Raw genomic sequence first — 61389 nt, forward strand, 5'->3', positions numbered from 1 at the left:
ACCAAACCAGGATTCCTCTGTCAGACTGACTTGTTGGAAAGATTTCATCCTATGACGGTGCCACGTTGAAGTCACGGAGTTCTTCCGTAAAGCAATTCTACTGCCAATGCTTGTCTATGGAGATTGCATGGCGGTGTGCTCAATTTTATACACCCGTCAGCAACAGGTGTGGCTTAAATAGCCGAATCCACTCATTTGAAGGGGTGTCCACCTACTTGTGGCCATGTAGTGCACATCATCCATCACAAACACGTGGAAATACATTGAACATATTCACACACACTCATTACCCAGTACAAGACCACGCACACACACACACAGGCCTATCCACAGCTTAAAACTATTCATTTACCTAGAATACATAGCTAGAAACACAGTGCAATGCATTCACTAAACCTCCCTGAGTAACAATGGGCAGCAGTCCTCCACTTCAAAAGAACCACCACCAGCACCATGATGCTACTGACCTTACGACAACCAATGGTGAAACACAAAATGTTTCTAAATATCCCAAAAATACCAAAAAGAATGATCTCACACACACAGAGCCATAGAGAAATTAAATAAGTGACAGGAGCTACAAAATACATTTCAAAACCAAAAAGCCAGTGAAGTCCTCCTTTTTTCCCCTCTAGCTAAGCAGCTTGATTCACCGCACTAAAACAAACTTTACAAAACAATCAAATATACTGAACAGAAATATAAAAACGTAACATGCAACAACTTCAACGATTTTACTGAGTTACAGTTCATGTAAGGAAATCAGTCAATTGAAATAAATTCATTAGGCCCTATAATCAATGGATTTCACATGGGTGGGCATAGGCCAACCCACTTGGGAGCTTACATACACTTAGGTTGGAGTCATTAACCCATCTGTAAACAGCCCATCTATCTACCTACCTCATCCCCATACAGTATTTATTTATTTATCTTGCTCCTTTGCAACCCAGTATATGTACTTGCACATTCATCTTCTGCACATCTACCATTCCATTGTTAATTGCTATATTGTAATTACTTCGCCACCATGGCCTATTTATTGCCTTAACTCCCTTATCTTACCTCATTTGCACTCACTGTATATAGACTTTGTTTTCTTTTGTATTATTGACTGTATGTCTTGTTTATTCCATGTGTAACTCTGTGTTGTTCTATGTGTCAAATTACTATGCTTTATCTTGGCCAGGTCGCAGTTGCAAATGAGAACTTGTTCTCAACTAGCCTACCTGGTTAAATAAAGGTGGAAAAAAAACTTGTTTTTTAACCACTCCACAAATTTCTTGTTGTTAACATACTATAGTTTTGGAAGGTCGGTTAGGACATCTACTTTGTGCATGACACAAGTAATTTCTCCAACAATTGTTTACAGACAGATTATTTCACTGTATCACAATTCCATTGGGTCAGAAGTTCACATACACTAAGTTGACTGTGCCTTTAAACAGCTTGGAAAAATTCCAGAAAATGATGTCATGGCTTTAGATGCTTCTGATAGGCTAATTGACATCATTTGAGTCAATTGGAGGTGTACTTGTGGATGTATTTCAAGGCCTACCTTCTAACCCAGTGCCTCTTTGCTTGACATCATGGGAAAATCAAACGAAATCAGCCAAAATTGTAGACTTTCACAAGTCTGGTTCATCCTTGGGAGCAATTTCCAAATGCTTGAAGGTACAACGTTCATCTGTACAAACAATAGTACGCAAGTATAAACACCATGGGACCACGCAGCCGTCATACCGCTCAGGAAGGAGATACGTTCTATGTCCTAGAGATGAACGTACTTTGGTGCAAAAAGTGCATATCAATCCCAGAACAGCAAAGGACCTTGTGAAGATGCTGGAGGAAACCGGTACAAAAGTATCTATATCCACAGTAAAACTAGTCTTATATCGACATAACCTGAAACGCCGCTCAGCAAGGAAGATGCCACTGCTCCAAAACCGCCATAAAAAAGCCAGAATACGGTTTGCAACTGCACGTCGGGACAAAGATCATACTTTTTGGAGAAATGTCCTCTGGTCTGATGAAACAAAAATAGAACTGTTTGACCATCATTATATTTGGAGGGAAAAGGGGGATGCTTGCAAGCCGAAGAACACCATCCCAACCATGAAGCATGGGGGTGGCAGCATCATGTTGTGGGGGCTCTTCGCTGCAGGATGGACTGGTGCACTTCACAAAATAGATGGCATCATTATGCAGGAAAATGATGTGGATATATTGAAGCAACATCTCAAGACATGTCAGGAAGTTGAAGCTTGGTCTTCCAAATGGATAATGACCCCAAGTATACTTCCAAAGTTGTAGCAAAATCGCAAAAACAACAGGCAATGTATTGGAGTGGCAATCACACAGCCCTGACCTTAGTCCTATAGAAAATTTGTGGGCAGAACTGAAAAAGCATGTGTGAGCAAGGAGGCCTACAAACGTGACTCCATTACACCAGTTCTGTCAGGAGGAATGGGCCAAAATTTACCCAACTTATTGTGGGACGTGTGTGGAAGGCTACCCAAAATGTTTGATCCAGGTTAAACAACTTAAAGGCAATGCTACCAAATACTAATTGAGTGTATGTAAACTTCTGACCCACTGGGAATGTGATGAAATTAATCAAATCTGAAATAAATCATTCTCTATTATTATTCTGACATTTCACATTCTTAAAATAAAGTGGTAATGCTAACTGACCTAAAACATGATTTTTTTACAAGGATTAAATGTAAGGGATTGTGAAAACTGAGTTTAAATGTATTTGGGTAAGGTGTACTTCAACTGTACATACTAGAGGTCGACCGATTATGATTTTTTAATGCTGATACCGATTATTGGAGGACCAATAAAAGACGATACCGATTAATCTGCCGATTTTTTCCCCCCAATGTATTTATTTGTAATAATGACAATTACAACAATAATATAATACATCAATCAAATAAATGTAGCCTCAAATAAAATGAAAAATTTTCAATTTGGTTGGAATAATACAAAAACAAAGTGTTGGAGAAGTAGAAGTGCAATATGTGCCATGTAAAAAAGCTAACGTTTAAGTTCCTTGCTCAGAACATGAGAACATATGAAAGCTGGTGGTTACTTTTAACATGAGTCTTCAATATTCCCAGGTAAGAAGTTTTAGGTTATTAAAGGAATTATAGGACTATTTCTCTCTATACCATTTGTATTTCATATACCTTTGACTATTGGATGTTCTTATAGGCACTTTAGTATTGCCAGTGTAACAGTATAGCTTCTGTCCCTCACCTCGCTCCTACCTGGGCTTGAACCAGGAACACATCGACATCAGCCACCCTCGAAGCATCGTTACCCATCGCTCCACAAAAGCCCTTGCAGAGCAAGGGGAACAACTACTCCAAGTCTCAGAGCGAGTGACGTTTGAAACGCTATTAGCACGCACCCCGCTACACCAGCCTAATCTCGGGAGTTGATAGGCTTGAAGTCATAAACAGCTCAATGCTTGAAGCATAGCTAAGAGCTGCTGGCAAACGCACAAAAGTGCTGTTTGAATGAATGCTTATGAGCCTGCTGCTGCCTACCATCGCTCTATTTTGGTCTCATCAGACCACATGACCTTCTCCTATTCCTCCTCTGGATCATCCAGATGGTCATTGGCAAACTTCAGACGGGCCTGGACATGCGCTGGCTTGAGCAGGGGGACCTTGCGTGCGCTGCAGGATTTTAATCCATGACGGCGTAGTGTGTTATGTAAAGAATTGCTATTATGCAGGAGACCAATCTACTGCTAAATACGTGGCTATTGCATTGTTATAACTGAGACAACACATAGCAACGTATTTTCACAGTAAAGCCTGTGGGGTCCCCTACAGGATAGCTCCCACATTACACACATAATCTCCCTTTTAAACGAACACTGTGTGCCCGAAGAAGATTCTACGATGACGGACAGACAACTGAGCCAATGGCAGAAGACTACAGACTACAACCAGCTGAACCAATCCGGAGATCCGATCTTCCTAGAGTCAACCTACTTTCTGTGACGTATATAAGGGCTGTGCTGACTGTTTACTCGCTCTCTGCCTGCTGTTCCAACACGAATTAACGGAAGAGCCGTAATTACGCTGTACTACATATTTTCACTCTGAATAAACTGTTTACTTGTCATAAAATGTACCACTTAGTCTGAATCGATCCTTGACCGGCTCACCCATCTACATATCCAATTGCTAACAGTTACTAATGGTTTTCTTTGAGACTGTGGTCCCAGCTCTCTTCAGGTCATTGACCAGGTCCTGCCATGTAGTTCCGGGCTGATCCCTCACCTCCTCATGATCATTGATGCCCCACGAGGTGAGATCTTGCATGGAGCCCCAGACCGAGGGTGATTGACCGTCATCTTGAACTTCTTCCATTTTCTAATAATTGCACCAACAGTTGTTGCCTTCTCACCAAGCTGCTTGCCTATTGTCCTGTAGCCCATTCCAGCCTTGTGCAGGTCTACACTTTTTTCCCTGATGTCCTTACACAGCTCTCTGGTCTTGGCCATTGTAGAGAGGTTTGTTTGTTTGATTGAGTGTGTGGACAGGTGTCTTTTATACAGGTAACGAGTTCAAACAGGTGCAGTTAATACAGGTAATGAGTGGAGAACAGGCGGGATTTTAAATAAAAACTAACAGGTCTGTGAGAGACAGAATTCTTACTGGTTGGTAGGTGATCAAATACTTATGTCATGCAATAAAATGCAAATTAATTACTTAAAAATCATACAATGTGATTTCTGGATTTTTGTTTTAAATTCTGTCTCACAGTTGAAGTGTACCTATGATACAAAATTACAGACCTCTACATGCTTTGTATGTAGGAAAACCTGCAAAACTGGCAGTGTATCAAATACTTGTTCTCCCCCTGTACATACTACAAAAAAAGAAAAAGAAAACAATGTTTTGCTTTTTGGGATCCTTATTAGCCACCCGCACAGTAGGTGGCGGAATGTATATCTAATTGTTGCGAATGACATTATACTGAAGAAGAAGAAGTCAGAGCAAAAACCAAGCCATGAGGTTGAAGGAATTGCCCGGAGAGCTCCGAGACCGGATTGTGTCGAGGCACAGATCTGGGGAAGGGTACCAAAAAAATGGCTGCAGCAGTGAAGGTCCCCAAGAACACGGTGACCACCATTATTATTAAACAGAAGAAGATTGGAACCACCAAGACTTTATCCTAGAGCTCGCTGTCAGGCCTAACTGAGCAATCAGGGGAGAAGGACCTTGGTAAGAGAGGTGCCCAAGAACCTGATGGTTACTCTGACAGAGCTCCAGAGATGATCTGTAGAGATGGGAGAACCTTCCAGAAGAACAACCATTTATGCAGTCCATCAATCAGGCCTTTATAGTGAGTGCCCAGACAGAAGCCACTCCTCAGTAAAAAAAAGCCAGATCAAACATCTCTGGAGAAACCTGAAAATAGCTGTGCTACAACGCTCCCCATCCAACCTGACAGAGGTTGAGAAGATCTGCAGAAACTCCCCAAATACAGTTGCACCAAGTTTGTAGCATCATACTCCAGGCTTTAATCGGTGCCAAAAAATGCTTCAACAAAGTACTGAGTAAAGGGTATGAATACTTATTTAAATGTGATGTTTTTTTTGAGAGAGATTTGCACACAAAAATAAGTTTTTTGCTTTGTCATAATGGGGAATTGTGTGTATCCATTTTAGAATAAGGCTGTATCGTTTCAAAATGTGAAGAAAAAAATCAAGGGGTCTGAATACTTTCCAAACGCACTGTATCAGATTTTTATATAACTTTAGGTAGTATAGGTTTCTAAATTAATTAATTGGAGACATTTAGTTATATGATCCACCACCAAAACACGGAGATTAATTTGAAGAAATTATTTTTAGTGAGTGTTGGTGATGCAACTCCTCATTGTCCCACTTGCAGATTGAAGAGAATTCCTCACCAGGAATTATTAATCCTCCATTTTGTGAATTGTATTCTCATGAAAGAAACTGTACTTTAATTTTAACAGCTTTTTGTGTTTTGTGTTTTCCCCTCGCCACAAATAGATCCATTAGGCATATTTTAACACAAAATTCTAAGTGCGCCCTTGTATGGGGACTAGGCTATTTGATGCGGTATGAAGAAGGGTGGATCTGCTATAGGAGTACATTGAATAAAATGGCCTCTGTTCCACTGCTAGGGAAAGGTTTAGTAACAAAGCCACACAGCCTCGGATTACAAACGTCACGGGAGCAATGTCAACGCATTACCTACGTTCTGATCTCAAACGTTTGATTATTTATATATATATATATATATATATATATTCCTACATGTAGCCTATCTATAGGCCTACACTTCCTTTCCAAAAGCGGACATTACATCAGTTTGTCAAAGTTCCCCAAGCACCGCCCGGCAGAGCCGTCAGTAACAAAAGGCTGCACAAGCCAGTCATGACTGGTATATCGATGGTAAAACCGAGTCAAACACTGCAAACCGAAACGCAAAATTAAAAAAATGAAATGTATCGAGGGAACTAAAGTGCAACTGAGATTAAAACGAAATGTTGTCATTTCATGAGATTGTCAGACTTTAAAAAACATTTGATGGCCGATTGTGGTCTTTCTTAACTTCTTGACGCTACCCATCCCTTAAGCGGGATAATTGTCATCAGCAACCGCTGAATAGCATAGCGCTTCAGTCAAATAAAATTACTAAAAATATTCATATTCATTAAATCACAAGTCCAATATTGCAAAACACAGTTTAGCCTTTTGTTAATCCACCTGTCGTGTCAGATTGTGAAATTATGCTTTACAGCGAAAGCAATCCAAGCGTTTGTGTAAGTTTATTGATCGCATGACAAAACATTAAGTACACTTAGCATCAGGTAGCTTGGTCACGAAAATCAGAAAAGCTATCAAATTAATTGTTTACCTTTGATGATCTTCGGATGTTTTCACTCACGAGATTCCCAGTTACACAACAAATGTTCCTTTTGTTACATAAAGATTATTTTTTATATCCAAAATACCTCCGTTTGTTTGGCGCATTATGTTCAGAAATCCACAGGAAAGAGCGGTCACGACAACGCAGACAAATTCCAAATAATATCCGAAACATGTCAAACGTTTTTTATAATCAATCCTCAGGTTGTTTTAAAATATATAATCGATAATATATCAACCGCAAATGTCTTTCACAGTAGGAGAGGGAAAAACAATAGCTGTCCAAATTATGTTGCGTGAGCAAAACTCATGTGACCACTTGACGTGATGTTATCGTTCTGGCTCATTTGTCAAAATAAAAGCCTGAAACTATGTCTGAAGACTGTTGACACCTTGAGGAAGCGACGGGAAAAGGAATCTGGTTGATATCCCTTTAAATGGAGCAATGGGAGGCTATGGAACATGGAGTTTTTTAAATAGATTTTTCTCAGGGTTTCGCCTGCAATATCAGTTCTCTTATACTCACAGACAATATTTTGACAGTTTTGGAAACTTTAGAGTGTTTTCTATCCCAATATGTCAATTATATGCATATTCTAGCATCTGGTCCTGAGAAATAGGCCATTTACTTTGGGAATGTTATTTTTCCAAACATAAAAATAGTGCCCCCTAGCTTCAAGTGGCTTAAATAGCCACGAATTTGAATGATTTAAATATGCAATAATTAACAGTCTAAAAATCTATCATATTTAATGGAACAAATTACAAGGCTTTTCAACCTACAAATATCCCGATAATTTACCCCCAAAAAACTGAAATTAGGCCACTAGCTAATTAATTCAACTGTTTATGAATAGAACATATGAACACAGTGTAAAGAATGAGAAACATTATCCAAAACATGCATTTCTTATAGGCTGCCAATATATTACAAAACAATTGCTTTCAATAGGATTTGTGGTCTGCTTACCTGTGTCGCTTGTTTGAGCGCAGTCAGTCACACGATCCCACGTCGGTTCAGACTTTAATAGGGGCGTACACAACCTCGGGCTAGCTCACTGCGAGACCGGTCTGATTGGATAGTCGATTTGAAATAACCTCCTCTAGTATGGATTGGTTTAATTAATATCAACTTGGAGAGCACATACAGTAGGCAATTTATACTGTATATAACTGACATTCTTCATTGGACCAACACTCTAAGCGTCATGCCAAAACCATGAGTTTGTTACAATGTGCAACATATTTTCTTCGGTAATCGAATAGTCTACACAAATAGGGTTATTTATCATGTGCAAAAAATGTAGCCTGTCTACATTTTGTTAGTGGTAAATTAAATACGCCATATGAGGTTTATTTAATTAGCCCAATTGAAAACTACCACACTTTAGGCTTATATCATAAAGGGAAAAGTAGGAAGAGAAAATTATGAGGCTGGAACATTCTGTTGGTGACTTGTTTTGAATAGCAGGCTAATGATTGCTTTTGCAATGGTTACAGTTAGCCACTGTCACTGATTCCTTCCCCAACCACTCTTTGTTGAATGTGCGATTTCCAACTTGTTGTGTAATGTTTATGTCCAATGACCGGTGAGCACCGATATGTTTTATCTATAATTTCTCTTCATATGACGAGGATTAAAAAGGATTTGCCAGTAGATTGTCAACTTGATTCATGATGATGACTGCTAGCTAAGATTTTGAAAGTATGATGTTGACATGATCAGTCCATTCAAAGCTACTGTACATATAACATAATTTGATGTCATCTTCTCTGTGGGTAATGACCTTGAACCTTCTTGAATGGGCACTTCTAATGTAACTTTATGGCAGCACCAAAGGGGCTAGAATTTTCTAGCTCTACCCTTAGACTTGGCGGTGATGTAGAGTCCCCATGAATGACAGTACACTGAAACAATCACGGTGCAACACTCCGTATTTCCTGCTGGCTTGCCCCACCACCACAGAAAGCACTGAGCTAGGCTGAAATATCTGCATTTTGGAGCTGCCTTACTCAAGAAAACAAAAGTGACCATGTTTGTATGTGGCTATATTTACATTTACATTTACATTTAAGTCATTTAGCAGACGCTCTTATCCAGAGCGACTTACAAATTGGTGCATTCACCTTATGACCTCCAGTGGAACAGTAGTGCATCTAAATCTTTTCAGGGGGAGGGGGGGTGAGAGGGATTACTTTATCCTATCCTAGGTATTCCTTAAAGAGGTGGGGTTTCAGGTGTCTCCGGAAGGTGGTGATTGACTCCGCTGTCCTGGCGTCGTGAGGGAGTTTGTTCCACCATTGGGGGGCCAGAGCAGCGAACAGTTTTGACTGGGCTGAGCGGGAACTGTACTTCCTCAGTGGTAGGGAGGCGAGCAGGCCAGAGGTGGATGAACGCAGTGCCCTTGTTTGGGTGTAGGGCCTGATCAGAGCCTGGAGGTACTGAGGTGCCGTTCCCCTCACAGCTCCGTAGGCAAGCACCATGGTCTTGTAGCGGATGCGAGCTTCAACTGGAAGCCAGTGGAGGGAGCGGAGGAGCGGGGTGACGTGAGAGAACTTGGGAAGGTTGAACACCAGACGGGCTGCGGCGTTCTGGATGAGTTGTAGGGGTTTAATGGCACAGGCAGGGAGCCCAGCCAACAGCGAGTTGCAGTAATCCAGACGGGAGATGACAAGTGCCTGGATTAGGACCTGCGCCGCTTCCTGTGTGAGGCAGGGTCGTACTCTGCGGATGTTGTAGAGCATGAACCTACAGGAACGGGCCACCGCCTTGATGTTAGTTGAGAACGACAGGGTGTTGTCCAGGATCACGCCAAGGTTCTTAGCGCTCTGGGAGGAGGACACAATGGAGTTGTCAACCGTGATGGCGAGATCATGGAACGGGCAGTCCTTCCCGGGAGGAAGAGCAGCTCCGTCTTGCCGAGGTTCAGCTTGAGGTGGTGATCCGTCATCCACACGGATATGTCTGCCAGACATGCAGAGATGCGATTCGCCACCTGGTCATCAGAAGGGGAAAGGAGAAGATTAATTGTGTGTCGTCTGCATAGCAATGATAGGAGAGACCATGTGAGGTTATGACAGAGCCAAGTGACTTGGTGTATAGCGAGAATAGGAGAGGGCCTAGAACAGAGCCCTGGGGACACCAGTGGTGAGAGCACGTGGTGTGGAGACGGATTCTCGCCACGCCACCTGGTAGGAGCGACCTGTCAGGTAGGACGCAATCCAAGCGTGGGCCGCGCCGGAGATGCCCAACTCGGAGAGGGTGGAGAGGAGGATCTGATGGTTCACAGTATCGAAGGCAGCCGATAGGTCTAGAAGGATGAGAGCAGAGGAGAGAGAGTTAGCTTTAGCAGTGCGGAGCACCTCCGTGATACAGAGAAGAGCAGTCTCAGTTGAATGACTAGTCTTGAAACCTGACTGATTTGGATCAAGAAGGTCATTCTGAGAGAGATAGCGGGAGAGCTGGCCAAGGACGGCACGTTCAAGAGTTTTGGAGAGAAAAGAAAGAAGGGATACTGGTCTGTAGTTGTTGACATCGGAGGGATCGAGTGTAGGTTTTTTCAGAAGGGGTGCAACTCTCGCTCTCTTGAAGACGGAAGGGACGTAGCCAGCGGTCAGGGATGAGTTGATGAGCGAGGTGAGGTAAGGGAGGAGGTCTCCGGAAATGGTCTGGAGAAGAGAGGAGGGGATAGGGTCAAGCGGGCAGGTTGTAGGGCGGCCGGCCGTCACAAGACGCGAGATTTCATCTGGAGAGAGAGGGAGAAAGAGGTCAGAGCACAGGGTAGGGCAGTGTGAGCAGAACCAGCGGTGTCGTTTGACTTAGCAAACGAGGATCGGATGTCGTCGACCTTCTTTTCAAAATGGTTGACGAAGTCATCTGCAGAGAGGGAGGAGGGGGGGGGGGAGGAGGATTCAGGAGGGAGGAGAAGGTTGCAAAGAGCTTCCTAGGGTTAGAGGCAGATGCTTGGAATTTAGTGTGGTAGAAAGTGGCTTTAGCAGCAGAGAGAAGAGGAAAATGTAGAGAGGAGGGAGTGAAAGGATGTCAGGTCCGCAGGGAGGCGAGTTTTCCTCCATTTCCGCTCGGCTGCCCGGAGCCCTGTTCTGTGAGCTCGCAATGAGTCGTCGAGCCACGGAGCGGGAGGGAGGACCGAGCCGGCCTGGAGGATAGGGGACATAGAGAGTCAAAGGATGCAGAAAGGGAGGAGAGGAGGGTTGAGGAGGCAGAATCAGGAGATAGGTTGGAGAAGGTTTGAGCAGAGGGAAGAGATGATAGGATGGAAGAGGAGAGAGTAGCGGGGGAGAGAGAGCGAAGGTTGGGACGGCGCGATACCATCCGAGTAGGGGCAGTGTGGGAAGTGTTGGATGAGAGCGAGAGGGAAAAGGATACAAGGTAGTGGTCGGAGACTTGGAGGGAGTTGCAACGAGGTTAGTGGAAGAACAGCATCTAGTAAAGATGAGGTCGAGCGTATTTCCTGCCTTGTGAGTAGGGGGGAAGGTGAGAGGGTGAGGTCAAAAGAGGAGAGGAGTGGAAAGAAGGAGGCAGAGAGGAATGAGTCAAAGGTAGGCGTGGGGAGGTTAAAGTCGCCCAGAACTGTGAGAGGTGAGCCGTCCTCAGGAAAGGAGCTTATCAAGGCATCAAGCTCATTGATGAACTCTCCGAGGGAACCTGGAGGGCGATAAATGATAATGATGTTAAGCTTGAAAGGGCTGGTAACTGTGACAGCATGGAATTCAAAGGAGGCGATAGACAGATGGGTAAGGGGAGAAAGAGAGAATGACCACTTGGGAGAGATGAGGATCCCGGTGCCACCACCCCGCTGACCAGAAGCTCTCGGGGTGTGCGAGAACACGTGGGCAGACGAAGAGAGAGCAGTAGGAGTAGCAGTGTTGTCTGTGGTGATCCATGTTTCCGTCAGTGCCAAGAAGTTGAGGGACTGGAGGGAGACATAGGCGGAGATGAACTCTGCCTTGTTGGCCGCAGATCGGCAGTTCCAGAGGCTACCGGAGACCTGGAACTCCACGTGGGTCGTGCGCGCTGGGACCACCAGATTAGGGTGGCCGCGGCCACGCGGTGTGGAGCGTTTGTATGGTCTGTGCAGAGAGGACAGAACAGGGATAGACAGACACATAGTTGACAGGCTACACAGGAGGCTACGCTAATGCAAAGGAGATTGGAATGACAAGTGGACTACACGTCACGAGTGTTCAGAGAGTTAAGCTTACGTAGCAAGAATCTTATTGACTAAAATGATTAAAATGATACAGTACTGCTGAAGTAGGCTAGCTGGCAGAGGCTGCGTTGTTGACTAAGTAGGCTAGTTGGCATTGGCTGCGTTGTTGACACTACACTAATCAAGTCGTTCTGTTGAGTGTAATAGTTTCTACTGTGCTGCTATTCGGGGCTAGCTGGCTAGCTAGCAGTGTTGATTACGTTACGTTGCGTTAAAAGAACGACAATAGCTGGCTAGTTAACCTAGGAAATCGCTCTAGACTACACAATTATCTTTGATACAAAGACGGCTATGTAGCTAGCTATGTAGCTAGCTACGATCAAACAAATCAAGCCGTTGTACTGTAATGAAATGAAATGAAAAATGTGATACTACCTGTGGAGCGAAGCGAAATGCGACCGGATTGTTGAGTGCAGAAGTTCTGTTCGGTAGACGTTGGCTAGCTGTTGGCTAGCTAGCAGAGTCTCCTATGTTAAGGACGACATAAAACTACACACTCTAAACTACACAATTATCTTGGGTACGAAGACAGCAAAGACAACTATGTAGCTAGCTAACACTACACTAATCAAGTCGTTCAGTTGAGTGTAATAGTTGTGCTGCTAATCGGTAGACGGTGGACTAGCTAACGGTGGACGTTAGCTAGCTGGCTAGCTGCAGGGCAGTGTAGACTGCGTTAGGACGACGAAATACGATAATTACGCAATTATCTATGATACAAAGACGGCTGTGTAGCTAGCTAAGAAGGAATTGCTAAGATTAGACAAATCAAACCGTTGTACCATAATGAAATGTAATGAAATGTAATACTACCTGCGGACCGAGTGCAGATGCGACCGCTCGCTCCAACCCGGAAGCCGACTGCTTTATTAACTCAATTATATACACTGCTCAAAAAAATAAAGGGAACACTAAAATAACACATCCTAGATCTGAATGAATGAAATATTCTTATTAAATACTTTTCTTTACATAGTTGAATGTGCTGACAACAAAAACAAACAAAAATTATTTACATTTACATTTACATTTAAGTCATTTAGCAGACGCTCTTATCCAGAGCGACTTACAAATTGGTGCGTTCACCTTAAGACATCCAGTGGAACAGCCACTTTACAATAGTGCATCTAAATCTTTTAAGGGGGGGGGGTGAGAAGGATTACTTTATCCTATCCTAGGTATTCCTGAAAGAGGTGGGGTTTCAGGTGTCTCCGGAAGGTGGTGATTGACTCCGCTGTCCTGGCGTCGTGAGGGAGTTTGTTCCACCATTGGGGGGCCAGAGCAGCGAACAGTTTTGACTGGGCTGCGCGGGAACTGTACTTCCTCAGTGGTAGGGAGGCGAGCAGGCCAGAGGTGGATGAACGCAGTGCCCTTGTTTGGGTGTAGGGCCTGATCAGAGCCTGGAGGTACTGAGGTGCCGTTCCCCTCACAGCTCCGTAGGCAAGCACCATGGTCTTGTAGCGGATGCGAGCTTCAACTGGAAGCCAGTGGAGAGAGCGGAGGAGCGGGGTGACGTGAGAGAACTTGGGAAGGTTGAACACCAGACGGGCTGCGGCGTTCTGGATGAGTTGTAGGGGTTTAATGGCACAGGCAGGGAGCCCAGCCAACAGCGAGTTGCAGTAATCCAGACGGGAGATGACAAGTGCCTGGATTAGGACCTGCGCTGCTTCCTGTGTGAGGCAGGGTCGTACTCTGCGGATGTTGTAGAGCATGAACCTACAAGAACGGGCCACCGCCTTGATGTTAGTTGAGAACGACAGGGTGTTGTCCAGGATCACGCCAAGGTTCTTAGCGCTCTGAGAGGAGGACACAATGGAGTTGTCAACCGTGATGGCGAGATCATGGAACGGGCAGTCCTTCCCGGGAGGAAGAGCAGCTCCGTCTTGCCGAGGTTCAGCTTGAGGTGGTGATCCGTCATCCACACTGATATGTCTGCCAGACATGCAGAGATGCGATTCGCCATCTGGTCATCAGAAGGGGGAAAGGAGAAGATTAATTGTGTGTCGTCTGCATAGCAATGATAGGAGAAACCATGTGAGGTTATGACAGAGCCAAGTGACTTGGTGTATAGCGAGAATAGGAGAGGGCCTAGAACAGAGCCCTGGGGGACGCCAGTGGTGAGAGCGCGTGGTGAGGAGACAGATTCTCGCCACGCCACCTGGTAGGAGCGACCTGTCAGGTAGGACGCAATCCAAGCGTGGGCCGCGCCGGAGATGCCCAACTCGGAGAGGGTGGAGAGGAGGATCTGATGGTTCACAGTATCGAAGGCAGCCGATAGGTCTAGAAGGATGAGAGCAGAGGAGAGAGAGTTAGCTTTAGCAGTGCGGAGGGCCTCCGTGATACAGAGAAGAGCAGTCTCAGTTGAATGACTAGTCTTGAAACCTGACTGATTTGGATCAAGAAGGTCATTCTGAGAGAGATAGCGGGAGAGCTGGCCAAGGACGGCACGTTCAAGAGTTTTGGAGAGAAAAGAAAGAAGGGATACTGGTCTGTAGTTGTTGACATCGGAGGGATCGAGTGTAGGTTTTTTCAGAAGGGGTGCAACTCTCGCTCTCTTGAAGACAGAAGGGACGTAGCCAGCGGTCAGGGATGAGTTGATGAGCGAGGTGAGGTAAGGGAGAAGGTCTCCGGAAATGGTCTGGAGAAGAGAGGAGGGAATAGGGTCAAGCGGGCAGGTTGTTGGGCGGCCGGCCGTCACAAGACGCGAGATTTCATCTGGAGAGAGAGGGGAGAAAGAGGTCAGAGCACAGGGTAGGGCAGTGTGAGCAGAACCAGCGGTGCCGTTTGACTTAGCAAACGAGGATCGGATGTCAATTATCAATGGAAATCAAATTTATCAACCCATGGAGGTCTGGATTTGGAGTCACACTCAAAATTAAAGTGGAAAACCACACTACAGGCTGATCCAACATTGATGTAATGTCCTTAAAACAAGTCAAAATGAGGCTCAGTAGTGTGTGTGGCCTCCACGTGCCTGTATGACCTCCCTACAACGCCTGGGCATGCTCCTGATGAGGTGGCGGATGTTCTCCTGAGGGATCTCCTCCCAGACCTGGACTAAAGCATCCGCCAACTCCTGGACAGTCTGTGGTGCAACGTGGCGTTGGTGGATGGAGCGAGACATGATGTCCCAGATGTGCTCAATTGGATTCAGGTCTGGGGAACGGGCGGGCCAGTCCATAGCATCAATGCCTTCCTCTTGCAGGAACTGCTGACACACTCCAGCCACATGAGGTCTAGCATTGTCTTGCTTTAGGAGGAACACAGGGCCAACCGCACCAGCATATGGTCTCCCAAGGGGTCTGAGGATCTCATCTCGGTACCTAATGGCAGTCAGGCTACCTCTGGCGAGCACATGGAGGGCTGTGCGGCCCCCCAAAGAAATGCCACCCCACACCATGACTGACCCACCGCCAAACCGGTCATGCTGGAGGATGTTGCAGGCAGCAGAACGTTCTCCACCGGCATCTCCAGACTGTCACATGTGCTCAGTGTGAACCTGCTTTCATCTGTGAAGAGCACAGGGCACCAGTGGCGAATTTGCCAATCTTGGTGTTCTCTGGCAAATGCCAAACGTCCTGCACGGTGTTGGACTGTAAGCACAACCCCCACCTGTGGACGTCGGGCCCTCATGGAGTCTGTTTCTGACCGTTTGAGCAGACACATGCACATTTGTGGCCTGCTGGAGGTCATTTTGCAGGGCTCTGGCAGTGCTCCTCCTGCTCCTCCTTGCACAAAGGCGGAGGTAGCGACCTGCTGCTGGGTTGTTGCCCTCCTACGGCCTCCTCCACGTCTCCTGATGTACTGGCCTGTCTCCTGGTAGCGCCTCCATGCTCTGAACACTACGCTGACAGACACAGCAAACCTTCTTGCCACAGCTCGCATTGATGTGCCATCCTGGATGAGCTGCACTACCTGAGCCACTTGTGTGGGTTGTAGACTCCGTCTCATGCTACCGCTAGAGTGAAAGCACCGCCAGCATTCAAAAGTGACCAAAACATCAGCCAGGAAGCATAGGAACTGAGAAGTGGTCTGTGGTCACCACCTGCAGAACCACTCCTTTATTGGGGGTGTCTTGCTAATTGCCTATAATTTCCACCTGTTGTCTATTCCATTTGCACAACAGCATGTGAAATTTATTGTCAATCAGTGTTGCTTCCTAAGTGTACAGTTTGATATCACAGAAGTGTGATTGACTTGGAGTTACATTGTGTTGTTTAAGTGTTCCCTTTATTTTTTTGAGCAGTGTATTTGGCCTGGTGAAGCGGTTTTATGCAGTGACTAAATGGAAGCTGATATGAGTTGTTTTTACTTTGCTGGACTCGGGAAGAAATTACGAGTCCTCACTGTCCAAGACCGAGTCAAAACCGCAATCAATATTGTTATGTATGGTACGACGCACTGTACGTTATGGTTTACGACAGTGTGCTGCTTTACGGATGAATGGGTTGTCAGAATGAGTGGCACGTCCATAAACGAGAGAGTGATGTACAATGTGAAACTGTGCAGATGTGCGTTCTTTGACAGCGAAGCCAGATATAACATTGGTGACGAAGATGGCTGAATTCAGTTTACCACCACCAGCACCATTCCTCACCATGCCTGGCGAACCTCCAGTCCCGTGGAATAACTGGCTTCAAAGTTAACACTTATCTCGAAGCTATGGACTGTTCTACAATCTCCAACAAGCGGAGGACAGCACTGCTCAGTCACTGCCTCGGCACAGAGGATTTTCAGAGCGTTTGGATTGGCTCCTACATTCACCGCTGCAGTCAGCGTCCTAAAGAACCACTTCGCCGGGAAAGAGCGAGTGCTCCTCCAACGCTGCCGGCTACGGAAAAGACACCAACGCCCAGGTGAGTCCATTCAAAGCTATGTTGCTAATCTGAGGATTTAGGCTAGCTCTTGTAACTATGGGACACTTCAGGAGGAGATCGTCAGGGATCAGCTGATAGAGGGGACGTTATGTGAAAAGACAAGGGAGAAACTACTTTTGGAATCAGATAATTTATAACTTGATGGAGCTATTAAAATAGCGGCTTTGGAACGCTCTACTATGCTACCAAACAGCTCTGCAGCATGCACTCGGCCCAAAGCCATTCTCACACAGCAACTTCACACGCACTACAACGATCACTCACTGCGCATGCCCTCCCACGACGATAGCTGCATGGACACAGACACCGACATGCCTGTGCAGCATGCACAGACAAACAAACAGAAGTAGTTGTGGCAACTGTGGGGCTAGCTCTCACAATTCAAGGGCTTCAAACTGCCCAGCCCGTGGGAAAATATGCAAAATCTGTTCAAAATACAATCACTTTGCTAAAAAGTGTGTCGTTCTACACCAGCTACTAGCTCCACCCAGAACAGGACCTTATTTTAATCTCGCTCGCTCGCAACATGAACACTGAAATCCAAACCATCTCCACTAACATGCACTGTGCAGCTGGGCGAGGTGGGTTAGCCTTTGCTACTGGATACTGGCACTGCAGTGTCGTTGCTCAAGCTTTCCACAAGTTTTTTAGTCACCTACCACTCCAACAGCCCTCCACTGCGGGTATAGTAGATCCAAGATGGACATTGCAGGCACCCTCCAGGTCCCAGTGCACTACAGCGCCAATGCATGCTGCACAGGCGCCAAGCATCTGCCATCATTTACATTTCACGTTGCAAAGTGGGGTGCCAACCTCCTGGGCCTCGACCTCTTCACAGGCTTGGGGTTCACACAGAGATGACAGTGGGTCAGCTATCCACCAAGTTACCGGCACATGGCAACAGAACCTTTGTCACATGTGCTGGTGTGTTCAGATACACACGCATGCCTTTTGAACTTAGCTCCGCCCCCAGCTGGTTCCAGAAGGTGCTGAGCACCATCCTCGCTGGAATTCCCGGGGTGGCAGTCTGTCTGGATGACATCGTGGTCCACGGCCCTGACCTCCACATCCATGACCATCGACTCCACAGAGTATTCAGTTTGTCACTCTACTGCAAGACAACCTGATCCTCAACGGTGGAAAGTGCACCTTTGCAGCTCCAGCCGTCAAATTTGTGGGGTTCCGCCTGTCGGCCAAAGGCATTGCCCCACTCATGTCCTCCGCATCCCAAAACCGACCTTAGCCTCTCAGGTAGCCTCATTCTTGGGCATGACAGCCTAGTACCTCCGGTTTCTGCCCCACTACTCTCAGACCACAGCGCCCCTTCGCCAGCTCCTCAAGAAGGACGAGCCATGGGCTTGGACGGCAGCCTGCTCAGACACGGTTCGCTCACTGAAGAGCCAGCTCACAACAGCCCCAGTCTTGGCTCACTTTGACCCAGTCTGCCCCACCATTGTCTACTGTGACACCTCAGCTGGAGCACTAGGAGCTGTCCTCTCACAGCTGCAGAATGGCATTGAGAGGCCCGTTGCCTTCCCCTCAAAGGCCCTGAGCCCCACTGAACAACGGTACTCTGTGGGCGAACAAGAAGCACTGGCCTGTGTCTTGGGGTGCGAAAGGTGGCACCTCTACCTATATGGCCGGCTGCTCAGAACCGACCACCAGTCCCTCACAACGCTACTGTCGGCATCAGGAACTGGCCACAAGCCACTTCAGCTGCACAGATGGGCCGACCACCTCAGACAGTATGACTATCAGCTGAAGTTCACTCCGGGGAGGGATAACAGCAGACCTCACACGCCCCTTTGACACTCCTATTCCAACCATCTTATAAATAATCTACGTTCCCCTTCAATCAGCCGTCTCATTGGAGGAGCTGAAGCAAGCATCGGAACAGGATCCCACGCTGTCTACCCTCCGCGTATACATACACACTGGATGGCCAGCACGTATGCCAGAAGAGCTGGAGACTTTCGCCAGGGTGAAGCACAAACTTTCTTGCTGGGAAGAAGTCTGTCTCTCGAGGGTTTTGCACTGTGGTCCTGAGTGGTCTGCATGCACGTGTTCTATCAATGGTGCACGAGGGTCAATTGGGTGAAGGTCAATCAGCGATGTCGAGACCTTGTGTGGTGACCTTGTGTGGTTCCTGTCAGAACTGTCACAGCACAGGCCATCGTGGACATCCTAGACAGCCTGGTCACAAGGTGGGGCCTACCCCTCTCCTTCACCACGGACAATGGTCCCCAGCTAACCTCAGGGGAACTCAACAATCTCAGTAACAAGGTAATCAAAACACATCCTCACGGCCTACTACAACCCACAAGCTAACAGAGGGGTGGAAGGCTTCAACCAAACGCTGAAGAACAGCATCAGAGCGCACCTGGTCCAGGGGTGCACATTCCAAACGGCTTTGAAACAAACGCTTAATGCACTACAGAGCAAGAAAACACACAACACAGGTCTCCCCGGCATCTCTCTTGCTAGGTCGTGAGATGGAACTGCCACTGGACAGACTCAGAACAGAGAGTAACAGTTTGTGCTGTTCGTCATACCGTACGCTGTTATGGTTTACGACGGTGTGCTGCTTTACGGATGAACGGGTTGTCCAAATGAGTGGCGCGTCATTAAACTAGAAAGTGATGTACAATGTGAAAATGCGCAGATGTGCGTTTGTTACGCACGCCTCTATGAAGAGGGAACGCAACACCCTGCTACAACTAAACTCTCTGTGAAGCGAAAAAGGTATGGACTGTAGGTGCGAGTAAAAATGACAACAAGCAGAATGTGGTACCGTTTACAAGGACTTTATTCCTTTACACGGTAATATGGGGAAAAGGGGCTGGACGGAACCAAAGCAAAGAAAGTAAATCTCAAAGCCCCCCCCCTCTCCTATCTTACCTGCCTACCCACTACTTACCTAATTTAGCACCACCTGGTGCCCTAACCAAAATACAGGGGGTGGTCCGCCCAGGTCTTACCTAGTGTGCCTAGACAGCGAATATGCTATGGGTATATGTATGCCCGCGGGCCTCTTGCCTAAGCACTCCCAAAGTGCCTTCCCCTTCTCCCCCTGGGAACAAATGAAACAGATTATTAAACAATTTTCAAACAAACTAACAAACGACATCAAATAAGCTCTATCTGAGCAACAAACTCACAAAATATACCAACTCTCAGCAAAATCAACCTCTAGCAAAATCTCTAGCAAAATCTCAGAAAATCTCTCTACAAAAAGCTCTCTCTCCTGAACAGAACACTGGCATTTATATATCTTCAGATGGAATGGGTAATTGGAGACAGCTGTCTTGACGAGGGGGCGGAGTCAGCTCTCCAATTAGCCATGGAGTCAACCAATCAGCTGCTTGAGGGATTTCCTGAAATAAACACATGCACAAACACAAACTACAACACATAAACTGGGGAACGTAACAGCGTTCTCTGACGGCGAAGCTTGATATAACAAATATGTGGTCTCGAGTTCTACAACACTGCAAGACGCACATTCTACTTGCCCATTCACCCATTGTTTCTATATTGTGAAATAAATGAATTATTCTCGTGTTGCCTTTTATTTTTCAACAAAAGAATGGCCTAGAATGTTTGATTCCTTCCATTTATAACAATCTGAATTGTGATTTTAATATTTATTTCAATATTTTCATTGAAATCACAATTCTAAAGCTTGGCGGGTAATTTTGCTCCTTAACGCCACGCATATAGGGCTTGATGTCTAGGTTGCATATTCATTTTGAAAGTCTGGGATATTTCGGTGTCCAAAGTTTCCACGGAAAATAAACATGCAGAAAGTTGGCGTTCTCGTTTCTCTCCCTGGGTTGGTATACACTCTGGGTTGGTATACACTCTGGGTTGGTATACACTCTAGATTCGGTCTCAGAAAAACATTTCCAAGAAACTTTAAGATACCGCTCAGACTCAAAAATGAACCCGGTGGATGCCCATTTTTATGACATTTCATTCTCAAAACAACTGTGGACCATTGTAGAGAGAGAAATTCTAGAATCTATGAAAATGGGGCCAGACGGGAATGCAAAGCACTGAGAAGACGAGGAGCTGTTCACACAGGAGGTAATGAAAAGTACTGAACCATCCAAAAATCCGCGAAACGTCTAGCATGACGAGTTTTCTACGCCAACTCAACGCCTAACGGATTTAAGAGCTTTCCCTGGTATCGAGGTTGACTTTCACTGAGCACCTTCATGGCTTGGGAAGACCAAGCCTGGACGTCAAAGGCACGTTTCGTGAATATCAAATTGTGTTACGGTCGTCTCCGATTCGGACGTGTGATTTCTTGACACCCACTTTTTATTCTGTTATGCACTACCACTCGAATCCCGGCCGAGCAGCCAAACACCTCCTGTCACGAATGAAGAGATGTGTGCAGGTCAAAGGCATTGGGAGGGAGAAATCAGGTAACAGCAATGAGACCAGCGCTGGCCACCAGCATAGCAGATACAGGCAATGGGACTCGGACTGGGCTGAACCTGCAGAGCTCCTCCACTCCCAAGCACTTCAGCCATATCGTTGGCACCAGACCCTTTGAACTTCAGGCCAGGAGGCTGAAGAACACAGCAACAGCAGCCCAAGCACTGGTTGACTACCCAGTTCTCAAAGAGGAATGCCCGAGCAGCTTGTCTAGCCCAGCTCCAGACCTACATGACCACCACCTGGATATCCTTCGGTCTTCCATTAGTGATGGCAGGCATGGCACCCTTGCCCTCTTTTACCTCCTCCCTGCCACAGGGATTCACCTCCCACAGTTCTCCAATGATTCAGACCTCCCGTTCTCCCTGCAAACAGATCTAGATTCATAATAAATGCCTATGGCAACAAAGTTATGGTGTCTATATGAATTTTAGACATGCAGGATATACAATAACCTTGACAATACTTTGGTCCATTGGTCATTTATTGCACCTTAAAGCGAATGCGAGTAGTCTACAAATATATTGCCTCCCTAACTTGATAGATGATCCTGTCAGTACAAAATGAGTATACATTATTTTATTACAACTACGCAGATGGCAGTAATTGCACTGGGATATCTACTGTCCATATGTCTTTGTGACCTCTGGCATAAAGGGGTTCCTTGAGCCAGCGTGGGTTTGACAGCTGTGTGAGGTGTTTCTCTGTGAGCCCAGTGTGCACTGCTGCCTTCTCCAGCTCCCTCAGATCCTTCTCTGGCACATTGTCAGAGCAGCACCAGGTCTCCCCGACTTCCACCAAGCCTAAAAACAAGACATGACAGGGGTTGGAGATTCATCTACTTTACAATTGAAAATCGAGTTTAAAACAAACATGCGATGTGCTGCGTTTTAGTCCTCACCACTTGCTCAATCATGCAAAAGTCTGTTTTACCTGCTACGACTCCACGGCCAAATCTGTCTCCGGATGCTAGAAGTTCCTCTATTTGCATGTGGCTCATTCCCAGTGTATGGGTGAGGATGTCTCTCCACTGGTCGGCCTCCCAGTCCTTCTGCGCAATATGAATAGCTAGAGTGCAGTTTTCCATTGTGGATAGCAGAGGGCGCCAACGTGTCTCAATACTTTTTACACCGTCCAGTACTAATCCTGCATACGGCTGCTTGAATGATAGGCAACCCACTTGTAATGTCATCGTCACTCCACGTCGTGAATACGTTGCAACCAGGTGCTATGCTACTCTATCACTCTAAACCAATCCTAAAATAATGATCTAGTAAGAAGAAAGAGCTATTGCACACATCATCACGCAATCAATCAACGCCTTTGTAGTCTCTGTGACGCGTAAAATCTGGCTGGCTACATGTATCCGACTGTAATTATAAAAGGAGCAATGGTTGACTTGTATTTATATAGACCACCTCGTTACAACAAATGAAATTTACTCGGCAATTCCTCGACGCACCGTAAACGTAATTTTTTACATTAGCCACAATACTTTTCAACTACTCTCCCAAACCTTACGCACTTCCTGTTTGTCCTGTTAACAAGCACGTCTTGATAAGAAGGTAATGGGAGTTCCAAAATGTTTAAAATAGGCGCATAGTGCCATCTAGCGACCGACAAGTCCATGGAAACCATTCATTCCATTTTTTGTATTCACTGTAAATTGCAGCAAATCAAGTAAACACAATGTGGAAACGGAAAAGTATTATTTCAATTTGAAATCAATGTTCATGCATTTGACAAGTCAACAAAATGACGACCAGATAACTAACAGTGATTTAAATGTTAATAATTTAACACGTACTGAAGTGCTTGCTAGCAGAAAGAAAAACAGCTATATTGCAACAGAATGTGTATGTTGAAAGGTTAGAAACAAGGTACAATAGAGGAGAAAAGTATAACATTGGTCCGTTCTCAGTCAAAAACATGTTTTCAAATGAGTAATGCTCATCTCTCAGGCCAGCTGAGAGTGGTCACAGAACATAGACAAAATGAACAAAACATGAGGGGATATATTAGAAGTTCAATGGGGTGGTGGGGAGACCATTTTGTATGAAGGGGAGTCACAATTTCACAAACAAAGAATTTTTCACAGGTATACTAATAGAGAAGCGGCACTGTAGGTTTTCTCCCTTACATTACCCAATGTAGACCTGGCAAGGTAGAAGACCCAAACAGGCTGTTTACCCATAATACTCAAGATTAACTGAAAACTAGAATACACTACTAGGAACCTTGAGGTGAAGTTGTGCACCCTGAATCTGACATTATTGTAACAGCAAAAGCCAACTACAATGACTGTCATACTGCCATATACACTGACTATACCAAACATTAGGAACACCTTCCTAATATTGGCACCTACTAACATACCCCGTTCAAAGGCACTTAAATCGTTTGTATTGCCCATTCACCCTTTGAATGGCACACAAACAATCCATGTCTCAAGGCTTAAAAATCATTCTTTAACCAGTCCCCTTCATCTACACTGATTTAAAGTGGATTTAACAAGTGACATCAATAAGGGATCATAGACTATCCAGGTGAAAGCTATGTTGTGGAAAGAGCAGGTGTTCCTAATGTTTTTATACACTCAGTGCAAAGGGCCACTAGAGGAACAAGGTTGTAAACCTTAATACAATTGAGTGGACATAGATCAGGGTCTTAATTCAGGAAAATACCCTATGAAATCAAAACCATCCAAATACAAAAATGGGTGTTCGGGAATAATACTATATATACACACGCTATTATATTACAACAAATGTTCCTCACAATAGAGAAGTTAAATAATTTAATAAACAAACGCAAATATACCCAAGTAGCAAGCTAATCTTAGGTTTAAAAAGGTTAGACTAATAAGCATGATCGTGTTGTCATCTTAACATATAGTATTTGAGCTTTGATACAAAAAAAATTCAAATAAATCAGGGTTTGGGTCATTTGACAAACATACAACAAAATGTATCTTCAACTGGAATAAGGTGAAAGATATCTAAATTATAAAAGAGGATGAACGCTTTGGAGATATTTTGTTGGCGGCCAGAACATCACAAGGAAAATAGAAAGTACTATACAGTATATCACATAAAATCAATGAAAAGGAACTAATTATTTCCACTGCCAATACAATGGAAAAACACACGTTGATATAAGAGTGCCTTTTGTTCCACATACTCTGCCATGGATTTTTGTTTTCAGAAAAAAACATGTCCAAATTCCGGTCCCACCAGGTCCCATCACTCACTAGGAGTGACTTACATGGAAAGCTATGCTCTTCTGCCTCTTCTTTAAAGGAGAAGTTTTTTATTTTTTTATTTTTTTAAGTAAATGGCATGTTATAGAAGGGTCCAGCTACCTTTTTATTTGTGATTTTACTTGTTTTTGAGAAACTTACCACAAACAGCAAATCACTTCCTCATCCTCGTTGTGCAATATGGGGGCCCAGAAAAAACATGAATGCTCCAAAAACACCAAAATAGGTTACTTTAGAAACGGTAAAGCTCTCAGTATAGTGACGCAGGTATTTAGATATGTACACAAGAAATTGCATCATCCCAAACTTTATCCACAATGTTATATGCCGTTTCTAAAAGGCCATATTTGGGTGTTTTTGGAGCCTTTGTTCATGTTTCAGCACCCATACTGCACAACAATATTGAGGGAGTGATTCGCCGTTTGGGGTAAGTGTCTACTTAACCTTCTAGAACATTCCATTTCCATAAAAAATAGATATGTGGTTGTAAAAAATACTTATCCAGCTGTCTGGTGCATGTGAAGTCCATCAAAGCTCTAGAGCAGTTGTTGCAAAGCTTTAATTTAGTCAGGCATGTCAATGCACAGTTTTGGAGGAGGCACAAAGTACTTCCCTGGGCTCTGTGTGATCACCACACCATTTTTTTTGCTGAACATCGGGGCTATTTTTGGCGGGTCGTGTGCAGGCATCTCCTCGCACACCTCAGGGTCCTCGTGGTGCAGGTCATAAGAAACGTTCCCATACTCCCGCAGGAAGGGAAAGAGCTCAAGAAGAAACTGGCAGAAATCTTTTCGGATGCCAAACCACCCTGTTAGAAAAGAGAGAAAAAACCCAGTTAAAACAAATATAGCTTGAAGCAACATTTAAAGAGTTACACTGACTGGATTCTCAGATGAATAAAAATAACACTGCCTCAATATGACAATTCATTCTGCTGCACTGCTATCACTGTCTGAGGAATAACTCACAGTGGTTGCCTCCTTTTTGGCCAAAGGTTGTGAACATCAGAGTCACCAGGGATACCCAGAGAGGCACGAAAACTGACACATAGCTGGAGCTGTAGTGGCCATCCAATTTATGGACCAACAGGATCTGAAGAGCCAATGACAGAGACAAACAATAACAATGTCCCAACTTCTTTAACTCTCTGAACACACTAATAACTGGGGGGGAAGATGTCATGACCACATACCTCAAAAGTGAGCAAGGGTACAACGATTGTCATCCAGCTGATCGCCATGGTGATGTGAGTGCGCCGTTGCTCTGCGATGACGTCCATAGACCGCAGAAAGAGCACTGACCACACCATGTAGTAGAGCACCACAAGGCACAGGAAGGACATGAGGATCCACAGTGGCACACAGACGACCTGGAAGACAAAAATCAACAGAATGTCTACGTATATTTCCATTCCAACTCGCTATATATTGTACTCAATTCCCATAATATTTCAGACTTAAATATTAGGGAGGTAGTTCTCTTACCAGCCATGGCCAACTGATGATTTTATCCAGTCGCAGGGCAATGAAGATAAACTGGAGAATATTGACCGAGCACAAGATCTCCAACTAATACAAGGAGATAGGAAGAACAGAAGAAAATGGGTGAGGGGGGGGAAATGAGGGAGATAGATACATATATCTATTATAATCACCAAGATCTAGCCTAAATATTCTATTTGAGAAAAATAACATCCTTGTAACTGATAAAAAATGTCAGACTGACCTCTAGAGAGCGATCATGGCGGAAGCCCCACACACATGCTGCAACAGAGACAGGCGAGACGAAGAAGAGGGGCATGAAGACCAGCAGCCAGAAGTGGGTGCCCCTCGCCACACGGTCACACACCAGAACCTCAAAGGTGAGCAGGAGTAGGTGGATCCCAACCGCTATCAGCATGGCCTTGAACTCCACACAGGTTTCACCCTCAGCCCTGCATTGCCAGCATAACAGGCACAGTAAATAAGGCATACTAGTCAGCAGTGATAGGTATGGCAACCAGAGAGCGTCATATTGATAGCTAATGACAGCCACACTGACAGGAAAACAAAACAAAACATAAAAGCATTTGGGATTAAAAGCACACCTGTACTGTGGGTTATGGGACCATACGCCTGTGCCAACTGAGGCACCGATGATAACCATTAGCTTCCATAGCCAAATGGGGGCAAACACAGCCCAATAGCTCCAATGGATGATGCCATCCAGACGCAAGGACAGTAGAACAGAGAACAGCAACAGACAGGCATAGATGAGGAATTTACTGAGAAGGGAGGGAAAAAAACAATTTCATCAACCATGAGTCTACTCAGCAATAAATTGAGTTTACTACTCATCAGATTATGTTAGCGCAGGCTGGTACAAAAATGTGTACCCCATGCAATTCCAGAACAAGGAAACTGAGCTCAGTGGAGTCAGCCATTCCGACTATTCAGCTGGTTTGTTATCTAGCTAGTTGGCATAAAAACAATTAACGTTACCTAGCTAATAATAGCGACTGTAAAACAAGGCTGGCTAGCTTAACGTCAATGTTTGCTAACTTGGCTAATGCTGTCCTTCCCCAATATAATAGCTAAATTAGTTTGCTAATGTTCGTTAGTTGGGTCAGAAGTCCTAATGGTTCACCGGTTCAGATAGCTCGCTAGTTCGCTAACGTTAAATTAGTTAAGTTCCTGGTAGCTCGAACGTGAGACGTTAATTTAACAGCTAGATTTCTCTTTACGTTACCTGGGATTGAAGTCTTGAAAGAATCCCCGAAGATTCATGACTATATTTTATATCCTTATTTGGATTAACATTAAAATTACGTATCAAAATGATGTTTTTTTTATCAAACTGCTTGCTATTGTGGTTCACGCGAGCTAAGAGAGATAGGCCACTAGGGGCGTCATGTACAGTAAGGCTACTGCCACTGGCAACAATGTAGCTAATGTTGTCAAAGCAGCTTGCTACAATGATAATGGAGCATGTTCGACATTGCAGAAGACTGCCGACTGACTGATCTACAAAGAACAACGTAACTAACTACTCATTATTATTTGTAGATCAGTCAGTCACAATTGACCCGTGATACATAACACTACGATTTTGATCCTCTCTTACACTGCCACATTCTGGCACAGGGCATGAACGTTTTTTGACATTGTAGCCTAAACGCACGCAACAATCAAATAGGATTATGTTTTAAAGCAACGGGCACGCATTTAATAATTGAGACAATGAAAATGAATATTTTTCATATCGGAATTAGCCATATCTAAGTATGTCCATAACCATTTTTTTTAATTGGGTGAAAAAACTACAAAAACCAGACTGTCAAGTAATGTTTTGCAGTCTGGGAACTCTCACGTTGATTCGTTATGAACAATAAATTTTGGTAGATGTAGTTTATAATGTTTTCAAATGTTATTAGTTGTCACGAATCACAAACGCATTTAAACTACATTATCCAATAGGTTACACTATGCGTGTATCCTGCCTTTTAACGCCAATGACAGCCGAAGGATGGAGGCAGGTAATAGCCACTAAAACAAATACCTTATTCACCTATTATGCGCCTTTCATTTAGTCCCTTACACGTGTTGTCAGATCGTCCTGCCATTGAACCAAAAACATGTTTTCTAAAGATGTTTGGTCGTTATTAACTTGCCCCTGTAAAAAGCTATGGCTAATGTGAAAGTTTTAGCTATTGTTGTTTCCTTGGTGGCCTGTTTCGCTCACTTGTCTACCCTTTCATAACATTTTGAAAAGCGAGGCATTGTCAGTGGAATGTACTTCTCTGAAGTACGACATGTAGTTTTTTTCATTGTTAGGATACTATGGTAAGTTGGTCACACACAGTATTGTACTGTAGTCAGTAGTGTACAGCTACGCTCGTAGACGCTACTTTAGCCCTATTGACGATAGTGTCTTCTGGCAGGGGGAGTTTTGTTAATAAGAGCTCCAACGCTTGCTCAAAACATTAACACGCATGGCTTGCGGTACCGTTTTAGGAACGTGTCTTTCATATCAGTAAAAAAAAAAAAAAAAAAGGTAAATTACTACATGCCTTTTATAGGGTTAGTGTTCCCACACGGCCATTTCTTCACCGCTAGTTTACAGAAGACATGGGCCGCCAACTGTGCTTATTAGCTATCTTCTTCGATGAGGTTTAATGGCGTTTGGCATCCAATACATGTTGCATTACCGCCACCTATTAGACTGGAGTATAACCTCCCTTTATGCTTTGCTTAATTTCTTTTTTTTTCTTAACAAAAAACAATTACAACAAATACCCTACCATCTAACACTACACTCACAAAAAAAAGTATAATAAATACCATAATAATACATACCGTAGTCCTACTTCTGGCCAACATCCTGAAAAGATGGGACACCACCCCTTAACACACCCTGTAACTCTTCTGATGTCAAGACTCGCACACCCAAATATCTCACTGCAGCTGCCACCACAACCTATTTTCTGCGCCTTACGTTCCATCCCTTCAGTACAGTTGATAACCATTACTATAAATTCCAAAAATCCAATCTTACTGAAACATATCACTTGTTTATTTATCCCCTTGTACTGGTACAGATCTACTACTCACACCACACCTCTCAGGATCCCTCCCCATCGATCCATCTTCCTCTACTTTCTTCACTGCCTCAGCATATGACAACTTTTGCACTACTCTAACCCTGGAAACTTCAACTCTCTCGCAAGGGACATTTCTGATCCCCAGCCCCATGGGCACCCCTACAATTAACACATATCACTACTTTCCCCAATGGTACACATTCCTTTGTCTCATGCCCTTCTGCACACTTCTCACACCTAGGAACCTTCCCCCAACACACTGCTGCCACATGCCCATAAGCTTGACACCTGTAACAATGTAATGTATTCGGGTCAAAGGCTTGTACAGGATAACTTATATATCCTAACATGACTTTGTCGGGCAGACTCGACATCAAAACTCAAAAGAACAGACAATGTATTCTGATTCTCCACTCGGTGCCACTCACGACAAGCATCACAAACACTGGGAATCTTCCCCTTCAGTTGGTCAGCTTTCACATTTACTGCTACCCCAGTAGTCACTCCTTTCAATGGCACCCTTTTCCTGAGAGCATAATAATTCACATCTCTTGCCCTCATTAGTTTAACATGGAGCACCTACTCCCTCTGACCGGCAGAAACACATATAATTAGCACAAGACCACTTCTGATTACCCTCACAGATTCCACAGCACCCAACTCTGTAATTGACCCACCCTGAAATCTCAAATGGATGAGCCAAAAGGCAAGGGTCCACTTTCTCCAAAAACTTCACTCCTACTGTCACAGACTCATCTTTATCCTGACCCTCGGTGCTAGCCCGGGCACCACACCTACCACCTCCGATACCCCCCCCCCCCCCCCCATTCCTCCTACATATTCCAAGTGTAAGTCTCCTTATGATAATAATGCACTTCTCCTGACATATGCCATTTAACCAGCTGTCACAATCTCCTTTATAATCAGCACGAACACCTCGGCATGTGCATCCCACATGTAAACCCCTAATTAGCTATCTAGCATGCTCTGAACACTTGTGTGTAAGCTGAAAGGCGCTGCATGGTCAATCCAACGTCTGCATTGGCCGTGCAGCATTTACGGTGATACGGCCTAAGCAGGGTATTCATACTTCTTGCACTTCACAGAGCATTTTGAGAGGCGCACAGCCTCTGTGTGACTCCAGAGGCTCCGCGATTGCGGTCACACCATCCATACGGCACCTCCGACCATATTTTCGGACCAAGCATTATTGTCTCTAACTGGGGGATGCAGTGTAGTGTTTGTCAGTATATGGGGTCTGTACAACACCGAAAGATTCTTTCTCGCTGACATGAAAGATGAAGGGCCGTATGAGCATATGTTTTCGAAAAACGTTTCGAAAAGCGATGATTATTGACGTTTCTAAACGTTAAAACGCAGCATGGATTTGTAGTTTACACAGAGCCAAATCTGGGCAAATGCAATGGTGGCAAATGCTTCATACGGAGAAGGGTTTTTGAGATCTAGTGTACAGCCTACACTGTGTGTTATCAGACATCTACAAATAGTGTTGGAAACAACAAACCAATCTGCATGTCTAATAATTCCAGCAAATCTAAATTATTATATCAAATTGCAGCTAAATAACAACCCATATTCCCCAAACGTCTTGTATATAAACTCTATGAACTGGTGTATCACATCATATATCTTTATTGACACGTCTTCTTTTATGTCTCCCATTTTCCATGTCTCGTTTCAGTATTAGCCAAGTATGAAAACCAGATAAATGTGTTTTCTGAATTCATTGAAGACTTGCCTGACACCGATGAACCTGTGTGGGTTTTAGGAGAGTGTTACAATGTTAAAACAGGTAGGCCGGCATCTTCCAGCAGTCAGATTGTGATTTTATATGTGGGGAAAAATAAGCAGAATAAAGGGCTTGACGGTGCTTCTTGTTGTGTGGTCACAGAAAAGACAGAACTCCTATCAGACGTTCACTCGCGGCTATGGTTCACCTACAGGAAAAAATTCTCTCCCATAGGTGAGTGAAACGGGCAGATGTTATTGTGACATCCAATTGATGGCTAGTTGCTTTAACGGTTAAGTGTCTATCTTTACTTGGTCTGTAGGCGGAACAGGCCCCTCTTCAGATACAGGCTGGGGATGCATGCTATGGTGTGGGCAGATGATTCTTGCACAGGCCCTGGTATGCTCACAGCTGGGACGAGGTGAGGAGGATGTCTCAGGAGTCGTGCACATAGCTGTATGGGGTGGGAATCTATGGAACTGCATCAGCAAGGGGGTGTTTTATGTGGGAATTATTCATCTGGGGGAGAGATTTTGAGGATCCCAAATAGGTCATGATATGTATAGTACTATGTAATCAATTCAACAGTGAGAAAGAGAAAGGGTATCAGAATGCATAGCTGCGGAAATTAGGGGTGATGAGGGTGCTGCAGCACCCCCTGAAAAATCAGAATATATATTTTTTGCTGTTGTGAATTTTTTTTTTTTTTTTCATAAAAGTCGTGCACTGGGCTTTTACTAGTCCTGTATTCCCTGACCATAGCATCTGTAGCATGGCTATGTCAGAATGGCTCAGTGATTGTGGCCTGTCTTCCTGTTGTAGCCTGGCGTTGGAGGGCAGAGGGAGGACAGCCAGAGGAGTACCATCGTATCCTCCACTGTTTCCTGGATAGGAAAGACAGCTGTTACTCCGTACACCAAATGGGTAAGACAGAGTCATAAGCTAACCCTGCCTTAACCACACCTACCATGAATCAGCAGATCAAAAACAAAACAACAATTCTCTCACATTACTATAATTTTCTAGAGGACAGGTCCTCAAAGTAAAAAGGTGTAACTTGAAGAAAGAATATCAAATAGCCTGATGAATAGGCGACAGGTTAGACAGGCTAGAAAGGAGCCATGACTTAGACCTTTGCAGTGAACTTTGTTTGCCTTTTACCTGCTTGCAGCTCAGATGGGAGTCGGTGAAGGGAAGTCTGTGGGAGAGTGGTATGGCCCAAACACAGTTGCGCAAGTACTCAAGTAAGTATTTTATGAGCATGTTTTACGACTGATCAATTAATTTCTGAATATTGATTATGGAACACTGAAAATATCAGTAATCAGTGGACTCAGTGACTTCAAGACTTCAAGTTAAAATAAGTTTGGGCCACGAATAAGAAACCGGTTATCTCTCCTCAGGAAACTTGCATTATTTGATCACTGGAATTCTCTTGCTGTGTATGTGTCAATGGACAACACGGTGGTGATCGAGGACATCAGTACGTTTTTCTTCCCCTCACTTGTTGAACTCTTACCATCTGAGAGTTCTGTATAGGATGCCAAAAGGACACAAATGTTTTCTTTCCATGTCCTCTCCAGAGAAGCAGTGTCGCCAGGCAAGCAGAGGGAGCAGATTGCGGCCCAGACCCTGTGGCTGGGGGGAACCCTTCAACTCTGGAGAAATACCAGAGCAAGCCTGTTTGCACACGCACGGGAACAGAGCCACGATGTGTCCACATTCTCAATCCCAGTCTCATTCTGACTGGAGGCCCCTGCTGCTGGTCATACCTCTCCGTTTGGGAATCAACCACATCAACCCTGTCTACATCCAGGCCCTCAAGGTACAATGAATTCTTCTGTTCTTATTCAATTGATACTAAACTAGAATATTCCTGTAGTTACTGTTGCCTTTTAAATAGTTATACTGGTCTCACTTTGTGTTCTCCCATTCAGGAGTGTTTTAAAATACCACAATCCTGTGGTGTGCTGGGAGGAAAGCCCAATCTGGCCTATTACTTCATCGGATTTGTAGGTGAGTCTAAGAGGAAGCCGTAAGTGAAGGTTCCCAAAAAGGAAGCAAAAAAATAAAGAAAATAAGCCAAACCTGTGAGTTGTCAAGCCACTGTGTTCAGCCAGGCCTGTATGTGTCTTTCAGGAGAGGAGCTGATCTACCTGGACCCCCACACCACCCAGTCAGCCGTGGAGTCAGAGGCTGGCAGCGGAGTGGACGACCAGAGCTACCACTGTCTGAGGAGTCCACGCCGCATGAAGATCACCAACCTGGACCCCTCTGTGGCCCTGGTGAGAGCTGAACCCACACACCGACCACCACAACCTGCTCTGCTACCAGGCCTCCTGTCTCACGGGCCTTGTTTGCATAGTTAAAAAAAAAAAGTGGCATGTTCTAAAGTGTTGCTCCAATGTGAATTTTGTGTACAGTGGGGATGATTTTGCCAAATCAAAATTAAATTATTTATTTATTTATTTCCCCCCAAGGGATTTTTTTGTAAGAGTGAGGATGACTTTGACAGTTGGTGTAACCTGGTCCAGCAGGTAAGAGTCATCCACTCAAGTCACACGTCAATGCAGATGGAGGTTTATTCTCTTGTGATTGAGACCCGTGTTCTTGTCCTTTTTTTAAGGAGATCCAGATGAAGAGGAACCTGCGGATGTTTGAGCTGGTGGAGAATCACCCGCCCCACTGGCCCCCCTTTGTTCCTCCCACCAAACCAGAGGTTCAGACCACAGGGGCAGGTATGAGCTATGTCACCAGATCGACCCATAATATTACACCAATAACAAATTCTGGCTGCAAATAATTATAGGGATACGGGTATCCAGCTTCCACTCTTATTTCTCTATATTGTTTTGAGATTACAGTATACAGGAAGTGTATTTATTTATAGGTGTCTATTTATAGGTTACTTGAACCGTATTGAAACTTCTATGTGGTGTTTAATCTCAAATGCAACCTACAAACTAAATCGAGTGTGCCGTGTCAAACGGATTACTGTCGTGTTCTCTTTTTGAACAGAGTTCATCGAATCGTCCGACAAGCTGTTTGAGTCTGAGGAGGAGTTTGAGATCCTTAACGTGTGACCAGCTCCCCCTCCCCTCCGCCCAGTCCAGTGGATGATGGCGATTGGGTTGATTCCCTACTGATCTTCCATACTGTGCTGTAGAAGTGCCTCAGAACAACACCGAGCATTAACTGCTTACCACTTTGCAAAAAAAGATAAGAAAAGATTCTGGACAACTCAAAACAAAGTGAGCAAATGAAGGCAGAAATGTGATGTACACCGTAAACACAAGCTGGCACTGTCTCATTTTGATGTTGTAACTAGGAAACAAAGCCAGGGTCCTACAGTAGGTGAAGACAGGGGTGAGGATGATATCTCCTCATTACACACTACCTCCTGATGCCAGGAGACAGCAAATCTGCAGACACATTGTTTTTCCAGGGTTAAAATACAAACATTCAACAAATAACTTAAGAAAAGTGCCTCTCTTAAATATATGTATGTTATTCAATGGTTAGAATAAGGGGTCTCCCAAGGTATTGGTGTGGAATACCCCCCCCCCCCCCCCATGTAAATATGCCTGACAATAAAGATATTTAAATATATATGATAATTCAGCCTCAGGGTTGATATTCTGTTTTAGTACCATCTTCCTCGTGGGTATTCCTGAGGAGCTAAAATGGCCTTGTGCACAGTGTCATGTGGAAAGGGAATGTGTAGAATAGAGCCTTGAGTGGTCATTAGCAAAACGGGCTTGTTTTCTTGTGATGAACCTAACCCATCTTTTCCTGCAAACCCCTTTCCACTGATGAATTGTTGTTCTATGATGGTTATTGACTGTCCCTGCAGCCCACTGTATTAGTACTGAAGATGATAGCCCGTGGTGACAACTGAATTATAATGGTTCTAGTATTACTGGTTTTCATCTAACCCAGTAAATGAAGACAAGCTGTGGATAACAGCATTTGCTTTATTTTAATGGTATAACCCTATCTCAGGCATAAAAGGGTGATATCACCTGGGCGTGGCAATCCAATACGAAACAGTTATTTTGTTTTATTTTTTTCAGAACCCAAAAGTGATGACTTCCATACAGGCACAGAGCAAGTTTCCAGTAAATGCCCTGTGAAATATAAGAAAATAAAACCCTCTTGACTCACGAAAAAGACATCAGTAAAGGCCCACACAAAAAGTATTTTCAAATTGACAACCAATACAAAACCAACTTCTTGGCAAGGAGCTATAGGAACATGTTCTCCAAGTGTAGCAACAACCACCAAAAGAAAATAAACATTACAGACATTTTCAATATGAATAATTAAAATGAGAAGAAATAACTCCCATTTATTTATTTGTCATTCTATAGACAACGAGGCTGAGTATTCACAATCTGGTTTACAATGTATTAATCCATTCAAAAGCAGGATAAACCAGTGACATCCGACACATACAAATCACTATTTGGATGAGAAGTACGACGAGGTGAGCTACGAAACCGTCGCATTTATATATTTGTCCAGTATACATGAAAAAGGCATGCAGGAGTAGTCAGTTTGATATGATGTTACACCAAGTCAGTGTTGATGACAATTATGGCATAAGTGTAGAAATCCCTAAACACAAGCACCTGATAGGCCTGTGCACTAAGGATGAGAACTTCACCATGAGAGCGAAGAATGCGGAGGAGCAAGAGGATTAGGTACCTGGATCTGAATGACCTGAGTATCTAGGAGAAAAAAAGAGTACCAGGACACTGAGAAGTTGAATTATGGATGCTGGACAATCTCTCCTGGCACCATCTTCAAACCAAGAACCTAACAGGGCTGTGCCTGCTGTGCCTCTGCCAAGAGAATCTCCCCTCTTACCAACAGTGAAACACTGATACAGATCAATTACCTTCTTAGGAGAACTCACAGCACTGGGAGATTTCGAAATGAATTGTACTCCAAGCGTGCAGTGATTTTTCCTCTGGCTAAAGGTGAGCACTGCTCCCGAGGGAAGATGTTGGTGGTGATGTTGTTGTTGTTGATTATGGTGGTTTCAGGGTAGATGAGATGAATAGCAGCTACGCAAAATATATTCTCCTTTGTTATACCTCTGCACTCAGGTGTTTTCGCCATTTTCAAAGCGCTGAACGTTCCGGGGAAACCACCAACTTTTAGTGCTCAGTAGCTTGTACATGTTTTGATTTTCTAATACATTTACTTACACGATCAGGTAATCACCAGGTACTTCGCAACTAAAAGCCACAATATTTGCTGTGCAATTGCAATTTCGCTACACATCTACAACTAATAATCGCTCATTTTTCATGAAGCAGAATGCACTTCGGTAAAAGTAAGACGACACTTAAATTGAACAGGTCTGCGTTTCGATTGGTCAGTCTTTAGGGTTTATGATTTACTATAACATACAACACTACCAGCCAATAATATCGAGTGGTTTTGACAATAATTAAGTACATTTTGTTTTAAATGGCTCGACACTTCGTCTATGTCGGAACACTATAAAATGGTACGTAACATAGAAGTTCGGCAATTATGAAACAAAGATGCCAGTGTGACAACTCTGCTATAGGTGGTGTATTTAGCGGTCCATATAATTGACTCGTCACGGTGGTTGGCTACAGACCTGTTGTATTTTTTTTTTTTTTGCAACATGTAATACTTCATCTCTCAATTTCAAAGTGTTTTGGAGCCAGTCATCTTTTTTGCAACAAATCAGCTTTACAAACTCAAGGGACAGTGCAAGATATCTGAGCAAAGTTTACACTTGTTTTGGCTCACAATGTTTTAGCTACTCACTCTGCTGATGGAAGGATTTCATGCAAATTGTAATGAGGATGGCCTACGTATAGGATTATATTGGCCTCATGGGCCTATTATGGGCCACGTTCAGTTTCCCAACCCTGTTGAGCGTTGCCATGAATAGAGCCGACATGATTACATGTCGGAGACGGAGAGGCATGTTTGTATCTGAACGTTCCAAACCTTTGTGTGGTGCTGAACGCGCCCCTGGTACCGTCCCGTTCAGCCTTAGGGGGGCAGTGTAGCGCATACTGGTGTTGAGATGAAAACACAGGGAATCTTTAAATGCCCGGATTCTGATACTGTAATAGAATGGCACTTTGTCCACTGGACAATTGTTTCCAAAGAAAGCTGTTCGATACAAGTTTCCTTTATTCATCTACGTTGGCTTTTAGTGCATAGTTGCGTCACAAGATACGGTACTTGCATTGCCCACGCTCAAGCACGGTGTGACGAAACCAACCAAATGCAATTGCAATATGGGAACTCTTGCACATGGGAACTAATGCGCTGCAGGTTTCCACTTTAAATTTTCATAGTAACTCGTTAGGATCTGGTGGTTAAGTCTAGTTTGTATACAGTAGTTTGATACCTGCAGGAACATGGTCACTTGGACCACAGTTACTGTCCCTGTATAGGTTGTTTTTGCACTCCTAACAGCCAGTAGGTCTCCTCCATGCCTTTTCCTTGTGGAGACATGGGACATGTCCAAGGTCATTATGTATCACAGATAAGTCACTAAAACAGTATTCGGTTGTTCATTTTATTATTTCCTTTGCGGGTAATACAAATGCAAAACAGTGGGAGCACAAAACACTCAACTGACCTTGAGCTCTTTCTTTTGACCAAGTTGAACCTGGTGGCCTCTCAGATCCACTAGGGTCTTTGCTGTGCTATGGCTCAAATGGATTCGCTATGCTACAAACAACAGGGCAGGGAAAATCCTATTTTGGGAGTGTGGGATAAAGCGATGGGTAAAACGCAGCTTAGAATTGCTTCATCTTTTAGCCATATTGTGCTTTCTGGTGACAGCTGAGAGGACTTACGCTTTCCCGTTGACTGAAACACACCACTTTAGGGCCCTATTCAATTGAAGCTGGATAAACGTGTACATCCTAGACAGTTTCTTTGAGGGTGTGTGTTGTTGTTGTCTGTTAGTCATGGAGGCAGCTTCTGAGTGAGTAGTTTCTCAGTCTTCTGTTGCTCTATCTCCAGCTCTCTTTCGGATCAGCTCCTCCGTGCTAGAGGAGTACTGCTCCAGGATCCACAGCACAGAGTCTAGAACGTTGGTCTCCCTCCCTTTTGTTAATGTTCTTAAACTGGGATTGATTGGGAACAGGGTTAAATGAATGGTGAAATTGATTGAAATTTCACTGACAAAAGGTTCGCTTAGTCAAATGTTTGTTTCTTTCTCGATTTCACGAAGACGCCGATTGTGAGCTGTTTTTGATGCCTCGGATGTCTCCAGGCTAAGGTACCTGGTCAAAGATGTCATCAAAGTGCGCCTGTCTGCCTGTTCGTTCCAGCACTGTTTCATCAGAAGGACACACTCCAGGGCGGACGTGGTCTGGTGACACCACAGCATAGTGGAGGAGGGTTTCTCACCTTCTGGATGATATTTGACGGGAAGAGAGCATTGGGACCATGCATGCAACTGACCACGTATATGTACACACATTCAAATGTAGCCTGAATCACTCGCGCATATTACACTAAACTGTTAAACATGTTTTTGATTGTGTCGGGGGTTGTGATTGGATGAGCGATCCCTACCTTCAGCAGACAGTAGGGAGGTGTTGCTGCTATTACCAGCTGTTTAAAAAAAATGCAATATGTGGAAATACCTAATACAGTACTAGTGTCACGCCCTGATCTGTTTCACCTGTCCTTGTTATCGTCTCCACCCTCTCCAGGTGTCGCTTGTTTTCCCCCAGTGTATTTATCCCTGTGTTTCCTGTCTCTCTGTGCCAGTTTGTCTTGTGTGTTTCCAAGTCAACCAGAGCTTTTCCCGTTCTCCTGCTTTTTGCTATTCTCCCTTTTTCTATCCCCCCCCCCCCCCCACCACCACCACCGGTTTTGACCCCTGCCTGTTTCTGGACTCTGTACCTGACTGCCTGACCATGAGCCCGTCTGCCACTCTGTACCTGACTGCCTGACCATGAGCCCGTCTGCCACTCTGTACCTGACTGCCTGACCATGAGCCCATCTGCCACTCTGTACCTCCTGGACTCTGATCTGGTTTTGACTTTTTGCCTGTCCACAACCATTCTCTTGCCTACTCCTTTTGGATTATTAAACATCTTAAACTCCAACCATCTGCCTCCTGTGTCTGCGTCTGGGTCTCGCCTTGTGTCATGATAACTAGAGTCCAATTGAGAGGAGAATCATCAAAAGGGATGCACAGGAAGACTATATGATGGAATGTATCCGCTCCTCCTGACCCCGAATAGGACGATGAAGTGGAAACAAAAACGTAATATTAGAACATCATATAGTAAACGTAGCATTTGCCTGATTTAAAAAAAAGACCCTTAGCTTCCTGAAGTTACCACAAACTATATCAACATTCCACCACCACACCCTGTTCTAATTCTCTGTTCCACTTTCCTCTAGAGAAAGATGTCTTCTCTATGAACAGATGGTGACCTTCTCTTCCTGTTTTGCTGGTGTGTTTGTGTGTGTGTCTGGGCGTGAGTGAGGGCAGTGTGTTAGTGTGTGTGTTCCTTTGTCTGTGTTTAAACCCCCCCCCCCCCCTACCCTATGTGTTTTTGTATAATTTGCTGTGTTCTCCCATCACCTCCTCTGCATAAGGTGCCTGGAATGAACCAGCAGTTGGAGGCTGGGCTGGGGCCCCGATGGGAAGTGGGTGCTGCAGCCCAGAGACCTGAACATCCCAGGGTCTAGGTCCACACGGTGGGTGGGTAGCAGAGGCCAGGACTGCCTATCTGTGTCCAGCACCACATACTCCAGTAGGCTGGCCCCGGAGCCATTGGTCCCCGACACGCTGGCGGAACCCATAGAAAGACATATTTCTGGAGTGGCGCACCAGGTCGGCTCCAGACATCGACTACCCAACGTCACGCACACTACATAGCGTTTGCCATGAAGAGGATAGAGCTGTAGACGGTACCAAACAGAGGGGGAATGTGGAAAAGGATATGAGAACATACTGATCTAACACAAATGCAAATATTCAAAACCAGGGACACTCCCAACGATCTGATTTAGCCCAAACTATGGCTATTCATGAAAAAACCCTTTAGCCCCAGATCTCCTCAGCTCCTTCAGCTGTACCTGGTGGAGCTTGATGTGTCTTGTAGGAGGAGTTTTCCTCTGAGTTCATGGTGGCGGTCAAGACAGCGTTGCGTGCTCTCCGCGGCTTGCCGTGGTTAGTGAGGGCGCGTTAGTGCACGTCCTTGTAGGGCAGGCTGTAGAGCAGCGTTGTTGTAGGGGATGAACACGAGGGACCGTCCGTCAGATGCATGTCCAGAGCAGCAACCTCTGGTTGCCCCCTCCAACCAGCACAGAGTGCATGCCGAGGATCACCACCGATTTATAGGGACCACAAACACAACCACACAATAGGTTAGTAGTAATAGTAGTAGTTGCGACACAGTAGTAGTTGTCTTTTTATACTGTCTCTGGTACTTATTGTAGTACTAATAGTAGTTAATGGTGGACAAATAGTAGTTGTACTGAAAGAAAAACCACAATGAAAAAACAGTACTGTTTTCTGCTCTCTGGACCCTAGTGAGAGCCAGTCGTATGCTAGCAGGGTCCTTGTCTGTGGATACCACGGTGGTTGTAATGGTAATTGGCCACCATGCTGACTGTGTCCACCCACGCACATCCTCAGCCGAGGAGATGATCCCTATGTGTGCTCAGCGGAAGTGTCTCATCAGGCTGAGCAGCGCCCAGGTGGGCGAGGGCGCCGTGCGGGCAAAGGTAAGGTGCCCTGCTTCGATCATCCAGCTCATAGTTCACACAGACCCAAGAATAAAGAGGCTGCTTCACCGTAGCCAGGGTTGACAGGGCCCAGGAAGGCATTAGCCTGTGACTAGTGGCCTAGGCAACCCTTGAGTGGCATGGATGTCTGGCAGTCCTCATCGATGATAACATCCTCGAAGGTGGCGCCCAGAGACAGTGAGGGAACATTGTCGATCGTCTCCATAGTTAGCCACGCTGCAGTCTGAGGCAGGACCTTAGCAAACAGAGGGTCACATTTCCAAGGTCCCACTATCCCTGCCTTGAACACAGCAGATCGGGCCACATGGGACAAACAGACTGAGGGATGCCAGCAGGAACCACAGCAGCCAGGGTCCATGGGGAGGTAGGTATAAGTTGAACTTGGCTTCTTTGAGGACTGGGGTTGTCAAATAGGTTGAGGCCACTCATGCAGTGAACCGTGCAGCTGGTAAAGCTGCCAGAGCATTGCAAGATGCCTCCTCCAGCAGATTCCACTCTCCATCAAACACTGTCCTTCCCCCAAAAGGCCCGATGTCTTGTGAAATCTAAAGTTATGGTGACAGATATGGCTAGGTTTATTTGACGTAATTCTATAGGTTTATTTGACGTAATTCTATAGGTTTATTTTCTCCAATGGGATGATTATCCGTCATGTGTGGTGGTAATCTAATCAAGGCAGACAGGGAGTACAGATAGAAAAAGCCCTCGGCACCTGCCTGATAGCACTGTCACAATGACCTGTCTATTCCTCAGTAGAACCGTACTCAACCTGCCGTTCCAGTTCCATGTGTTAGAATTGTGATTAGAGAGAAAAACAAACTCAATTCACATTTTCAACCTTGCTTGTAAAATATATCATAAAATGATCCTTATGATATTTCGTGTGACATTAAAACGACCCCTTATTACATATCCTTTTGAAAGACGTTGTGAGACATCATTACGTATCCTTTTGAAAGACGTTGTGAGACATCATTACGTACCCTTTTGAAAGACGTTGTGAGACATCATTACGTACCCTTTTGAAAGACGTTGTGAGACATCATTACGTATCCTTTTGAAAGACGTTGTGAGACATCATTACGTACCCTTTTGAAAGACGTTGTGAGACATCATTACGTATCCTTTTGAAAGACGTTGTGAGACATCATTACGTACCCTTTTGAAAGACGTTGTGAGACATCATTACGTATCCTTTTGAAAGACGTTGTGAGACATCATTACGTACCCTTTTGAAAGACGTTGTGAGACATCATTACGTATCCTTTTGAAAGACATTGTGAGACATCATTACGTATCCTTTTGAAAGACGTTGTGAGACATCATTACGTATCCTTTTGAAAGATGTTGTGAGACATCATTACGTACCCTTTTGAAAGACATTGTGAGACATCATTACGTATCCTTTTTGAAAGACGTTGTGAGACATCATTACGTATCCTTTTGAAAGACATTGTGAGACATCATTACGTATCCTTTTGAAAGACATTGTGAGACATCATTACGTATCCTTTTGAAAGACGTTGTGAGACATCATTACGTATCCTTTTGAAAGACGTTGTGAGACATCATTACGTACCCTTTTGAAAGACATTGTGAGACATCATTACGTATCCTTTTGAAAGACATTGTGAGACATCATTACATATCCTTTTGAAAGACGTTGTGAGACATCATTACGTATCCTTTTAAAAGACGTTGTGAGACATCATTACGTACCCTTTTGAAAGACGTTGTGAGACATCATTACGTATCCTTTTGAAAGACATTGTGAGACATCATTACGTATCCTTTTGAAAGACGTTGTGAGACATCATTACGTATCCTTTTGAAAGATGTTGTGAGACATCATTACGTACCCTTTTGAAAGACATTGTGAGACATCATTACGTATCCTTTTTGAAAGACGTTGTGAGACATCATTACGTATCCTTTTGAAAGACATTGTGAGACATCATTACGTATCCTTTTGAAAGACATTGTGAGACATCATTACGTATCCTTTTGAAAGACGTTGTGAGACATCATTACGTATCCTTTTGAAAGACGTTGTGAGACATCATTACGTATCCTTTTGAAAGACGTTGTGAGACATCATTACGTACCCTTTTGAAAGACATTGTGAGACATCATTACGTATCCTTTTGAAAGACATTGTGAGACATCATTACATATCCTTTTGAAAGACGTTGTGAGACATCATTACGTATCCTTTTAAAAGACGTTGTGAGACATCATTACGTATCCTTTTGAAAGACGTTGTGAGACATCATTACGTATCCTTTTGAAAGACGTTGTGAGACATCATTACGTATCGTTTTGAAAGACGTTGAGACATCATTACGTATCCTTTTGAAAGACGTTGTGAGACATCATTACGTATCCTTTTGAAAGACGTTGTGAGACATCATTACGTATCGTTTTGAAAGACGTTGTGAGACATCATTACGTATCCTTTTGAAAGACGTTGTGAGACATCATTACATATCGTTTTGAAAGACGTTGTGAGACATCATTACGTATCCTTTTGAAAGACGTTGTGAGACATCATTACGTACCCTTTTGAAAGACGTTGTGAGACATCATTACGTATCCTTTTGAAAGACGTTGTGAGACATCATTACGTACCCTTTTGAAAGACGTTGTGAGACATCATTACGTATCCTTTTGAAAGACGTTGTGAGACATCATTACGTACCCTTTTGAAAGACGTTGTGAGACATCATTACGTATCCTTTTGAAAGACGTTGTGAGACATCATTACGTATCCTTTTGAAAGACGTTGTGAGACATCATTACGTACCCTTTTGAAAGACATTGTGAGACATCATTACGTATCCTTTTGAAAGACGTTGTGAGACATCATTACGTATCCTTTTAAAAGACGTTGTGAGACATCATTACGTATCGTTTTGAAAGACGTTGAGACATCATTACGTATCCTTTTGAAAGACGTTGTGAGACATCATTACATATCGTTTTGAAAGACGTTGTGAGACATCATTACGTATCCTTTTGAAAGACATTGTGAGACATCATTACGTATCCTTTTGAAAGACATTGTGAGACATCATTACGTATCCTTTTGAAAGACATTGTGAGACATCATTACGTATCGTTTTGAAAGACATTGTGAGACATCATTACGTATCCTTTTGAAAGACGTTGTGAGACATCATTACGTACCCTTTTGAAAGACGTTGTGAGACATCATTACGTACCCTTTTGAAAGACGTTGTGAGACATCATTACGTATCCTTTTGAAAGACGTTGTGAGACATCATTACGTACCCTTTTGAAAGACATTGTGAGACATCATTACGTATCCTTTTGAAAGACATTGTGAGACATCATTACGTATCGTTTTGAAAGACATTGTGAGACATCATTACGTATCCTTTTGAAAGACGTTGTGAGACATCATTACGTATCCTTTTGAAAGACGTTGTGAGACATCATTACGTATCGTTTTGAAAGACGTTGTGAGACATCATTACGTATCCTTTTGAAAGACATTGTGAGACATCATTACGTATCCTTTTGAAAGACGTTGTGAGACATCATTACGTACCCTTTTGAAAGACGTTGTGAGACATCATTACGTACCCTTTTGAAAGACGTTGTGAGACATCATTACGTATCCTTTTGAAAGACGTTGTGAGACATCATTACGTATCATTTTGAAAGACGTTGTGAGACATCATTACGTATCATTTTGAAAGACGTTGTGAGACATCATTACGTATCCTTTTGAAAGACATTGAGATATCACTAAATACAACTCAGTCACACGTATTTTTTGTTGGAATTAACCTGAAATTACATTTTCAACAAAGTTCTAATTCTTTAAGAGACATCCGAGTCCAGAAAGTAGACACGTTATACAGGATAACTAGACTACTACTACTACTGCTCCTACTACTACTACATTCCCCAAACATTTAAATATCATTCATTGATTTATACGAGCAAGGCATTTGAACATTAACTTCATAAAGAAAGCAGCCCTCCTATCACCTGATGGGGTCAGAGGTCAAAGGTGAGTGATATCTCACAATATATTGACACGCTGCTAGCCGACATTGATATACAAACGTGTATTTGGCAGGTGCACCATCATCCAGCCTCAGCTTAGAGAAGTCCTCACCATTTTAGCACCAATTCTCCCCTTCTGGAACGTTAAGGTCTCTTCAATCCAGGGATGTTCCCACTCTAACACTGAACAGGAAAACCATGTTGAAATTGAAACTTAGAGTGGACCTTAGTAGTGCGAGTGAAATACTAAACGCTTGTAGTTCAGTCAGTCATATAGTATCAGGACCTAGGGCAAATTACCTGTGGATTATATATACAATTATATACACTGCTCAAAGAAATTAAGGGAACACTAAAATAACACATCCTAGATCTGAATGAATGAAATACTTTTTTCTTTACATAGTTGAATGTGCTGACAACAAAATCACACAAAAATTATCAATGGAAATCAAATTTATCAACCCATGGAGGTCACACTCAAAATTAAAGTGGAAAACCACACTACAGGCTGATCCAACTTTGATGTAATGTCCTTAAAACAAGTCAAAATGAGGCTCAGTAGTGTGTGTGGCCTCCACGTGCCTGTATGACCTCCCTACAACGCCTGGGCATGCTCCTGATGAGGTGGCGGATGGTCTCCTGAGGGATCTCCTCCCAGACCTGGACTAAAGCATCCGCCAACTCCTGGACAGTCTGTGGTGCAACGTGGCGTTGGTGGATGGAGCGAGACATGATGTCCCAGATGTGCTCAATTGGATTCAGGTCTGGGGAACGGGTGGGCCAGTCCATAGCATCAATGCCTTCCTCTTGCAGGAACTGCTGACACACTCCAGCCACATGAGGTCTAGCATTGTCTTGCATTAGGAGGAACCCAGGCCCAACCGCACCAGCATATGGTCTCACAAGGGGTCTGAGGATCTCATCTCGGTACCTAATGGCAGTCAGGCTACCTCTGGTGAGCACATGGAGGGCTGTGCGGCTCCCTAAAGAAATGCCACCCCACACCATGACTGACCCACCGCCAAACCGCTCATGCTGGAGGATGTTGCAGGCAGCAGAACGTTCTCCACGGTGTCTCCAGACTGTCACGTCTGTCACGTGTTCAGTGTGAACCTGCTTTCATCTGTGAAGAGCACAGGGCGCCATTGGCGAATTTGCCAATCTTGGTGTTCTCTGGCAAATGCCAAACGTCCTGCACGGTGTTGGGCTGTAAGCACAACCCCCACCTGTGGATGTCGGGCCCTCATACCATCCTCATGGAGTCTGTTTCTGACCGTTTGAGCAGACACATGCACATTTGTGGCCTGCTGGAGGTCATTTTGCAGGGCTCTGGCAGTGCTCCTCCTGCTCCTCCTTGCACAAAGGCGGAGGTAGCGGTCCTGCTGCTGGGTTGTTTCCCTCCTACGGCCTCCTCCACATCTCCTGGTGTACTGGCCTGTCTCCTGGTAGCGCCTCCATGCTCTGGACACTACGCTGACAGACACAGCAAACCTTCTTGCCACAGCTCGCATTGATGTACCATCCTGGATGAGCTGCACTACCTGAGCCACTTGTGTGGGTTGTAGACTCCGTCTCATGCTACCACTAGAGTGAAAGCACCGCCAGCATTCAAAAGTGACCAAAACATCAGCCAGGAAGCATAGGAACTGAGAAGTGGTCTGTGGTTATCACCTGCAGAACCACTCCTTTATTGGGGGTGTCTTGCTAATTGCCTATAATTTCCAACTGTTGTCTATTCCATTTGCACAACAGCATGTGAAATTTATTGTCAATCAGTGTTGCTTCCTAAGTGGACAGTTTGATTTCACAGAAGTGTGATTGACTTGGAGTTACATTGTGTTCCCTTTATTTTTTTGAGCAGTGTATATATATATATATTAAGTCCCATCTATCTATCTCTAACACTCTCAGTAACACCCCTCATGCTCAGAGTCCCCTTGCTTGGCTTGAATGTTTAGCAATCCCCACTTTTGAGTGACTAAGTTCTTGAATGACTTAAATTGCTCTTTTTCACAGCCCTACCAGTTTACCAATTTTGAATGCAATGTCATTGTAATAGGGAAATATTAGGCGAAAAACATTGTCCCTTGAACATATCTTGAATTGATATCAGTTCAATAACCCTGACACTGGAGGAATTATTCATTGATGAAAAGCCAGTCAATAAAACAGCAATCACGTTGAGCCGTTCGCTTGTCCGAGTAAATAAGGGCATCCGGTTTGGGCAGCAGTGGGTTAGGTCAGACGCATACTAATGATCTGTTATAGACACACAAGCAGCTTTTTGTTTTATTTCTGAGCGACACATGACCAAAAGCACAAATGTTGGCAGCTCAAAAACAAATGGTGTAAGCATCACAAGTCCAGGCAAGACAAATATGTTGACGTGATAGATTGTCTCAGCTCATAAGCAAAACACAGCTGGGCAACATGTTGTCATATTCACAGTTAGACCTCTGTACGCTGTATTGCCATCACAGAAACAAGTTGTCGGTGTAGCACGTAATGCAATATAAACAATAGCCCCTGCCCCCCCCCCCCCCCCGTCCCTGATTGTCCACAATACCCTCATGCCCCATATTGAGTGATAAGTGTTTGCAACACATTGAGAAACATAAACATTGGAGTTGTTTGATGCTCTATGGCTGACCGACCAGTGGTTTGGTACTCTTCAGCAGTTCAGCGGCTGACAGTCTCTCCCCAGAGTTGGGTTTATTGCTCCTCCGCCTCTGCAGAAAAGCCATGAAGTTGTCATTTTTTGAGCTTGACTTCTGGACAACCCCCTGGATGCCTTTAATGGGGGATCCGTAACCTTGCCTGCTGTCAGCTGTTTCTTTGCGACCCAGGAGTTTCTTCTTGGACCTTAAAAAAGGGAGACCGAAAGTAGACAACTTAATACACTTGTGAAGAAGATATTTTAAAAAATGTTTTTTTTTAAAAACATAAGTTGAAAATAATTCTGACAACATATTTCTTTGTGAAGTGTGTTTGGTTATTTTGTTGGATGGAATTATGTAACTAATTTAGTGTGCATGAAAGTGAACAGGGCCCATCTCTGGATCTCTTTCACTTACGTAATACAGGTAGTTTGTTTTGTGTGTCTGTCACAATTCTATTTTGGGGAACAGTACGTCCCATTACCTGTGTATGATGGTGAATAGGTCCTCAGTAGTTGACTGTGAGTTGTGCTCCAACTCTTCCTCCTCTTCCTCCCCGAGGCACAGTGTTCTCATCTGAGACATTGCCCTCCTCTCTTCACAGTTCTCAACTAGGACGAACCCTGTTGGAAAAATATAACACAGTGTCATTTCCATTACTTCGTGCAAGAGCTAACTCTTAGTTTAAGAACTAACTCATGCCATCCTACATATTATTTGTACATATTGACTCGATAGTAACAACAAACTATAAAGATGGTTACAGGTGATGGTTACAGATAGCATGCAGAGTTCAAAACGTTTCTATTATAAAATGAAGAATACCATCTCTTATACTGTGATGGTTGAGATCTTGTCCAGTAAAGTCTTTGTCTCGGTATGCACTGGCAGGAGACTGGTATGCACTGGCAGGAGACTGGTATGCAGTGGCAGGAGACTGGTATGCACTGGCAGGAGACTGGTATGCACTGGCAGGAGACTGGTATGCAGTGGCAGGAGACTGGTATGCACTGGCAGGAGACTGGTATGCAGTGGCAGGAGACTGGTATGCAGTGGCAGGAGACTGGTATGCACTGGCAGGAGACTGGTATGCAGTGGCAGGAGACTGGTAATCACTGGCAGGAGACTGGTATGCAGTGGCAGGTGACTGGTATGCAGTGGCAGGAGACTGGTATTCAGTGGCAGGAGACTGGTAATCACTGGCAGGAGACGGGTATGCACTGGCAGGAGACTGATATGCACTGGCAGGAGACTGGTATGCACTGGCAGGAGACTGGTATGCAGTGGTAGGAGACTGGTAATCACTGGCAGGAGACTGGTATGCACTGGCAGGAGACTTGTAAGCACCACTGGGCCCAGACCAGACATGGCTCCTATTACTCTTCTGTCCCAGTGAGCTGATGGAGGACATGAAGAGGACATCCGGTTTCTTTGCGACTGGAGGGGGAACCATCTTCTTCTTCCTATCCAGTTCAGCTAGGAGAAATGAGGTCCTGGTGGGAGAGGTCCTTCTCACATCCCTATTCTCTGAATGGCAGGAGGCGGGTGGTGGGTGTGGGTCATCATATTGTTGCCTGTCTACAGCTTGCTGCCTCTCAACCATAACCCCATCACTGGCAACACGAGGAAGCTGGTGCGACCTTTTAGGTTTTGGTCTCCTTTCCACCATATACATGTCCCCCTGGCTCTCTCTTGGTGAGGCTGGAACAGTCTCTGAGAAATTAGTAGAGACTGAGGAAGACTTTACCAAATGTATCGGTGGCCATTTGTGTGCAGGTGGCTTAGCAGCAACAGGTGGTTTAGCTTTAGGACTGTGGTGGACCAGTGGGCAGCTCTCCAGCTCCAGCTCCTGTTCCAGCTCCTCCTCCCTGATGACTTCAGGTGAGCCCTCCAGGCCTTTGTCAGAGTCTGAGCTGCTGACGGAACGCAAACGCACATTGCTGAGATCCTCCTGGGTCACCACAGGCATCACCATCATGCTGGAGCTCAGCCTCTGTCTGGGTCTGGTGGTGCCAGACGACCCAGAGGACTCTGAGTGTCGCCGGGTGGCTTTGGGTTTGATCACCGCCGAGTCTGGGAGAGGGACGACCCCTGGCAACTCCAAGGATAGCCGCAGCCTGCTGGATCTGGGGGAGGTGGGCGAGGTGGAGGACTTGGGGCGCATCCTGCAGCCCAAGGGGGAGGGTCCCGTGATGGCAGATGTGAGGACAGGAGGGGAACGAGTCTCACACTGAGAGCTGGACTGGCCACTGGAGGGAGAGACTGAGGCAGGTTGTTGGAAGGGGGACTGCTTACAAGTTAGAGACTGCGGGCGTTGCAAGGGGGGAAGGGGTCTGACCGATTCTGACCTGCTGGAGGCTTTTCTTCCCTCATTTACAGGTGCAACCATAGCAGAACCTGAGCTTGACATGAGACAGCAGGGCTCAATAGACCTTACTTCACGTAGCTGCCCATTGTCGTTGACTGGTGGCCCAACCCGGGCCTGTACAGGCTGAGCAGGGGACTTCTCCAGGCACAGCACCTCCTCTGTCCTCGGTGTGGAGATGAGGATGAGGTCAGGCAGGAAGGAGTCATGGGGGGCAGGGTCCCTGTCGATATAAAGGCTCTTAGTCCTGTTGTCTCTGAGCTTGGTGGCAGATTCTCTCCTGAGGGACACGCTACGGGTTGGCGGCACCGGCCTCCTCTTTGTCTTCCTCAGGATGATGCTGCGGGACCGCGACCGTGGACCACCGTGATCAGGGGAGACGTCTGGGCTCAACTGGGAGGCGTCGCCTCTGCTAGTGTCCTCTGAGCCGTTGTCGGGGCATAGGTGGACGTAGCTGTCACATCTGCGTCTGGGTGGGACTGGGTGTGAGGCAGTGGCTGCGGAGAAGGAGCGTCCGCGAAACCCAGGGTTGTATGCTGGCAGGGCTGTCTCCTCATTTTGAATGGGGATGACTATATTACACTCCTTTTCACCTTTTCTACTGGCAGTGTTGGCAGTGGCAGAAAACCCAGAGGATGTTGAGGCGTGGGGGCCAATCTGCTGGGACTGGGAGGTCACAGGGACTTCTGAAGGGTGACATATGTTGGCAGCATGTTGACACGGGGACTTTACCACGTCAGGGCAAAGGGATGTGACGGTTGGTCGGCATGATGGGGTGTCCCAGTTGGGGGTGAAGGTGGAGCCCTTGGGCCCCTTCCAGGGTTGACTGGTATACATCAGGGCCCTGTGCTCCATGGCATCAGATACTTTCCCGAGAGACCAGGCAGATCACAGGCTGATTGGCTGAGCAGAGATGGCTCCTCTTTAGAGAACGGGGTTTCACTTTTCATTCAGCTGGATGAGAAGAGAGAAGAAACAAGTTGTGTGAGTGCGAGCATAGTGGGGTGTTCATCTTGGTCTCAGAAATAAAACCAATATAAGCTATTCTGCCTTTTGTTAATTTCCCTTTTGAATTAAGACGTAGTTCATTGAGTACAAGGATACTGTATATAGAGAGAGAGTGAGAGAAGGAGAGGGGCGAGAGAGAGCTGTGGCTGGGAAGAAGGAAGGAAGGACATCAGAAAATGTCTACTTATCTTGGTCTTGTGCTTGATAAAGAAAGAGTGGGTGTTTGCCATGGCAACTGCTACCTGTTCATCCATAGTCAGAGCACAAAAACACTCCCAGATGAGATCTATACTGCGTGATGTCTGGTTTCTCACCATTTACACTGCATTGGATGAACAAGATCCAGTGATCATGCCAACAACAACAACAAAGCCATGGCCATTGATAAAAAGGGAAAGAGTGTGTTAAAAAATTTTACATTTTGATTGTGGTAGATTGACAAACTCTATTACGAAGACCAACCAGTTATTTATTGAACAGGAATAAAGAGATGGTAGGAGCAGTGTAGTAATAGTTTCACGGCTAGTGTGATGAATGTTGCTTTGAGATCTACCCATTCAACAATGGAAGACTTGATAGCAAGTCTCAGCACAGTCCGAGAGAGTGCGGATGAAGTTAGCTAATGAAGATGGTCAATGCTGTTTCATGGGGGAAATGATCATCTGTTATTGTTGGAGGGCGCACCTTCTTTTGGGACAACTAGTAGGGTAAAGACTGTTGTGTACAGCTGCTCATGGAATCCCCACCTCTTTCATAGCTGGACTAAACCTTAATTCCTTTCAGTCCAAAATCCCCCCTTCCTTCCATTTTAATTTCCGTTCTATCACCTGCTTTCTCCCTTGACAACTCTCTGAACAATATACTATTTAGGAAAAAACGACATTTAACACTTTCTTTCTTGTAAATGCTAAGTGGGTTATGATGGATTCAAGAGAACGTTTTTGCATGGCCATTGGGTAAATCCATTTGAAGTGGTTCCCTTTTTGACAGCACCCCTTATGATTTGAATGAAACCTTCCGTACACATTTGCTCACTGTAGAAGTGCTCAGAAAGTGACTTTTTGGACCTGAATGCCAAAACATTCAGGAGATAAAGGTGATTCAATTTGACCCGTTTTGCATTCCCTACCGTATCATCTAGGCTGTATCATAACCGGCAGTGATTTTGAGTCGTATAGGGTAGATGTCAATTGGCCCAGCGTCGTCCAGGTTTGGCTGGGGTAGGCCGTCATTGTAAATAAGAATTTGTTCTTAACTGACTTGACTAATTAAGTCAGAAAAAAAATTTAAAAAAAAAAATCTAATTCATCACTGGAAAAGATGAACGGTTGAGATTTATATAATTGAAAAGATTACAAACAGGGTTGTCAAACTATTTTATAATTTCTGCATTAACTTGTTTTTTTGCCTTTAATGTCAACTATTTAAAAACATGTTAACTCTTGATTTTTTCCCCTTCATATTCACATATGCTTCGACCATATTTTACATCTGAGGTATTTGTGTTGTGCCCGCCATCGGTTGAGCCACAACATGCTCTTGAATAGAGGGTGGGTGTCATGTTTTGACTCATAAATGTACTGAAATGGGAATACAATTGAAATGTAAAACTTTCAAATGGTATCACAAAGATGGTTGAAGGTCCACACATCAGAGAATGTTGATTTGAATGGGAATATCTGTTGTTTCAAGTTACACTGTCAATCCAGCATAGGAAACCTATTGAAACACACATAGATAACAGAATAAACATGACCATTTAAGTTGATATTCGACGGTGGGTGGACCTGTGGTCATCTTTGTGGTAGTAATTAGAAGCTACAATTTCATTTACGTTTCAATGGTGTAGCAGCTACATTGCAGTGGTCTGAAAGGATAGGTCCATTCTATGAATTCTATATCTATGATTGAAATGACAGCCACTGCAATGTAGAGAGAGATTTTTGACAAAAACCTGCTCCAGAGCACTCAAGACCTCAGACTGGGGAGAAGGTTCACCTTCCAAAAGGACAAAGACCCTAGGCACACAGCCAAGACAACACAGGAGTGGTTTCGGGACAAGTCTCTGAATGTCCTCGACTGGCCCAGCCAGAGCCTGCACTTGAACCTGATCGAACATCTCTGGAGAGACCTGAAAATAGCTGTACAGTGAAGCTCCCCATCCAACCTGACAGAGCTTGAGACGATCTGCAGAGAAGAATTGGATAAACTCCCCGAATACAGGTGTACCAAGCTTGTAGCATCATACCCAAGGAGACTCCAGGCTGTAATCGCTGCCAAAGGTGCTTCAACAAAGTACTGAGTAAAGGGTCTGAATACTTATGTAAATGTAATATTTAAGTTTTTTATTTGTGTGTGTGTGTGTGTGTGTGTGTGTGTGTGTGTGTGTGTGTGTGTGTGTGTGTGTGTGTGTGTGTACATACATACAGTACCAGTCAAACATTTGGACACACCTACACATTCCAAGGTTTTTCTTTATTTTTACTATTTTCTAATAATAATAATAATAATAATAATAATAATAATAGTGAAGACAAAACTATGAAATAACACATATGGAATCATGTAGTAACCAAAAAAGTGTTAAACAAATCAAAATATATTTTATATTTCAGATTCTTCAAAGTAGCCACTCTTTGCCTTGATGACAGCTTTGCACACTCTTGGCATTATCTCAACCAGCTTCATGCTTCCTGGAATGCATTTCAATTAACAAGTGTACCTTGTTAAATGTTAATTTGTGGAATTTCTTTCCATCTTAATGTGTTTGAGCCAATCAGTTGTGTTGTGACAAGGTAGGGGTGGCATGCAGAAGATAGCCTATTTGGTAAAAGACCAAGTCCATATTATGGTAAGAACCGCTCAAATAAGCAAAGAGAAATGAGTCTATCATTACTTTAAGGCATGTAGGTCAGTCAATTTGGAAAATGTGAATAACTTTGAAAGTTTCTTCAAATGCAGTCGCAAAAACCCTCAAGCGCTGTGATGAAACTGGCTCTCATGAGGACCACCACAGGAAAGGAAGACCCAGAGTTACCTCTGCTGCAGAGGATAAGTTCATTCGTGTTACCAGCCTCAGAAATTGCAGCCCAAATAAATGCTCTACTGAGTTCAAGTAACAGACACATCTCAACATCAACTGTTCAGAGGAGACTGCGTGAATCAGGCCTTCGTGGTCCAACTGCTGCAAAGAAACACCTACTAAAGGACACAAATAGGAAGAAGAGACTTGCTTGGGCCAAGAAACATGAGCAATGGACATGTGGAATTCCGTCCTTTGGTCTGATGAGTCCAAATTTGAGATTTTTAGTTCCAACCGCCGTGTCTTTGTGAGACGCAGAGTAGGTGAATGGATGATCTCCGCATGTGTGGTTCCCACCGTGAAGCATGGAGGAGGTGTGATAGTGCTTTGCTGGTGACACTGTCAGTGATTTATTTAGAATTCAAGGCACACTTAACCTGCATGGCTACCACAGTATTCTGCAGTGATACACCTTCCCCTCGGGTTTGCTCTTAGTGGGACTATCATTTGTTTTTCAACAGGACAATGACCCAAAAGACATCTCCAGGCTGTGTAAGGGCTATTCGACCAAGAAGGAGAGTGATGGAGTGCTGCATAAGATGACCTGGCCTCCACAATCACCTGAGCCCAACCCAACTGAGATGGTTTGTAATGAGTTGGACTGCAAGGTGAAAGAAAAGCAGCCAACAAGTGCTCAGCATATGTGGGGACTCCTTCAAGTCTGTTGGGAAAGCATTCCAGGTGAAGCTGGTTGAGATAATACCAATAATATGCAAAGCCGTCATCAAGGCAAAGGGTGACTTCTTTGAAGAATCTCAAATGTAGAATATATTTTGATTTGTTTAACACTTTTTCTTGGTTACTACATGAGTCCATATTTGTTATTTCATAGTGTTGATGTCTTCACTATTATTCTACAATGTAGAAAATAGTGCAAATTAAGAAAAACCCTTGAATGAGCAGGTGTGTCCAAACTTTTGACTGGTACTGTGTATATACACATACTTACACACACACACACACACACATGCACACACTCACACATGCATACATGCACCCACAAATGCATGCACATTGCACACGCACACACAACCTCTCACAATACACACACACACACACACAATAACAACAACGCTTAAAATAGAGGACTTGCTGACATAATCATGTTCATGTTTTACCTTTCCAGATAGATGAGAGCGAGATGGAGATAGCGAGAGAGACGTGTACACACTGTAGATAGACAGAGACCCTCGACTTCCTTGGATAAATACATACTAATTTGAACAATAAACATGCCATTATTTGACATAAACCACACAGCTCTGTCCGCATGTCTACATACATGAAGTCAAAAATGAATCTATGACAGAATGAACGGACAGTAGTGGCATACTGTCATCTCGACCTTCCTGTAAAACAGAGCCCGATTAACGTGTTCCTAAACCCCTCCAAACCTCTGTGTTGTCCCCCTCCTACCTTACAGCTTGCTTCAGGAGATAGAGCTGTGGCTTCCGATGCCGCACTCCTACATCCACTCTACAGTCTGCACCTATGGCCCAATGCATTCACATGCTGTTGCCATGACAATTGGAAGTGGGCTGCTGCTTGCTCTGAGTTCGTCGGATGCTGAGAGAGGGAGAGGGAGAGGTAGAAAGACAGACAGGGGAGAACAGAGGATGGACATCAAAATTGTTTTCTGATGGCGTGTGGAGCACATTTGCCTCTAAGGGACAAGAAGGGTATTGAACAGTTTCAAAGAGGCTGGGACATCAAAATAGTTCTGTGGACTCAAGACAGCTGCAGCATGACAAGAATTGACATAACAGACTTAACATGACTTGATATTCCTGGTACGCCTTGGTTGGTTTACACTGAGGAGTATAGATCATGTATGTCCGTTTCTACGTCACAATCATGCAATGTACAGTACTGTATTTGCAAGTCATTCCCAGCTGTTTTGCTAAATTGACTTTGCCAGATGGAAATGTTCAACTCCATCAACTTTTGATGTAAATAAACGAATGAAAGCTTGAGACCATTTAACGTCAACTTACAATCACCTCAGTGTTTTTATATTTTAATATCTTTTTTCATCTCAATGGGTGTGTTCAGAAGTTCACGTCATGAGTGGCTGCTCGCTCAGGAACGTCCCTTCAGATGCTGTAGAAAGATAAACCATGTTTATCGCATCATTTGTTTTTTTAAACAATCAACAATACAGTCAAATTCAACTAAATTACTGATGCATGATGTAGCAGGTGTTGACAGTAACAACTGAGGCGAAAGATGACGAGATGTGAGGGAGATACAACCGGGTCCCCATCTCTTCTGCTAACGACAGTCCACCCTTTTGTGCTTAAGTTGAGCGAGCTGTTGACCAGCGTTTCACAACTTCTGGAAAACACCCTCTGCGCTTAAGTTTTTCCGCTAAATTAACAGTGCAACACATACATTGCCTGTGTAGTCTGACGACTCACACAAAATTTATTCAGCTGATCTTTCGTTTTTCATTGCAGAGAAGAGACTAAACGTCCACGGGCGGCGTGTAATGTTTGGCCGGAGTCTGGAGTCTGGGTAGCCAGGCGAAGACTATTCTGTGATACACATATGAATAGAGCCTTTTGAGGCCTTCATGAACTTGGTGGGAATGCTGGGTTTATGACTGTGCTTATCATAGCAAGAAAAGTAGACGCATTACAACACAACAGGCAATTCATGCACTCAAACCTTACCGAGACAGCTCTGCTGTGCCAATTGTTGCTTGATCCGAGTCGATGTGAATCCTTGAAATTAAAAGGCTGGGGTTTATTCAAGCACGCTTTGCTTCTTTCCCAAAAGTAAACTTAGATGCTGCATGAACATTCAAGTTCTTCCTTTATAATACCATGCCGACATGACCTACTAAATTGTATTTCAGTGCACTGAATCTTTACTGATTTGCTGCATTACATTAAGAAAAGTTCAAGTGGCAAAGGAATCATTGTACTTTTGAAATACTTGAACTTGCTACAGGTCATCTTCATGCCATGAGCCTTAGCTGATCATCAAGAGCTCAAAACTGAGAGTTTATTGAATGGCCATCAATTCACCATTCCATACTGACGTTATCAATCGAACCCTGCAGCCCTTGGTAGAATAAGCCTTTACACTATAGAAACCAAATCACATACCTTTTTACATGCAGGAAAGGAGCTCACAATCAGCATCCTCAAGCTGCTGAATGAGATGGTGAGTTGTCTCTCTAGACCTGGCTGTAACCCCCACTCTTGTCACATATGTCCCAATATGACCCAATGTTCCTCAAATGTAACTTCTAAATCAGCCCCTCCCTTAGAACACAGGAAGTGGCTGTGAACCAGGCGTTGTGACAGGAAACCAGAGCAGGGGAGTGATTCGGGCTGGGGCTCGATGATCAGGGTCAAGGTTTCAGTGAAGGGTGAGAACCATCGAATGTACACCACACCCCTTGCTTCCTTACAGGCAGACATCATGCTCACACACCCTCCTGGGGATTGCTGAAGTTGATTGGGTGTCTTACAGTGATGATGGGGATATATGGATGGTGTAAAACATTACTGGTTATCAATGTTCCCTCAAAAAAAAGTGTGTGTTTACTGTGAACATTGAGGCTGTACCCGCTTTAAGTTACAGCTTTAACAGTGGCCAAGTAGACTACTGTGGCTATTTGATCATAATGTAGGCCTACCAGAGTCGCCTACCGTCAAAAACAATGGAGGATATGCATCCCATAACATTTTAACACGGAAATAGCTGTTTTATCATTCAGCCTACAGTCGCAGACAATGTGTGGGGGTTACAATGCCTACATTCCATGAGACTTTTGAAAATAAAGATGCAGTGCTTGACATGAACCTGCTTATCCACTTGTTCTTCAGACAAGGAGGTGTCTGAAAATGTTGTGTTTGATGCAAGAAACCACTTGACAACAAAAAAAGAATCGGACAAATTATGCCTATTGGCTACTTAGCTATTCAAGACAATCTCAAAATACAACGCTTCCCCTTTAAGACATAAAAAAAAAGCTCTTTACCTGACTTGCCTTTTTAAAGATGGATAGAAATGCACACATTTTGTGCTCTTGTAGGAAACAACCACTCCCCCATTGTTAACTAGAAATGAGCTATAACTGGGCTAATAACTCACTAACTAGCAAAGAATATGAACAAAATGTTGCACATGTGGCTGCATGCAGCTCTCACTTTGATCTCAAAACAAGTGCATCTACTCGTGACCGCTGTAGCCAGAACACAGTCCAGTTCAAAGTAAATGGCACAGATCCATAAATGGCAATGGCTCTTTGCATATAGGCCTACTGCAGCTATGATTGGTTGTGGCGCACCTGCCTGTGTAGAGTACAGGCCTGAGTCGCTCGCCTACCAACGTAATAGAATTCTACTCCAATGTGCTCTGCCTACAAGACGATCTCTTTCACAGTTAGTTTTGCATACCTAAATCTTGCATAGTTTGTTTTGTTTCAGTATATTGCATTGAAAGTGGCCAATTTTGTGTTGATTCGATCACAATTCCCAATGTAAGGGGGAAATGTCTGTTGTGTTAACTAAAGGGGAAAACTGTAGAAAGTTGATTGCAATTCAATCTCGTGCTACTCTGCGCTGGCTCATATTTCTTCTGTTGAGGCAGTCTTGGTGAGCTTCTTGCCCTCGCATGCGCGCACCTTAGAGGGAACATTGCTGGTTAATTGGTCTTCATAAAATACAAGTACAAAAAAAAATACTTTGCCAGGTCAAAGATCAGTTTAGGGTCAATTTGTTTTTGACAGTCCTTTTTAACCAGCTAACGAGTTACTCTGTAATCACGAGTGTTGGGGTCAAACTTTTCAGGGTCAAAAGATTTCAGCTGCCTTACGAATCACTATTTTGACAGCTATTTCATTTCAGTTCCATGTTGAGGCTAAAGCTTGACAGTGGTTTCACTCAATTATAGCTGATTAAATCAAATACATTTTTATTTGTCACATGCGCCGAATACAACAGGTGTAGACCTTAAAGTGAAATGCTTACTTACAATCCCTTAACCCCCCCCCCCAAAAAAAGTAAGAGAAATTAGCTAGCAAATAATTGAAGAGCAGCAGTAAATAACAATAGTGGGGAGCGGCGCTATATACAGGGGTACCAGTACAGAGTCAATGGGTCAATGTGCGGTGGTGTCACGTCTAATCAAGGTGGGTGGAATCAGGCGCAGAGAGCAGATAGCGATATAAAGTTTATTCTCCGTTGAACAAAACAAACACGGTGAACCCAAACACACACAGGGTGAAATTATCCAAAACAGGATAACAGAGTAACCGGAGAATAAGAAACACAAAAACACCGATAGACGAATATAATGACAACATAAACAATCCCGCACAAAACAAGGGTGGGACAACCTACATTATATACAGACACTAATAAACTAAACAACACACAGGTGCAACCAATCAGACAAAACCAACAGATAAACGAAAAGGGATCGGTAGTGGCTAGTAGGACGGTGACGACGACCGCCGAGCACCGCCCGAACGGGCAGGAGAGCCAACCTCGGCGGAAGTCGTGACAGGTGGCATCGTTGTCGAGGTAATTGAGGTAATTATGTACATGTAGGTAGAGTTATTAAAGTGTCTATGCATAAGTAATAACAGAGAGTAGCAGCAGCGAGGGGGGGCGATGCTAATAGTCTGGGTAGCCATTTGATTAGCTGTTCTGTAGTCTTATGAAGTTGTTTAGAAGCTTCTTGGACCTAGACTTGGCACTCCGGTACCGCTTGCCATGCGGTAGCAGAGAGAACAGTCTATGACTAGGGTGGCTGGAGTCTTTGACAATTTTTAGGGCCTTCCTCTGACACCGCCTGGTATAGAGGTCCTGGATGGCAGGAAGCTTGGCCCTGGTGATGTACTGGGCCGTACGCACTGCCCTCTGTAGTGCCTTGTGGTCAAAGGCCGAGCAGTTGCCATACACCAGGCAGTGATGCAACCCGTCAGGATGCTCTCGATGGAGCAGCTATAAAACCTTTTGAAGATCTGTGGACCCATGCCAAATCTTTTCAGTCTCCTGAGGGGGAATAGGTTTTGTCGTGCCCTCTTCATGACTGTATTGGTGTGCTTGGAACATGTTAGTTTGTTGGTAATGTGGACAGCCCCGTCGATGAGAATAGGGGCATGCTCAGTGCAATTTCTCCTGTGGTCCACAATCATCTCCTTTGTCTTGATCACGTTGAGGGAGAGGTTGTTGTCCTTGCACCACACGGTCAGGTCTCTGGCCTCCTCCCTGAGGGGCCCTCGTGTTGAGGATCAGCGTGGCGGATGTGTTGTTACCTACCCTTACCACCTGGGGGCGGCCCGTCAGTTGCAGAAGGAGGTATTTAGTTCCAGGGTCCTTAGCTTAGTGATGAGCTTTGAGGGCATTATGGTGTTGAACTGTAGTCAATGAATAGCATTCTCACATAGGTGTTCCTTTTGTCCGGGTGGGAAAGGGCAGTGTGGAGTGCAATAAAGATTGCATCATCTGTGGATCTGTTGGTGTGGTATGCAAATTGGAGTGGGTCTAGGGTTTCTGGGATAATGGTGTTGATGTGAGCCACTACCGGCCTTTCAGAGCATTTCATAGCTACAGACGTAAGTGCTACGGGTCGGTGGTCATTTAGGCAGGTTACCTTAGTGTTCTTGGGCACAGCGACTATGGTGGTCTGCTTGAAACATGTTGGTATTACAGACTCAGACAGGGAGAGGTTGAAAATGTCAGTGAAGACACTTGCCAGTTGGTCAGCGCGTGCTCGCAGTACATGTGCTGGTAATCCGTCTGGCCCAGTGGCCTTGTGAATGTTGACCTGTTTAAAGGTTTTACTCACATTGGCTGCGGAGAGCGTGATCACACAGTCATCTGGAACAGCTGACGCTCTCATGCATGTTTCAGTGTTACTTGCCTCGAAGCGAGCATAGAAGTTATTTAGCTCGTCTGGTAAGCTCTTGTCACTGGGGAGCTCTCGGCTGTGCTTTCCTTTGCAGTCTTTAATAGTTTGAAAGCACTGCCACATCCGACGAGCGTCGAAGCCAGTGTAGTGCGATTAAATCTTAGTTCTGTATTGACGCTTTGCCTGTTTGATGGTTTGTCGCAGGGCATAGTGGGATTTCTTATAAGCGTCTGGGTTAGAGTCCCACTCCTTGAAAGCGGCAGCTCTACTCTTTAGCTCAGTGCGAAGGTTGCCTGTAATCCATGGCTTCTGGTTGGGGTATGTACGTACAGTCACTGTGGGGACGATGTCCTCGATGCACTTATTGATAAAGCCAGTGACTGATGTGGTGTACTCCTCAATGCCATCGGAAGAATCCCGGAACATATTCCAGTCTGTGCTAGCAAAACAGTCCTGTAGCTTAGCATCTGCATCATCTGACCACTTTTTTATAGACTGAGTCACTGGTGCTTCCTGCTTTAATTT

General features: G+C 44.5%; 4 protein-coding genes and 1 pseudogene across 8 annotated transcripts; 1 reads left to right on the forward strand and 4 right to left on the reverse strand.

The window, feature by feature from the left end:
* Positions 1 to 21945: 21945 nt before the first annotated feature.
* LOC115135474 (protein EOLA1-like) lies at positions 21946 to 23086 on the reverse strand. Its single transcript, XM_029670192.2, has 2 exons — positions 22413 to 23086; positions 21946 to 22282 (listed from the first exon to the last, which is right to left on the reverse strand). Exons 1-2 carry the CDS (start codon positions 22669 to 22671, stop codon positions 22068 to 22070), a joined length of 474 nt encoding a protein of 157 aa, XP_029526052.1. The 5' UTR covers positions 22672 to 23086; the 3' UTR covers positions 21946 to 22067.
* A 160-nt stretch (positions 23087 to 23246) lies between these two features.
* Positions 23247 to 28883, reverse strand: LOC115135477 (transmembrane protein 185-like). 3 transcript variants are annotated; one of them, XM_065023504.1, is made up of 7 exons: positions 28787 to 28883; positions 26825 to 27001; positions 26464 to 26671; positions 26223 to 26306; positions 25931 to 26107; positions 25707 to 25830; positions 23247 to 25546 (listed from the first exon to the last, which is right to left on the reverse strand). In XM_065023504.1, exons 2-7 carry the CDS (start codon positions 26881 to 26883, stop codon positions 25302 to 25304), a joined length of 897 nt encoding a protein of 298 aa, XP_064879576.1. In that variant the 5' UTR covers positions 26884 to 27001; positions 28787 to 28883; the 3' UTR covers positions 23247 to 25301. The 3 variants fall into 3 exon arrangements, with proteins under 3 accessions (XP_064879576.1, XP_029526054.1, XP_029526055.1); XM_029670194.2 differs by lacking the exon at positions 28787 to 28883 and adding an exon at positions 27466 to 28738; XM_029670195.2 differs by lacking the exon at positions 28787 to 28883 and adding an exon at positions 27113 to 27459.
* Positions 28157 to 34684, forward strand: LOC115135475 (cysteine protease ATG4A-like). The gene is made up of 13 exons (XM_029670193.2): positions 28157 to 28252; positions 31020 to 31130; positions 31230 to 31301; positions 31390 to 31488; positions 31890 to 31991; positions 32239 to 32311; positions 32471 to 32550; positions 32651 to 32892; positions 33005 to 33083; positions 33207 to 33352; positions 33548 to 33604; positions 33694 to 33805; positions 34086 to 34684. Exons 1-13 carry the CDS (start codon positions 28243 to 28245, stop codon positions 34148 to 34150), a joined length of 1248 nt encoding a protein of 415 aa, XP_029526053.1. The 5' UTR covers positions 28157 to 28242; the 3' UTR covers positions 34151 to 34684.
* Positions 34685 to 40193: 5509 nt separating this feature from the next.
* On the reverse strand, positions 40194 to 41852 carry LOC115134930 (retinal guanylyl cyclase 2-like; annotated as a pseudogene).
* Positions 41853 to 47142: 5290 nt separating this feature from the next.
* LOC115135478 (NHS-like protein 2) lies at positions 47143 to 57213 on the reverse strand. Of its 3 annotated transcripts, none has more exons than XM_029670199.2 (7): positions 57105 to 57213; positions 56667 to 56717; positions 55995 to 56094; positions 55411 to 55560; positions 48365 to 50858; positions 48024 to 48162; positions 47143 to 47744 (listed from the first exon to the last, which is right to left on the reverse strand). In XM_029670199.2, exons 5-7 carry the CDS (start codon positions 50757 to 50759, stop codon positions 47522 to 47524), a joined length of 2757 nt encoding a protein of 918 aa, XP_029526059.1. In that variant the 5' UTR covers positions 50760 to 50858; positions 55411 to 55560; positions 55995 to 56094; positions 56667 to 56717; positions 57105 to 57213; the 3' UTR covers positions 47143 to 47521. The 3 variants fall into 3 exon arrangements, with proteins under 3 accessions (XP_029526059.1, XP_029526056.1, XP_029526057.1); XM_029670196.2 differs by having other exon boundaries at positions 55989 to 56094; XM_029670197.2 differs by lacking the exon at positions 56667 to 56717 and having other exon boundaries at positions 55989 to 56094.
* Positions 57214 to 61389: the final 4176 nt, after the last annotated feature.

This window comes from Oncorhynchus nerka, linkage group LG10 (assembly GCF_034236695.1).
Source record: "Oncorhynchus nerka isolate Pitt River linkage group LG10, Oner_Uvic_2.0, whole genome shotgun sequence".
In the NCBI taxonomy this organism is placed as follows: domain Eukaryota; kingdom Metazoa; phylum Chordata; class Actinopteri; order Salmoniformes; family Salmonidae; genus Oncorhynchus; species Oncorhynchus nerka.

Excerpts from the sequence above, each read along its gene's own strand:
- LOC115135474 (XM_029670192.2), bottom strand. The coding sequence starts at position 22,671 with ATGACATTACAAGTGGGTTGCCTATCATTCAAGCAGCCGTATGCAGGA. Across the intron at positions 22,283-22,412 it reads TGGCCGTGGAGTCGTAGCAG|GCTTGGTGGAAGTCGGGGAG; the intron begins GTAAAACAGACT and ends TCTTGTTTTTAG.
- LOC115135477 (XM_029670194.2), bottom strand. The coding sequence starts at position 27,503 with ATGAATCTTCGGGGATTCTTTCAAGACTTCAATCCCAG. Across the intron at positions 26,307-26,463 it reads GCCATGATCGCTCTCTAGAG|TTGGAGATCTTGTGCTCGGT; the intron begins GTCAGTCTGACA and ends TCCTTGTATTAG. Across the intron at positions 26,108-26,222 it reads TCATCAGTTGGCCATGGCTG|GTCGTCTGTGTGCCACTGTG; the intron begins GTAAGAGAACTA and ends TTTGTCTTCCAG.
- LOC115135475 (XM_029670193.2), top strand. Across the intron at positions 32,551-32,650 it reads GGTGGTGATCGAGGACATCA|AGAAGCAGTGTCGCCAGGCA; the intron begins GTACGTTTTTCT and ends TGTCCTCTCCAG. Across the intron at positions 33,605-33,693 it reads GGTGTAACCTGGTCCAGCAG|GAGATCCAGATGAAGAGGAA; the intron begins GTAAGAGTCATC and ends CCTTTTTTTAAG.
- LOC115135478 (XM_029670197.2), bottom strand. The coding sequence starts at position 50,759 with ATGGAGCACAGGGCCCTGATGTATACCAGTCAACCCTGGAAGGGGCCC. Across the intron at positions 48,163-48,364 it reads CCATCACAGTATAAGAGATG|GGTTCGTCCTAGTTGAGAAC; the intron begins GTATTCTTCATT and ends TTTTTCCAACAG. Across the intron at positions 47,745-48,023 it reads CTATTCACCATCATACACAG|GTCCAAGAAGAAACTCCTGG; the intron begins GTAATGGGACGT and ends CCCTTTTTTAAG.